The sequence below is a fragment of the Aegilops tauschii genome, chromosome 2, assembly GCF_002575655.3.
Source record: "Aegilops tauschii subsp. strangulata cultivar AL8/78 chromosome 2, Aet v6.0, whole genome shotgun sequence".
In the NCBI taxonomy this organism is placed as follows: Eukaryota; Viridiplantae; Streptophyta; class Magnoliopsida; order Poales; family Poaceae; genus Aegilops; species Aegilops tauschii.
In genome coordinates, this window is record NC_053036.3 from 293219300 (window position 1) to 293291388 (window position 72089).

General features: G+C 44.3%; 1 protein-coding gene and 2 long non-coding RNA genes across 3 annotated transcripts; 1 reads left to right on the forward strand and 2 right to left on the reverse strand.

The window, feature by feature from the left end:
- Positions 1–6208: 6208 nt before the first annotated feature.
- On the reverse strand, positions 6209–13960 carry LOC141041653 (uncharacterized). The gene is made up of 2 exons (XR_012202522.1): positions 12802–13960; positions 6209–12203 (listed from the first exon to the last, which is right to left on the reverse strand). It is a non-coding gene; the product is annotated as an uncharacterized lncRNA (long non-coding RNA).
- A 160-nt stretch (positions 13961–14120) lies between these two features.
- Positions 14121–17419, forward strand: LOC120973304 (uncharacterized). The gene is made up of 4 exons (XR_012202523.1): positions 14121–14919; positions 15165–15588; positions 16539–16606; positions 17025–17419. It is a non-coding gene; the product is annotated as an uncharacterized lncRNA (long non-coding RNA).
- A 1784-nt stretch (positions 17420–19203) lies between these two features.
- LOC109757898 (probable polyribonucleotide nucleotidyltransferase 1, chloroplastic) lies at positions 19204–36477 on the reverse strand. Its single transcript, XM_020316743.4, has 24 exons — positions 36057–36477; positions 35548–35616; positions 34777–34883; positions 34634–34676; positions 34471–34554; positions 34256–34320; positions 33999–34155; positions 32951–33007; positions 32245–32358; positions 31235–31495; positions 30973–31047; positions 28877–28990; positions 26996–27088; positions 25288–25466; positions 24761–24944; positions 24598–24645; positions 24417–24489; positions 21487–21560; positions 21289–21396; positions 21131–21225; positions 20913–20976; positions 20651–20704; positions 20528–20569; positions 19204–19907 (listed from the first exon to the last, which is right to left on the reverse strand). The coding sequence occupies exons 1-24, from the start codon at positions 36324–36326 to the stop codon at positions 19671–19673; spliced, it is 2667 nt and encodes an 888-aa protein (XP_020172332.1). The 5' UTR covers positions 36327–36477; the 3' UTR covers positions 19204–19670.
- Positions 36478–72089: the final 35612 nt, after the last annotated feature.

The following is a 72089-nucleotide window of genomic DNA, read 5'->3' on the forward strand; positions in this document are numbered from 1 at the left end:
CTCCTCTTATGCTTTTGCCCTTTGACCGTTTGACCATCACTTTGAAAACTTCATAAAAATTTCATACTAACTCAGAAAAATTCAAATAAGATATCAAAATGTTTAGAAAAGCATCACCTATATGTGCATGTCATTTGCATTCATGAAAAAGTGTTGGCCAGTCCCCATCTCAGTTTTAGCTCATATGATCTTAGCATGAATAGTAAAATCTAAAAAATCTAAAAAAATTTAAAAAAAATTGGTGGCAAACTTTGACCAATGTTTTCAGTGCTTGCCAAGTTTCATAAGGGAATGACATTCGTGGAAGTAGTGGCAACAAAATGAAATTTTGGAGCATTGAATTTTGTTTTTTTGCCATGACTTCCATGAATGTCATTCCCTTATGAAACTTGGCAAGCACTCAAAACATTGGTCAAAGTTTGCCACCAATTTTTTTTAGAATTTTTTTAGATTTTACTGTTCATGCTAAGATCATATGAGCTAAAACAGAGATGGGGACTGGCCAACACTTTTTTCATGAATGCAAATGACATGCACATATATGTGATGCTTTTCTGAACATTTTGATATCTTATTTGAATTTTTCTGAGTTAGTATGAAATTTTTATGAAGTTTTCAAAGTGATGGTCAAACGGTCAAAGGGCAAAAGCATAAGAGGAGCAAAGTGGTTTGGGCAAGAACAAGTGTTTTCGGAAACTAGGGGTAAACCTGTCGAGTGTGACCCAACTAGGGGCATAAAATCAATTATCCCAAAAAATAAAGTGCATATATATGCCTTGGACACATACCCGTAAATGATACTTGAGACATACCCGTAAATAATATACCAAAATAAAATATACATACTATGTTATAAAAAAATTACACGTACTATGTTTTAAAAATTAACTGATGTAATTTTAATGGTGAAATACCCAAAAATAATATACCCATTTTGAATACATACCTTAAATTGTATTGGAGGCATACCCATAAATAATATACCCAAAACAAATACACCTATATGCCTTGAACACATACCCATAAATGGTATTGGAGATATACCCATTAATAACATACCAAAAAGATAAATAAATATACTTTGTTCTAAAAAACACGTAGTCGGCTAGTGAGACGATGGGGGATAAGCTTCATCGTCGAGAGGGAAACAGCCCGGATCACCAGCTAAGGCCCCTAAATGACCGCTCAGTGATAAGTTGAAGACATACCCGTAGATGATGTTGAAGATATACCCAAAAATGAAACAAGTGCACGTATAAGAAAGAAAGAATGGCACGTATCATGGAGCATGCATGGCCTTAATGGACCATTAATTCCTGATTTTATTTCTCCTGCCTAATGTGAGCATTAAGTGTCCATATCCAAAAATAATTAGCAATAATGTTTTCTAATAAAAGAGTTAACAGGTCACCCATTAGTGGCAATACTAGTTACACCTGCACACATCTCAATGTAATCCAATGGTTTATAGGCAAGGTGCCTGGGCACCTAGGTGTCCCAAATGGGCGTCCTATATATATGTAATACCTACCAAATCGGAGAGTGCGTACGCGTAGTATGTAGTATATAAGAATGTTTATGTAGTATATATATTATTTTTTGGTAGTATGTATCGTATTTTGAGTATGCTCTCTTTTACGTATAGATATGTACGTATTTCACAAATATAATAAAAACCATGGGCCAACTTGCAATTTGGAGTATCTTATATATAGTATATGAACATACTTAAAATGATAAAATAGAATATATACTACGACATGGTAGTATATGAGACATGTGGAGTAACTGCCCACATGTGGAGTATCTTTTATATATTCTGTTACTACCACGCCCTATATATACAACCGGTCTATATATACAATAGGAGTAGGATTTTCTACAATAGCTTGCCACAGAACTAGTTAACAGAATAATATTCTGTTACTACCACGACCTATATATACAGCCGGTCTATTCTGCTAATATTAGCAGAATAACTATTCTGATAACACTTCCGCACTGCACGCTCAACGCGAGGGCATTGCACTTTCAGTAACAGGGGTACTGCAATACACAGACTAGTGAACTTCGTGTCAAAAAAACTGCACACAGTGTTTTTTGGTATTATTTTCGCTCTAATTTTTTAACCGTTTATCGAAACGACGCGTGTAATACACCGTTGAGAAGCTATGGATTAGGCGCAACTTTGTCATGTTGAACACTTTTCTAGATTCCTCACGGTTTAAGTGCAGTTTTGAAAACGGTGCAGCGCACGACGAGTGATAGCGAGTGTTTTTACGTGTTTTTTCTTAACCGCTCGTCGATGAAGCAAATGATATACCGTTGGAAAGATATCGACGAGACGCATATTTTTCATATCTATTATTTTCTCTAATTTGTTACGGCTTAAGAGCAGTTTTAAATTTAGTAAATCGCGGAATTGTGTTTTTTCTTTTTTTGCAATTTTTTATACTATTTTCGCTCTAGTTTTTGAACCGTTTGTCGAAACGAGGTGTGTGATATGTCGTTGGAAAGCTACGGACGAGGCACAACTTTCATATGTTGAAATGGTTTTTAGATTACTTATAGTTTTTAGTTAATTTTGAAAATGGTGTGGCTCACAATGAGTGGCAGCGGCCTTTTTCGCGAAATTTTCACAAATCGCTGATCGGAATGATTCAAATGATACGCCGTTGGAAAGATATCGATGAGACGCAACCTTTTCATGTAGATCACTCTCTCTAATTCCTTACAGTTTAAGAGTAATTTTGATTTTACCGAAACACGGACACTCTGTTTTTTCGCGGTACTAAAATCGACGAGTGAACCGCATCGGACAGGAAACCGCACTGCATCAGACGGGGCAAGCGAGCTGCATGATTTTCTTTTTGTCTTGAGTTTTGTTATGTATTTTGTTAATCAGACACCACATGAGCTGCATTCAACGGCCAAGCGCACTGCAATGGCCGATGAAGTTGACTGATTCAGAGCTTGCATGATTTTCTTTTTGTCTTGAGTTTTGTTATGTATTTTGTTAGTCACACACCACATGAGCTGCACTCAATGGCCAAGCGCACTGCAGTGGCCGATGAAGTTGACTGATTCGGAAACACACAGATACATCCACATGAGCTGCATGCGACGGCCAAGCGTACTGTAGTTGCCGATGAAGTTGACTGCTCCCGAAACACTCAGTGCCTTGTGGAATAAGTGCACTGCACACCTCGTGGGATGAGTGCAGTGCACATCAGAAGGGAAAGTGAACCGACACATATTGAAGTGGACCGCATGCCTTTTTTGTCGTTTTTGAACATTTTTTGTGAACACGTCCAAACTGAATTTCTGATGCTAGTGTACTGCGTTTTAATGTTACACGTCTAAATGGACTTCATTTAAAAAGCTAAATGTTAAATTTATGTTTCTTTTTTACAAATACTTCCAAGCTGAGCTGAATTTGCCAAGGCTGGTGAACTCCATAACCTCTTTTCTCTAACTATCCTACAAGCTGAGCTAACTATCTATTTGCAAGATTCCATGCTTCAGATATAAATACTTCCATGCTTTAGGCTAATTATCTATTTGCATATTCCGTTATACATACTTGCAGGCTAAGGAGCCCTGACAAATGTAAATAAAGAATCTCAATATCAATATGCTAATACTACGAGATCATGGATGCGTTGACGGATTCTAGAAGCTTCTAGCAGGTCAAAACCCGTTGTAGTGGCCGCCGAAAGACACGGTCGCCCTGGTGGATGCGCCACCCATGACCGATGATGCGGAGCATCCTACGATCATCCTCATGTCCACTTCGACCACTCCCCAAGACCCAAGGGTACATAAGACGAGACCTCGAACATACGCCATTGGACACAAGGTTAACTCGCTCCTCACCGAACCTTCACTTTCTACATGTGAGACATGGCTACTACCTCAAACGTGTGAGCTATGCATGTCCAGGAACCAGGAGGAAGGCCATGGATCAGCTAGGAGCATTGGACAAGACGGCGAGGACACTAAGCGCGAGGAACAAGAGAAAGGGCTGACAACAAGTCAGAGCCACCGGACGACCGGTCCTTACCGGACGTCCGACGCCTGGAGGTTCAGCCTGCCATAACAGCTACAGCCGAGGAACTCTACAGCGACTGGACGACCGACCGAGACCGGATGTCCGACACCTCCCAGGCCCTGGACGACCGAGCGCCACCGGACAACCGGTGCCACGGCGACAGAAGGAAAATAGCAGAAGTTCGAAGACTTCCGGACGACCGGCCCTTCGTGAGCCTCCGGACGTCCGACACCCACCGGACGTCCGACGCCTGTCTGCGCACAGAGATCGGGCCCGAGGCCCATGTACCGCTTCGCCCCTCACTTACCCCTTCGCGGTTCTAGACTATAAATAGACCTCCCCCTCATCCTTTCTAGAGTTAGCATAGGTTTAGCTCATATGTGAGATAGAGCTTTGCTCATCCATTACGGATCTACTCCACGAGAGAGACCGCGGCCCCTCTACGGAGAAGATCCCCTTGGATTCAAGACCCACTCTTGGGTGGCCCCATCAAGACCTCCTCTAGGAGAAGAACTGGTTACCTTTGTATCGTCCTTTGTTGATCGTGAATCTTGTATCTCCTCTTGTGTTTCGAGGATCTAGCACATGTGTGACCTAATTTCGTTGGTTTGAGTGTTTATCTTGTGTCTCCCTTTGTTATTTTCCCCTTGTGTTCTTCGTGTTCTTCGCGGGATCCGCTCCTTTCGTGAAAGATCGGCCGTATAGGGTTCCACCCTACATCATCTTGGTATCATGAGCCACGTTGATCACGATTTCGGAGCCTCCTCTCTTCGTTTTCTAGCTTGATTTTGTTGTGTTCTTCCCCAATTTCGAAAATCCCCACCAAAAATAGCCCCAATTTTTTTTGTGATTTGTTGGTTTGATGATGTTTTGTTAATTTTGATCTGTGGATTTGCTTGGTTTCGAGTGGATCTAGCATTTCCCCAAGTTTCCTCATCTTTCATCACGAAATCTTGTCAATTTTGCCCCCAAAATCTCCATTTTCCGTCCAAAATCGCGTCCCGAAACTCGCATCTCGCGTTGACCCCGACCCACCGGACGACCGACGTTTTTACGAACGTCCGGAGCCTCCCGAACGACCGGACGTCCGCAACTTAACGGACGACCGGAACCAGCCAACAGAACAGAATTTACGGATTTCCGATCCCGACCGGACATCCGTCCTTTTACGGACGTCCGTAACCTGTAGTTTCAGACTTCGACGGATTTTTGTTTTGTCCATAACTAATTCATCCGAACTCCGATTTTGACGTTCTTTAGCTCGTTTTGAAGCTATTGACATCCTCCTTCCCACAAAAATACCACCAACATCATTTGACTCCATCAAATTTTTGGAACTTTGGCATCTTTGCCTAGGGCTTCCACCACATCATCCTCTACACCACCATCGGCAACCTAACCCATATTGATCCCCATTGCATATGTGGTTGCTTGAGTAATGATTCGAGTCTCCTAAGGTGTTTCGACTACTTAGGGACGGTTGCTTCTTCATCAACCACCACCACCACTTCCGCATAAGCTTACCCACCATACACTTCCACCCCAACTTAACCCAATTTTGTTTGAGTTGTGAGTTGTGTCTCCTAAGGTGTTTCGGCTACTTAGGGACGGTGACCTTCAACTTCGACTCGCATAACCCATCATTCCACTTCCGCATTGCCTAGTGCAACACCACCACCGCATTCCGCTACCACCATTTGACATTTGTCATTTGAGATTTTGAGTTTGCGGTTTTTCCGTTTTCTAAGGTGTTTTGGCTACTTAGGGAAGAGTCTCCATCATCTTGGTATCTACATCAAGAACACTGCCACTCATCATCGCAACGGACGGTAACCTCCATATCATCTTGGTATCGTGGTATCCCTCCATTGTATATTCCCTTGCAATTGCTTTGATAACCCCTAGCCCATTTTGCGTTACTTGCCTATCGAGACTAGCCATTTGAGTATTGCCGGCAACGTTACTTGTGCACATTAGTGATCATTAGTGATCTACACAATCCCTTGCATACATACCATATCATATTGGTATCATCATATCATCTCTTGTGTCACAAGTTTGTTCCCGCATATACACTATTGCTATCTTGGTTTGTGCATCGTGCAAAAGTGGCCATATACAAAAAAAAGAATAAGCTTTTAAGCAAAAGAGAAAGAGTAACAAAAGAGCTTGTAAGAAAGAGCCATAGCATCTGACCACATTGCATAAGATTGTCATATCCGATCATCTTGGATCAAACACCGGGAACCATACATATATAGCATACTTGGGATAGAAAGTTTATCCATTTTGCATCTTATAGGTTGTGCAAAAGTGTCGTATCCGCCTATAGAGCAATCGTGCTAGCGTCTCTCTTGAGTTGTGCAACACGAGCGTTTTCCGTGGATTCCACATTTTGTGCTCATTCCTTGGTTGCACGACCCCATTTATCTATCCGTGTGTGTGTTTCCGTGTGCCTTTCATTGCTATTGGTCTACTTGTTACACTTGCGAATTTGTGAATCTCTTTCAACATTATTGACTCTTGCTAATATTTTGCATTAAATTTTTGTGCCACTATCCTCACCGAGCTCCACTATAAGCCTTATTTGTGTAGGTGTGAGAATTGATGAGATCGGTAGCAATTGTGCTATTTCCTTGTTACATCATTGAGTAATCATTGATCCATTTTCAACATCGGTCAAGGTACATTTGGTATAGTTCTCTCCTTTCTTCCACTCATATTTGCTCGAGTCTTGTGATGGATAGGCAAGGCATTTCATCTTCGGTCTTCGACAACAACGACGGCGCGAACAACTACATCACCAAAGCGTCCATCTTCGATCTACAACGACAAACGCAAGGCGCACATTCTACCTTGCGAGAGCGCATCGAGAACCTCTCCATCGACATTCGTCACTCCGAAGCACGGAAAAGGGACTACATCGACAATAAGCTTTTCGCACAAAAAGAGGAGCAAGATGCAAGGATGGAGGAGATTCGGACCTTGTTGCTCAACCATTCTTCCCCTTCATCATCCTCAAGGCGGCGACGTTCAAGTCACAAGTCTTCGGAGCGCCCAAGCGATGCAAGCGCAATTCGTCCACGTCCACATCTCCATGGCGACCACCATCACGTTCGTGATCCACATCATCATGAAGGGCAAGTCACCTCCAAGCATCATGTGCACGACGACGACGAACGACATCTACTACGAGCTCAAGTGCGACAACGACACCATCATCATGAAGATGCTCCACAAGCGCAAACATACAAGTCCCAACAAGCCCTACTTCACGCCAAATCCAAGCTTCATGAGCAAAAGAGAAGACCGCGAGATGAGCACCACCAAGACGGAGCTACGGCTACACCAACCACTTCGGCATCTTCGCCAAGTGTTCTCAAGGCATCTTCGCCTTTGGACGTACGGCATCTTCGCCTACTTCCCACGAGTTCGCCTACATGGACATCTTCAACAACGAGGCGACCAACTACGAGCGAGGGCGACACTTCCATCTTCGGAAGCCCCTCAAGAAAGATGGCCGAGCATGGGAAATTCCCTTCGGTCATGGAGACGAGCTACGAGGTGCCACATCATATGGGCCTCCAACAACAAGACGGTGACAAGAAGGTCGAGCTAGGGCCATCCCCTTCGACCACGGCGACGAGCATGAACCTCTTCAACTACATGAAGACGGCGCCCCAAAAGGACTCATTCTTCGAGTCAAGATATGAGACCGCACATGAGACCTTATCTTTAGTCTCGAAGGAGAGTGATGTTTTGCCACATCCGACGGCATTCATCTTTGGAGACGTTTGCACCTACACCTCTCTGACACCCACATATGACGTGATGCCCCAATTCCCATGTGTGGAGAGCCACCACCCCATGAGTGAGATGAGTGACTCCACCATATATGACATTGAGTGCATTTCCTATGAGAAGATGAGTGTGACCACCACTAGCCCCACACTTGAGAGCATGCCACACATCCTATGTGAGGTTGAGAGCCATTTGAGTGACTCCACCAACCATACGAGTGAGAGCATCCAAGAGGGAGTGAGTGAGCCACAACACTTAGTGAGTGAGATAGTTGAGACGACGTGTGAGGCCACTATGATTTCTAACGACTTACCCTCTACTCCTAGTGTGTTTTCTCCTTTGGTGCTAGGTCTCCTACATGACGACATGCCTATCCTCGACAAGTCCATACCTCCAATGGAGACGACGATGGCCATGGTGGAACAAGATGCACCCCCCACATGGTACCATCAAGTTGCAACCTCACCTACAACACATGAGCGACGCTCCAAAGGTAACATAGGTGATGGTACTTCTCTTGTCCCACTAGTGGACTATCTTACCAATGATTGCTTGCATGATGTTGATCCACCTATTCCCATGCTTCATGCTAGTGCGACTTCTACATGTCATGACTTACCAATTTATGATGAATATGATGATGAGCATGTTGAGTTGCCTAATTGTGACGCTATGCTCTATAGGATATCATGTGAAAATTCTTTTGGTTACATCATGTTCGACAACCCTTTGAACTTGTCATATGCTATGAGTGAGATCTCCCATATTGCATCATTTCAATCTCAACATAGTAACTATGCGTGCCCCATTAAAATAAATCTCATTTGCACTTATGGCATAGATGATGAGATGATGGTCATTGGCTTTTGTTTTTCACGCGATGATATTGCTATGCTTCCTTTGCATGATTCGCGCAATTCATCTACTATGCCATGCCATGATCACATTGTTCCAAATATGCTTTGTTTTGGATGTTGTCAATATTCTCCATGTGATGTTTCCATTAATGCTCATGAGGAGACCCCCATAGTTTCCTCATGCATATTGGGAGATTTTGATACATTCCATACTTGGCATCATTCCCGTAATTGCTTGCACCATATGCATTCCATGAATAACAATGCTCTACATATTTCTCATGATGCATTACACAATTTGAGTCTCCATTATGCTATACATAATAACAAACCTACCATGATGGATGACATGTTTCTATATCATGCATCTCATTTATTTGAGCATTGGATATTTTGTGCTAACCAACACATGCACGTATGCATCATGATGGATGATGTGTACATATACCACGCACACACAATTTTCCCTTTGCTTTTGTTTTGTGTAGGTACTCATGAACAACCGTCAACCTCACAATCCCATGAGTTGACGAAACGAGCTCTTGAGAGCAACGATGATTTGGGATCCCGTGGATTCTCATTCCCACCATTCCCTTCGCGCAAGGACTACGCGCATCTCTTTTACTTGGCTCTCACACGGCTATGGGATATATGTCACTTGTTACCTTATGCCCATTCTATCGTGTTCACTTTGCATGTTATGCTTGCTACTATGCCTTTGCCATGCAATTGTGACCCTTGCTTGCATCTACCCATGATTCACCATTTTACTACTCATATGTGTATTTGCATGTCTGGTGGAGATCCTTGTTGCTATGACCATGTTTATCATGTGCATCATGCTACTGTTGATTTTTGTGTTGGGAGAGTCATGATGTCCCATTGCTATTTACATATGGTCTCTCACCAATACATTGATGATACTTTCCTCATATCTTGCTTTCATGCTTGTGCTATGTCATGTGAATTATTCATGCACACTATTTGCACCCATGACATGTTTGCCATGATTCCTTCTAGTACGTTGCATCTTCGCACTACTAGCTTGCTTGACTTGATCTCTATGATTGCTTGCTTTGTCGCATCACTCATGTTCCATTCTTACTCGCTTTCTTGGGTTGATGACATATATGTTCATGCCTCTCACATGATATATCTTGTTCATTATCACTTGCCTCCAATTGTTGCATCTATGTTTATTGATCTTGAAGACTTGGACATATTACTTATGATGCATGCTTGTTTGATTGAGCCTATTGTATTTGATTGTTCTCGCATCATATGCCTCCATACTATGAAATGCTCCCTTGTCCTTTCTTATGATGAGCATGATGCATACACTTGTTGGGTATCTTACCACACGAATGCTAGGTTTTGCATTTCCGCTAACCTCATTTGTTTTTCCGAGTGTTTGTCATGTTTGTTCATTTTGAAGGATTCACAAGGCGGTACCGTCATGAGTCAACTTGGTCATGTGAAGGCGTATGCGATGTGCGACACAAACATTTTCGACATTCTCATAAAGGTGAATTCTTTCCATTTGAGCCATCCTCATATACACATATTGGATGGGTCATTCTTTCATTGTTGTTTCCTTCTTATTGTCTACATGATACATCTCGCGAAACAGAGGAGCGACATTGGAGATTGGCTCTATGGACCTTCACATTGAGGAGCGCTCGGACTTATTGGATGCACCTTCGAATCTCCACTCATACCACGACATCGAGCATTGGTACATCAAAACTCCTTTGTCCCATTGCACCAACACCTCCATATTTGTTGATTGTGCTCATACATGTCATGCTCGATGGATACATCATACTCACCACAAGTTTGCACCCTATGCATGGATTGACTCACATTATGCTTGTCTTGTTGCATCTATTTCCATGTCATCCATGATATATGAGCTTGTGCATTTCCTTAGCAAATTTGTTGTGATCTTCCTTGGTGGCATATTCTTACATCATGATCATATTGCCCACCATCAATTGCATGATAACATAATCATATTAAGCATCCATTGCCATATTCATGCTATTGATAAACCGTCTCACTATGACATCATTTTGCGCCGTGGTTGCATTGATCATATTCACAACACATTTGTGTGCACAATGATTGCGTTTGCTCCCATGAATGTTTTGCATATCATTCTAGATCATCTTGATAAGATTCATGCGCTTTGTCATGCACAATCTTGCTACACAGACTCATTCTTACATGATGGACACTTTGTGTGCGCTAACCATTGTATTTCCAGGTGTTGTTTGTGTCTGCTTTTTTGCATGTATACCACTCCGGCGACACCTTAGAGTACTTGGATTGCGCAATGTCTTCAACTCTGTCCAACTACAAGTCCGTCCATGACAACCGTTTCCATGATGATGAGGATCACGATCCGAGGGCGGATCTTTCCCAAGGGGGGGGGGGAGATGATGCGGAGCATCCTACAATCATCCTCATGTCCACTTCGACCACTCCCCATGAGCCAAGGGTACATAAGATGAGACCTCGAACATACGCCATTGGACACAAGGTTAACTCGCTCCTCACCGAACCTTCACTTTCTACATGTGAGACATGGCTACTACCTCAAACGTGTGAGCTATGCATGTCCAGGAACCAGGAGGAAGGCCATGGATCAGCTAGGAGCATTGGACAAGACGGCGAGGACACTAAGCGCGAGGAACAAGAGAAAGGGCTGACAACAAGTCACAGCCACCGGACGACTGATCCTTACCGGACGTCTGACGCCTAGAGGTTCAGCCTGCCAAAACAGCTACAGCCGAGGAACTCTACAGCGACCGGACGACCGACCGAGACCGGACGTCCGACACCTCCCAGGCCCCGGACGACCGAGCGCCACCGGACGACCGGTGCCACGACGATAGAAGGAAAATAGTGGAAGTCCGAAGACTTCCAAACGACCGGCCCTTCGTGAGCCTCCGGACGTCCGACGCCTGTCTGCGCACAAAGATCGGGCCCGAGGCCCATGTACCCCTTCGCCCCTCACTTACCCCTTCGTGGTTCTAGACTATAAATAGACCTCCCCCTCATCCTTTCTAGGGTTAGCATAGGTTTAGCTCATATGTAAGATAGAGATTTGCTCATCCATTACAGATCTACTCCACGAGAGAGACCACGGCCCCTCTATGGAGAAGATCCCTTTGGATTCAAGACCCCCTCTTGGGTGGCCCCATTAAGACCTCCTCTAGGAGAAGAACCGGTTACCTTTGTATCGTCCTTTGTTGATCGTGAATCTTGTATCTCCTCTCGTGTTTCGAGGATCTAGCACATGTGTGACCTAATCTCGTTGGTTTGAGTGTTTCTCTTGTGTCTCCCTTTGTGATTTTCCCCTTGTGTTCTTCGTGTTCTTCGTGGGATCCGCTCCTTTCGTGAAAGATCGGCCGTATAGGGTTCCACCCTACATCAACCGACGACACGGCCTGGTTCAGCCTGGACGCCTGCTCCACGGCACGATGAATCCTCTGCAGCAGATCAAAACAAGCAAAAACGTCAGGAAGACTAGACCATTTTAATTACCCCCAAATGAGATTCTTTAGTGCTTTAGGCTAACTATCTATTGCAAGATTCCATGCTTCGGTGCTTCAATCTCTAGGATTTATTCTAATTTAATTACATGACACAGAAAAGAGCAATCTAAGCCAAGAAACATTGAATGCTAGGAAGACAAAAATTCAGCAGACTGCACGTCCGCCAGCGTGCACTGCAAACAAACATCAAATGAATCGACATAGTGAACTCCCATACACATAAAAAGTGCACTGCATTTTTACTTTCACATTTCCAGCCATCATTTTTCTGTTATCTACACATTTTTTCTGAATCTGAATCTCATATACAAGCTCCAATGAACTGCAGGCGCGTCTAGAACAAACCAAATCGAGTGGACTGCAGGGCTAAGTGCAAAATTACACCCACACACACCCCACATACTAAGATCTAAAAAAACAAAAATATAAGCAATGAACTGCAAGAAGCTCTGAAACTGAATGGCATGTAAGAAACTGAACAAGACAACAACGATGGTGCATGAGCGGGGGGGGGGGGGGGGGGGGTGGATACCTGACGATGGCGCCGACTGTACATACCACAAGCACGTTGCAAAAATCGCCTTCCACTGCTCACAACAACCCCGCTGCACTTGCCTCCCATCAGCGATTAAGGGAGAACTGCACAAGACGATGGGTACCAAACTGTAGAAACAAAAAAATGCCGGCGTGGCGCACACGACAGTGATTACCGAACTGCGGCCGAGATGATTAGCTCCTCGGCAAGGAAATCACCCGAGAACATCCGACTGCACGCGCACCCGAAACGTACTGCATCGTCATGTGCTGTTCTGCCAAACTGTAGCTCCCGCGAGGCTGGATCGGACCAATTGAGTAGCTGGCGCGCCCATGTGATTTGTTGTAGTGGCGAGGTGGAGCAGAAGGCTTCATGGAGCTGGCGAGGCGAGGCGCGGCCGCCGTCGTCGTGGAGCTCGGCTCCAAGGAACTGCACGGGGCGAGCTACTGGACCGCGTACCCGGGCAAATGGAGCTGCACGCCTCAAGCAGCCGAACTGCAGCGCATCCCTGCAGATGTAGGCGGCACCGAACTGCATGCTGAAGAGGAAGGGGAGGCGGAAACCGCGAGGGCCCATAAGGTGATCTGCATAGGAGCTAGGGAGGAGAGGGCCACGGGGTGCTCGCCGGATCTGGGGAGGAGAGGGCCATGGCGACCTCAACGCGGGGGAGGGGTGGTGCTGGCCCCAGCGGCGAAGACGACGCAGATCCAAGGTGCTGGAGGGATTGGCGGTGCCGGGTCAGGATGGGGGGCTCCGGCAGGAGGACGACTGGATCCAGCCGAGGCGGCGCAGCAGGAGGTCACCGGGGCCGGGGGGTTGTGGATCCGGCCACCGCAGCGAAGAAGGAGGTCACAAGGCGGCGGAGGGCAGAGGTGGTCGACGCCCATGGTGCTCGCAGGCAGGGGCGCGGCGGCGCGCGGTGGTTTGGGGAGGGGCGGTTGTGGCAGATTGGCTGCCGGCACGCTGCGTGGTGGTGTGCGCGCGGCATGGTGGGAGGTGGCGTCCGTCCGGTGGCTGGCGCGGTGGGAGGTGGCGGGCGGCGTGGTGGGAGGCGGCGGCGTAGGGTGGGTGGGAATCGGGGAGGGTGGTAGGGATCGGGGAGAGGGTGGGTGGGTGGCTGGGCTAGCCGCCGGGGGGTGGGTGGTTTATGCGCGGTGAGTGGATGAGTGGGGTGGCTCTTTTTGGTTTTTGTCTGTTTGAGATGGGCGTCTGGTGTTAGCAGAATAAGAAAAAAGTTATAAAAATAAGGTCATAACGGGTGTTATTAGAATAGACCATCTATATATATATATAGAGAGGGCTGGATCACGCCCTATATAGAGCGCGCTTCGATCAGAAACAAAAAACCAAACCGAACCAGTGCGTGCCACCCCGCAACCCGTCGCCGCACGCCGCCCCGCAACCCGTAGTACACCTCCGCTCCACCGCGCCAGAAGCCTCCTTCTCCTGCTCCGGCCGCCTCCCTCCCTAGCGCCGGCGGCCTCTCTCCATCCTGGGTCGACCTTCTCCTTCCCCCGCGACGGACGCCTCCCTTCACCATGCGCTGCCCCGTCTGCTTCCACCCGCCGCCGCCGCCCCCTGCTCCCATGAGCAGCTGGCGGCCTCCCTGGTTCCACGCGCCGCCGGCGGTCCTCCTGCTTCCGACCCCCGCCGGCGAGGGCCATCCCAGCGCCGCCAATTGCCGCGACCAGCCTTCCCTACCGCCGTCTTGGTGAACTTCCCCCACCTCGCAGCGGACCGTCAGTTCGTCACATCGCATCGCTGCATCTGGTGGCCACAACACGCCGTCCAATTCGGCAGTCCAACTGCTTGCTCCACGGTCGGTCGCTCAAGGAGCTGCGTGCAGGCCACCCTGTGCTCCGCCCTGGATCCGGCTTGACTTTCTCCATCCAGCTCATCTGCATCTCGATCAACCTCAACTCCATCCAGCTATCTACCACAGGTTATGCTATCTTTTCTAAATCGGATGCCATTTGTGCTTGATGGCTGCTGCTACACTTGCACTGCTTGATCATGGGCATGGTGCTACTAATTGGTGTAGAGTTCTTGGGCCTGCTATCTAGCATTTGCACTGCAACAATCAATCAAGAAAGCAGACATGGAGCAGGATAGCAGGTGTGTGCCATAGATGATGCTGAACTTGTGTGGCTGTTGCAGACGAACTTAGTTGAACTTGGTTAGTTGCTCAAGGAATTCCCCAGGGGATCTGAAGTCCCTCAAGAGAGCGTAGCTCCTTTACTTCTATGTCGGCCGGCCGGACACATCCCTGGAATTTGTTAGCTGCTAATTTTTGTTGTTGCTGCTGCATGGCAAGGTGAGCTAAGGAAGAAGGATTAATTCATGTTGTTTTGATGTTTCAGGAATTGAAAGCATTTGGGAAAGAAAAAAAGATGCTTTTTCAGCTACTGTACATGAGTTGCATTTGAGCCCTCACTATTGTCAGAATGTCAAAGCTAGTATAATCCTTACTGAGTTGCTGCTTTTCTGAATTTTGGTTCCCACACCCAAGTCTGGTGGTTCAGTTATTCAATCTCGACAAGTACTGATAATAAAAAATTAAAAGGTCTTCCATCAAACATGTTCACATAGTATTGTTAAGTAAGTACAGAAGTCATGCTCTTAGTTGAACATCATGCAAGTTCAACTCGGCTTCGGCATCACGAACTGGTTCAGTTCGATCTTGCACGAGTGGGCGGGTCCTTGATGGCGTGTGTGTCAGTTCCACTTGCACGAGTGGACGTCAGGTCACACGAGTGGGCAGCTCCCCGACGGTGAGAACCGCAGGTCAGAACAAGCTCCTAAATGTTCAAATCATCGTAAATGCTGATGAATATTTATGAAATAGAAATTCAAACATTTACTCTCTTTCTGCATATTTAGTAATGATCAGTTTCTATGCTGCTTGTATTAATAGTTCTGAAAGAAGATTGTGTCATGCAAAAAACAAAAGATTAGAACTTGTTCTGAACAATTTTATTGGTTAATTCTGAAAGATGACTGCGTCTTGAAAAAACAAAAAATTAAACAATAATAAGCATTGTTAAACCATGGTATATATTTGCTCCAGAATTAAGAATCATTAGGAAAAATATTTGATTTGAAGCTGTGCTTCCTTCAGAAAAACTCTATATGGTTCTATCTGTTTTTAAGTTCAAATTGTCAAAATATTGAAGTCGTATATTGTCATCGGGAATGTTCAGAAATTAAATTTGGTTTGCGAAAAGTGTGTTAAAAAGAAGAGGTAAAAGAAAACCATTCGGTTTTATTATTATAACACAAGTTCATGTGCTGTCCTCAAGAAAGTTCAAGACATTCTGTTTAGTAACCTCCATGGGGTTCAAATTGTTTGGTTCTGGAAGTCCTAGAGAAAGAGTAGGAAAAAAACCAAATTATGCATTTAAAAACTCAAAAGTTCATGGTGTGTTGTTCAGAGAGAGTTCATAACAATGGGTAGTAAGTTCAGACTGTATTTTAAATAGAAGAGATCACCGGCAGACACCCCTTGCTCCGCCCCCTGATCCGACATTTTTGGTATGAATCTAATGAATCTTCTTGATGCTCTGTTCTTATTCATCTAGTGATTTTTTTCACACAAATTGCAGAAAAGGGTCGCACTTTCTTCCGCACTTAGTTCATGCGATCAATTGTTATAAGTTCGGAGAAGTTTATAATACCTCCAAAGGACTATGAGAATTTGTTTTTTGCATCAAGTGACACTACATCTGTTTTGATAGGATGTCCACAAGGAATGATCTTCCATGACAACCAACTCGTGTGAATTCCTCCACTAAACTACAGTTCGGTCAGTTAATGTTTTCAGTAACACGCTCATTTCCGTTTTCTCATTTTAGTTTAGTACAATTTATTATTTTAGTTCAGTTCAAAAAACTTATTTTAACCATGTAATATACATTGTTGGCAAAGATGACTATAGTTGTTATAGCAAAAACAGTACAAACTTTTTAAAAGTTTCTTTTTGAACTTCTCCCAACTAATATACATGAACTTGATTTTCTTTTTTACATGTACTTACAGCATCTCGTTGGATTTTGAGCGTGTGCTTGTAACACAATCAGTTCATATCTCGGGAGACCATAAGTTCAAGTTCACTAGTATTTACAAATGCTGGTAGCAGTGCTAGCATTTAAAAACTTGTGACCTAAGAATTAAGCTTGCATCTTCTTACTTCTATGGAGGCACTGACCTCTTCATTTTTTTAGACCAACCACTGACCCGAGAATTAGCCATGGTGGTGATCGAGGGAGAACACTCGGCTACAGGGGTTCCCAAATTAGTTGTGCATGGACGGCCACCTCAAGCAGTAGTAAAGTTCATCATATGTAGACTGGACATGAACTGAACATGCAACCTCCTGAATGTGCCTGATGATGCTTGACATATAAGTACATGCAAGTCGGCTCATGGATAATATGATTTTTGTGCTGAGGTTGGTGCTATGTGTTCATGTGGGTGCTTGAAAAGTTCTGTACAAGAATAGGCCGATGATTTTTGTGCTGAGGTTGGTGCTATAGATAATATAATTTATGTACATGTATTATATGTGTGGAAACAATTTCTGTCAGATGATAAAAGAAAAAAATGTTTGAATTAAAAATATTGATTAGTACGAGTTAAAAACGGTGGTCCGTTCAGAATAAAAGAAATGGCAGAAATTCAAATTGTAAAAGTTCAAGCAAAAAAAAAACCCATGGAAATTCAAATGGTAAAAGTACAAGTCGTAAAAGAGAGAAGTTCAGAACATCGTTGTAAAAAAATGTTGAGTTAAAAAAAAGAAATAAACAAAACATATTCTTGTTGAATAAAATATCATTCAGTTCGACGATATAAACTATGTAAGTACACGGGCAATGCTACCGTAAACCATTAAAACTTTAAGAGGAAAACCTTACCAAAAAAACAAAGTAAAAGTTTAATAAAACCATTGAAACTTTAAGAGGAAAACCTTACCCAAAAAACAAAGTAAAAGTTCAATATGTGAAAACGTGCTTAGTACAAATCCATACGGAGATCAGCTTGAATACTTTGTTTCCGGAACGGAAAAAAGAATACGACAGGCTTCACCGTATTCAAAATTACTCTGTGAATAACACATCAGTACAAACACACACAAAAGATCAGTACAAGTACTCTGTTTTTTTTTACGAGAAAACAGCATGATGGGTCTCACCGTATTTCAAATTACTCTTCAACGGTTGCGAATTTTGGAAAGCGTTAAACATGACTAAGTTTCGCATTTTCGATATCTTTCTAACGGTATATTATTTGCCCCATTTCGACAAAGTTTAAAAAAAATCGCGTTGGAAATCAAATTTGACTGTATTCTAAATCGAGTTTAAACCGTAAGGAATTAGAAAAACATTTCTATACAAAAAGGTTGAGCATTTTCCATAGCTTTCCAATGCCGTATCATTTGTGTCAATCCGATAAACCGTTTGCAAAAAAAATGCGAAAATACGTTTCACCCAAAATTTCACTGTTTTTCAGATTACTTTTAAATCGTATAGAATTTGAAAAAAAGTTAGATATATGGAAGAAGCGAATTTTCACCAGCTTTCCAACACCATCTTATTTGCTCAATTCCGACAAACCATTTGAAAATTAAGTCCAAAATACGATTCGCGTTTTCGGTTTTGAAAAAACGATTTTTTCAAAACTGCTCTTAAACCGTGATGATTTTGCAAAACATTTCTATACATTTGTAATGTAGATGTCAAGAGCTTTCCAACGATATATTACACGCCCTATTCCGACGAAAAGACGATCAATTCGACGTGATGAAAATCATCAGTACAACCACCTAAAACAGTCAGTTTAAGTAGGGTAACAGAATAATATTCTGTTACACGAAACAGAATAGCCCAGATATGTATATATATATATAGAGAGAGGGGGGATTTTTTACAATAGCTTACCACAGAACAAGTTAAGATTTTCAACGGTGTAAAAGTTCTCAAAAATTCTAGAAAAAATACTGAACCAACACACCTATAATATAACATGATCCAACAGGGGGATTGAAAATAGTATCTATCAGGTCACTATTCATTGTAAAAAAAAAATCATAGCTCGTAAATGGTTTTGTGATTAAACCTGGAAATTCACATGGCATCACCCTCTCAATATACTGTCTTTCTACACTCCATCCATCCTAAAATAAATGTCCCAACTTTGTAGTGTTCCAACTTTATACTAAATTTAGTACAAAATTGTACCGAAGTTTGAGAGACTTATTTCAGCAGAGAGAGAGAGTAGAATATTTTAAAAATTCAAACATGGTTTTCACAAAATTTTCATTGGAACTTGGTTTCCACGTGATATTCTCGCGGCGGTTGATAGAGGGGAAGCGAAAGAAGTAGGCTCATGTTTATAGCTACACAGTGAAAACAAAACACACGTTGCTCTCCATTTATCTGACGAAATAAAACAATGATGCACATTTGCTTGTTGTTCAGCGGCAACGCACGGGTATAACTAGGCCATGTTAAAGCAATGTAGCAAAGCCATAGTAGGCACTCCTTGCTGCACTAGACAAAATGCAGGATGTGCCTATGGGAACACAACCAAAATAGTTGCATGCTAAAGCAGCAACATAAACCAGGTGAGATTTCGCATCTACTCCATTTGGAACATGATCGAGCACAAAGATTTGAACAGATCTTCTGTAGGGGTCCAATCTCAAGGGGGCAAGTGGGCAATCTGGGCTGCAAGCCATGTCATGTAGTTCCAGTAATGCAGTCAGTGGATATTGTAGTTGCAATCCTAGTCTTCTCAGGCAATTAGTGTGATGAAGCGGCATGTTGCTTGTGTCACCCTGTTTCTTTCACTGTCTTTGTGAGTCCAAATGCTTAAGGACTGTCAGCTGTGCTGTTTTCAAGGGTCTTTGGTGTGGCATTTTCAGCTGCAGACGGCTCAACTTCTTTCTTACGTCTGGACCTTCTAGTTGTCATCTTAATGATATCATCTTTGTATACTACCTTTTCTTTCACTGAACTGCTCGTTTGCTGCTTGATGCTGCCAGGTTCTTGGTTTGCATCAGGAAGCAACGCTTTGCAACTTAGTCGAAGTTGACCCTTGTCATTTATCTGGTTCAGACAGTCAAGAAAATAGGCATTCAGAAAACAGAGATGGTCAAAACTACTGACGACATTCCCCTTCAATCATATCATGTAACCAGAAACTTAACCTAATGGCATTTATAGCCGTAAGATTAGGAATAGTAGCCTAAGCATTCTAAAGACCTGCAGCAATTACTATCTTAATAAATACTATTGGCTGCGACGCTGGAAAAAATAGGACACTAATTATGCAAATTATAGTGCCACCAATTAACATATACAGCCTACAATTAGCAACAATGACACTGATCTATGCTCCATAATACCTACACCCTACGTTCACTATTATAAGATGTTCTAACTTTTCTGATTCGAATGTATGTATACACGTTTTAGTGTGTTTGTTCACTCATTTCAGTCCATATATAGTCCATATTGAAATATCCAAAACATCTTATAATAGTGAACGGAGGGAGTAGATAATATTTGAACCAGCTGAAATCATGCACTGGTTGAAAATTCCAGCAATAGGCTCTTTGGCTACCATTCGTCACCCATCTATATGTACTAGCATACACCAAAGGCGCGATTTTCACGGTTTTACATTGCATTGATGTTGAGTTTACACTTTAAAGAGATATACAAACCTCAATAAGCTTGACATCAATGCGATCACCAACTTTATAAGCCTGAAAAGGAATAAAGAATTGGATAACTTAAACACGAGAAGGAATCAAACACAAAGTAAAACATGTGATATATTTCCTCACATCCTCAGCCTTGGCCAACCAACTTGAACTTAACTCGCTGATATGACATAAACCCTGCACATTGAGTTAAGAATACGAGTTATGGCACAAGATAATGAACAACAACTGGAAATGACTTTGTGCATGTAAACTAATTAGCTCCTTAGAAGCCCAATGAGGCCACGCGGATTTGTCAATGAGAAGTAAAATTATTCTGCATTGTGAACATGCAATAAATATGTTGACATTGGGATTAATAAAGCAAATTTTAGTATCTACTCACCTCACGCCCTGGTGCAATTTCAACAAAAGCTCCATAGGGAGCAATTGTTTTGATCTCACAGTTCCTGGCAATTGAGTTTCCAAGAAGAGTTTTCATTAGCTAAAACCCAGAAAATGTTTCAATTTAAAAGCGAGTGCTTGGTTGAATCTGCAGGAAGCATAACATAATATGAAGAAACTATATGCACATAAAACCAAGGGAATAAAACGAATTGACACCTGAAAATTTCTCCAACTTTTGGAACCATGGTAAGATTAGTTATTATATTTTTCGACTTCTCTAAGCTTTCCATGTCCCTTGCAGTAATTTTTACCTGCCAAAAGAATGTCAGGTAGTACTTTGAAAAGTTAACGTGCTATCACCAAGTTCTCCTTACCGTGCCATCATCTCGAGCATCAATGGCATATACTCCAGTCTCCTCGAGTATGCTTTTTATTGTCCTTCCGCCAGAACCAATTATCAAATTCACCTTGTTAGGTTTAACCTTGAAGAAGAACAGTTGCAGACAAGTTTAGAACACTATAATTGCAAGGAAATATAAAAGATCATCATGCTTCACAAACAATGTACCAACCTTCATAACATGAATAACAGGAGCATGGGGAGACAGTGCTTTACATGGCGGAGGCGAACATTTTAACATTTCATCTGAGGAAGACAATGAAATGTAACATCAGATATTACCTGAAATTGATTTGCAAATGGAAATACAAATGGCCTTTTGACCATAATAGAATTCAGTGGAATAGACTGGAGTAAATTGTTACTATTCTTAATAATCTAAGAATGGAGAGTTTGTTAACCATAATCATGCTGTGTGACTTGCTATTAGAAGTTTTTGGGATAACCCTCCCACATTTTAGCTGCATTCACAAATGATGTCACCTAAGATGATGCATTCAAAATAGATACGCATGATTCTTCTTCCAGAATTAATACATATTATAAGAGCATCTCCAATCGATGATGTATATTTTGGTGCTCCAAACCGGTGATGTAAAAACTTACATCACCGAAAAGTGCTTTTTACATCTCCGAAAAAGGCTCAACTCCAACAGATGGTCCAAAATGAAGATGTAAAATTCTGAAAACGACCAACTACTACTTCATCTCAATATAGTTCAAACATCAAATTCAAACATAGTTCAAACATAGATGACATAAATTTAAACTAGCAGAACTACTCGTCGTCCGAGGGCATCCAGTACGACTCTTCGGAGTCATCCGAGAGCCCCCAGAACTCCTCGTCCTCCTCCGACGATGACTCGATGGGGATCACCGTCGAGGGGCCGGCCTCGTCCTCCTTCTTCACCTCCTTCTTCTTCCTCTTCTCCTCGGCATCACGCTTCCAATAGAACTCCTGCTCGGCCTGGACGTACTCGGGATGCCCCCGCGCAAACCGAGCCATCGCCGCCTCGTCGCTCTCGCCGGGAGTGACGACAACCGCCGGTCTCTTCTTCTTCTTCTTCGCCGGCATCTCCTCCATCCGGATGCCCTGCGGCACGAGCCACTCCGCCACCGCCCGGGTCTCGATCTCCGGGAAGTTGAGGTCCGTCTTCGGCCGTCCGTCACGCCACACCGGCACGTCGTAGGCACGCGCGGTGATGCGGAGCATCCTATGGTCATCACCATGTACACTTCAACTACTCCCCAAGCCCTACGTGCACATACGATGAGAGCTCGAGCATGTACCATTGGACATAAGGTTAACTCTCTCCTTGTTGAACTCCCCTTTGACCAACTTGAGACATGGCTACTACCTCAAAGGAAGACACTTTGTGTGCTTAGGTACCAAGGAACCAACAAGGAGAAGGAATGGTGCAAGATGGACACCAAGAGCATGGACAGGGATTTTCCCAGTGCAGAGATAGAGGTACTACCGGCCAACTACCGGTCCACCGGTACAACCGCCCAACTACCGGTCAACCTTCTGTAATCAAACGGTACAAGGCCGGTATCGCCCCGGTTTATACCGGTAACTGCCAAAAGACCGGTACAACCGCCCCAACTACGGTACTACCGCTAATCCCTTCCGCGAACACCTCCAGGAAGCAGCACCTGAGCTCCCAGCGGTACAACCGCCCCCAAGACCGGTACTACCGCTCTGCCTGCGCACAGTAAAAGGGTCAATGACCCGTGTAACCCCCAACTTACCCCTTGGACTATAAGTACTCGTCCCCTAGCTCTGAATTAGGGTCAGCAAAGGATTAGCTCATTTGAGATAGAGCTTTGCTCATCCATACGGATCTACTCCACGAGAGAGACCGCGCGCCTCTATGGAGAAGATCCATCTTGGATTCAAGACCCCCTCACGGGTGGACCCCTTCAAGACCTCCTCATGGAGATGAACTTTACCTTATATCTTTCCCTTTGTTGTTCATGTACCTTGTGGATCTTGTGTGTTTGATTGTCTAGTGGATGTGTGATTGGACTTGTTCTTGAGTGTTTCCCCTTGTGATTTCTCTCCGTTCTTCCCCGTGTTCATCGAGGGAATCCACTCCAATCGTGAAAGATCGGCCTACACCGGGTTAGCCCCGTATCACGCGGCCTCGTCGGCGGTGGGATACTTGCCGAGCCACCAACGCCGCCCGGTGTCGGAGAACGGAGAACTCCACTCTGAAGTTCCCAACCCGACTTGCCCTTCGGCGTCTTCTTCGGCGCCATCGGGTGGCGGCGGCGGCTGGAGCGAGTCGGGGCAGCGGCGGGTGGAGAGAGGTCGGGGCGACGGCGTGTGGCGCAGGGCGGAGGCGGACAGAGCGGGGCGGCGGCGCGCGGTGCTGGCGAGGGCGGGTGGCGGCGGCGTGCGGTGCGGGCAGGGGTGGGCGGAGGCCGGAGCGGAGGCGGACGGGCCGGGGCGGGGCAGAGGCGGCCGGGGCCGGGGCGGCGGTGTGCGGCGACGGCCCGATCCGCTCGTACGACGGAGGGCGGCAGCCCAGGCGGGGTGGAATCGGCGGCGGGGCTAGGGTCGGAGCGGCATCGGGGAGCTGCGGCAAGGCGGCGGCCGAGTGGGGAGCTGCGGCGGGGCGGCGGTGGGCGGGAGGAAGAAGGGGGGAAATGAACTGAAGGGCGGTTGGGTGTTGGCGCGCGGCCGCGGTTTTTACATCTCTTGCCTCCCGAGATGTAAATTTGCACCGTGAGGTGTTGTATTTTACATCTCCGGGAGGCGGAGATGTAATTTTTTTGCATATGGACCATCTGTTGGAGAGCTGTGTTTTGCCTCAGAAGATCCAAAAGTTACTTTTACATATGGACCGTCTATTGGAGATGCTCTAAGTAGAATATGATTTTTGTACACATTGCAGACAGGAAACTTCTTATTCAGGGTTTAAAATGCTCACAGTAGAATTTCGGTGAGCTGATATAATTACATCTTCTTTCTTTCTGTTTATGTATCGTAAGTTTGCAGTTATCTGTTACAAGTAACATGAAACTGGATTTTTCCAGCATGGTATCCACAGATAATAAAGCAAGATTTAAGGTTAAACACAGGCTATACAGACTTACTTAGAATGTGCTTTCTACCATCTCTAGCTTGTAGAAGTGCTTGTTCCATTACAGGTAGAGTTATCCCCACTACCTGCCACAGCATAACATGCACAGAGATAACTTCAGAGCGAATAATATGCAACCTAATAGCATAGCCACAAAACAAATGTTGGTTCATCTAGTCGTTAGTGTTTACAACCTTGATGTCCATTTGGAAAGCAGATATACCATGTTCATTACCAGCAACCTGAAAGAGGGGTTGACTGGTAAACAAATTAAATAGTTCAAACAGAATCAACCATTAAGCCTGCTACTGCATTTATATGGGGAAAACCCAACTCGGGGTGGTATAGAAGTTACACCTTCAAATCCATGTCACCAGAGGCATCTTCAGATCCAGTAATATCAGAAAGAATAAGTGGTGTGCCGTCTCCACCGAATTCCTGAGTGTCAAGAACTAAGCCCATTGCTATTCCAGCTACAGGGAACTTTATTGGAACACCAGCATCTTGAAGTGCTAAACAACCTCCACAGACAGAAGCCATGCTGGTGGTAGATAACAGAAATATATTACCAATTTAAGAATAAAAAATAATACAGGGCAGGCTGTACTGCATGAGAGAAAACTATTGCTCAGCTGTTAAGACTGTCGTGAGAAACATGGAGTAAAATCAGGCTATCCTGCAGCCTGCTCACAAGGATGATAACCACGAGTGGCAGAATCTATATTATAACAACTCCAATAAGGAGGCGCCAAGTAACTACATACGATAGTAATAGTAACACAACAAGAACGTAGTAGTGCAAGGTCAAGTGTCAACTCTGTACAAGCTTCCCCATCGAAAGACTTGCAAACTACGATGGAACAAAAGCATGAAATGATCATTACCTGGATGAGCCGTTACTTTCAGTGATAGTACTCTCAACACGAATAGTGTACGGAAAATCCACCTCTGCAGGTAAAACCGGTTCCAGCGCCCTTTCTGCAAGCATACCATGACCTATCTCTCTCCTATTAGGTGCTCCGGTTCGACCAACTTCACCAACAGATGATGGAGGGAACGTGTACTGCAGTATGTAACACAATAATTAGCTATGAAGTGTAATCATGGGATGTAACACATGCATACAGCAGTCAGAAGCACACAATAACTGGACCAGTCGGTGAAACTTTGAGGCATCTGTTTGTCAGCTCATATCATGTTATGTAACAGAAGCATACGGCAACCTAGAGCGGCTCAAAACATGGTAGTTTAATATTTATAAACACACAATAACTGGACCAGTCGGTGAAACTTTTAGGCATCTGTTCATCAGTTCATATCATGTTATGTAACAGATGCATACGGCAATCTAGAGCGGCTCAAAACATGGTAGTTTAATATATTTATTGCCTGCCCAAACAAGCAAATCACTGCAAAGCACCTAGTGGGAACTGTGTTAGATAGGTGGGACGCCCCAAACTCAATTCTTACTACGGCGAGTCTTCCCGAATAATAATAAAATTAACTAGCTTTTAGAGGAAAGAATCATGAGCTGAACCAGAAAGAACATGGCAGTGGCACCGGTCTCGGGTTTTGTCTAGTTGAACAGACCCAGTGTGTTTTTGTTAAACTATGAGAGCAATATAATGAAGGGGAGCCTTGGCGCAGTGGTACAGCTGTTGCCTTGTGACCATCAGGTCACGGGTTCAAGTCCGTGACCCTGCGCAAGCAGGATCTAGATGCACCGGGCTGCCCTATGAGAGTGATATAATGTTCAAGAAATAACTGCTTAAACTACAAAGTGGTACCAGTATCTTCACAGCTTAAATCTTATTTCAAATATATTGTGAATGGGCTCTGTTAAGTGCTAGTAGCTTAAGACAACACTCTTTACTGTAAGCAACACATGTCAAAAGGGCTAATATACAACTACATTAATTGTCACTATTTACCTTCTGAGCGACAATTAATATGGGACAGAGGGAGTAGTTAATATATTAGGGAGTTTCGGAGGCCGAGATTTAAAAAAAGTCAAACTTTTCAGTTTCAAAAAATCGGATAAAAAACACCTATACAAGGATGTAATGTATATGCGTGTAAAATTTCACGATGAAATACCTTGAACTGCAAGCTGCACAAAAAAAACCAAAATCATGGACTTTGAGAATGAACAGTGTGTGTACTGAAAAGCCACAGATTTTTTCTGGTAGCTCTTATTTTAACGTATTTCATCATGAAAATTTACACACATGTACACTATGTCTCTGGGTGTATGTGTATTTTTTTCAAAAAAAAATTGAAACGTATAAGTCTGAATTTTGAATTTTTCAAACTTTGGCCTCCATTTAGCATTTTCATAGTTAATAGATCTACATTTACCAGATCAGGATATATTTCACAAGGAACAGTTGAAAACAATTGCCCTCATAAATGGAACTATCTAAAAGCCCAGCAAAGCATTACAAATCTAATTTCTATTCAGTCGAACTATATGAGAAACAATAGATGAATATTTTTTACTCTAGATATGTGAAACTGGCCAAGCAAAAATATTCAAAAAAAGAACTAGCCAAGCAAGATGATATGTCATCAACCAACATTCATATCGCGTACCTGAAGATAGAAACTCTTTGATTCCTCGGTGTCAACAAGAGTGTCAATTCTTTGTGCCATCTGATAGTCACCTAAAGTGACCACAGCCAGTGCCTGCATGATCAAATAAGAAACGTTAAGAACGTACAGTTTTTTTATTATGATTTTTTGAACAAGTACGGAGTTAGAGGTACTGTGTTTAACACTACTTCAACTCAAGCAGAAACTGTCCGTTATAAGAGAAAACAGTGGTGACACATGCAGCTACATTTCTTGTTCTTGCGAAATTGTGATTAGTATGCTGAGTAAGAGCATCTACAGCCGGACTTGGCAAATCCGACCCCTCATACGCCGACGCGCGGCAGTGACCGGTCACCCCTCAAAAAACGCATTCCACATCCGGATACCTCAAATTAGAAACGTCAAGTCCATATTATTACATGCAACGCAGCAATCTTTCAGCGGAGCTTCGTCCGGTTCCGCTCGCCGCTCCGGCTCCACCCTGGCCATGTCCGGCGGCCGGCTGCGCTCCTCGGAGTGTTGGTCCGGTCGCCGGCAAGGTAGGATAGGGCATGGGACATGAGCCGGCTCACGGGACTCAAGACCCCGCCGTCTCCCATGCCCTACTCTTCCTTGTCGGAGACCGGAACCCGAACGGTGTCGATGGACGTCAGATCAATGACGGATCCGTCCGGGGACGAGCCGCCGACGTCCACCACGATGCGGTTGCGGCGCCCGAACTGATGCGCCATACGGGGCGAAGAATGCGACTCCGCCTTGCCGACGTCCGCCGCCGCGAGGGCTGCCGTCGCCTCCCGCGCCCGATGCCTTGCATGGCGGGCACGCCATGCCATGGCCTCGTGGGACGATGGTGCGTCCCGAATATCGACGCACCACCGGAGGGGTTGCGCGTCCGCCAGCGTGTTCGGGCGCCAGACGAACCGCACGGCCTCCGGCGAGGCAGCTACGGCCGGCCTAGCGCTGGATCCATGCGCCATTTGGGCGGACGCAATGGATTACCGACGGATGGAGTCCGAGCGCAGCCGTGCACGTCCCTCCTCCCGGGCGCGGTGGAGCGCAAGCCGGACGGCCATCTCCTCCTCGGGGCCGCGTGGGATGAGCTAAGGTCAACGGATCTGGAGGTGAAGGACTCGGATCCGCTGCCCGCCATGCCGGAGACGACCGGAAGGAGACGAAGACGAGCTTGGGTGGCGGAGGGGAGTGGAGGGGAGGGGAGTGAAGTGGCTAGGGTTTGGTCCGGCGAGCGGATGGGGAGGATTTTATGTGGGGTCGGGTGGGCCAGGTCCGACGTGGCGGGCACACCCGGGCGCCCCCATATCCGCCCCATATTTGGGCTGGATATGGGGGGTGCCGGTCAGCCCGGGCGTTTGAGGGCCGTTTGAGGGGGGCGTCTGGGTCAAAAAATCGTGACTGGACAGTGACCGGGCGGCCCGCCCAGGCGTATGAGGCGGGTTTGAGAGGTCCGGCTGTAGATGCTCTAAATGTCTACACTCATGCGTCACAAAATTGCAATAAAGTGCTACACAAATTGAAATTACTCCGCAAAAACTACTAGATCTACACAAAGTGGCAACAAGTATTGACTGCATAAGAAATCAATTTGTGGTTCATACAAATATACCACATTATGTGAATAAAATACAAATGCAAGATTCCTAAAGCAGCAGGAGGGATCAAATAGGATTAGTGACACGATTATGAAAACGAAACCAACAACTGGGGCGGGAGTTCCACCATTGCATTATAAGAAGAGAGTTGCCCGGTTAATTTGAGGATTAGTGAGACAATAAGCATCATATGCAAGAAGAAAATGATACCAAAAGGTTAAGTTGTGAGGAATATCAGTTGCATTAGACTGTCAAATTAAGTGTATTACCTTACCTGTGTTTCTCCCCTTGTGAACAGTGCACTACCATGTGCCCGTGGGAGTATTCCACATTGAGAATTAATGGGGCGAAGCTCACAGGCACTCCGGCCATCGCTTCGCTTTTCACCCTGAAGTTTGAACACATTCAGGAAAGACATGAATAATAACAGTAGCATATACCACAGAAAGGTTTAAGTAGAAAGTCTATCGATCCTAAAAAACGTTGGCTAAACGGGGAAGGGTCCCTCCTTTAACTGTCTGCTGTTAGATAGAAGTGACACCTCTCCACAAATTAAGATAGTACCCAAGCGGAGTCCGCATAGCGGACTTGAACACGAGTGGGCGGATTCAGCACCTTGAACTCCAGCCATTTGCTAGCTCTCAGTTCTCAGTCTATCGGTCCTAGTAAAAGTCTTACAAGGTAATGTATTCCAAAATCTAAACCCTGCAACTATTAAATCAAACTATTAATGGATAGAGGCCATGCCCCACAGGCATTGCTGCACTTAGTGCTGTGTGATGCAGCAGCCCTATTCTGTACATAGACAGTCTCTACTACTGTCATGCAACTAACCCACTTTTCCATAACAACTGTGCCTCCTACCAGGCACAACTGTATTTTCAACATTTTCTTCTTACGGGAAGTCAACTGGAGGGGATTATAATATGGTCATATTTGTACTTCTGCCTGGACTATCATGCAACATTCATGAAATCATTTTCAAGGCGTATGAAACTATGAATTGTCTTAATGATCTAAATGCCGCACTACAAGAAAGCCAGCCCTTTTAAGTAGAACTAGATTCTATCTGATTTTCTAATTCTTACAGAATACTGTGCCCATACTGTATTTCTTAGTTCTGACTACTCCCTCCGGTCCTTTTTTCTTTGCGTCTTAGATTTTTCGGTTTTTCCCCTATTAGTCTGCTTGTTAGCATATTTTACCTCTTCTTCCAATGCTACCCCTGAACTCGCAGCTCTGCATGCACCGCTGCATTAACTACCTGCCATCAATGCTTACGCAATTTCCAACATTGAAGCATGCACCGTAGCCACGACCGGCATTACAGGTTGCTGCTGCTCCAACGCCATTAATGGAGTCCGATGGCCCAGGTAGAGCAGCACCACTACCGCTTCCGCCCAGGTCGCCGGGGTCCTGCACACTGCCGGTAGGCCGAGCACCACCACTCCCGCATGCTCTGGCCGCCTATTCTGCTTCCGCCCGAAACGCCGGCGTGCTACACATGACCGGCGGGCCGAGCACCCTCACTCCCACATGGCTCGCGCCCCCTGTTATGTTTCCGCCTGAGGCGTCAGCGTGCTGCACACGACCAGTGTGCATGGCGAGTTCCGCTGATGCCGTCGTCGCCATGGATGTGATCTGCAACGCCCTAGTCTATGAACTATGGATGACGCATGACATAAATGAAGAAGGCAGGAGAGATGTGCAAGACAACAAGAAGAGAATTGCTAACTGAGGAGATGGAGAGCATTGGATTTATAGGGAGCTTCTCAGTTTTTTTACTTCAATGGCGCCATTCTAAATTTCGGGCAGTAGAACCGCACCCAATTCAGTTTCGAAGGAGCGGGAGAGGAGCACGTTATTTTCTTCATTTTCGTTTGAATCTTTTGGCGCCGGTTTATGAAACTGATTCACCGCCATTTGCTACGGGAGATCGTGCGCCATGGCGTGCCAGCTCGAGCACATGCAAAGGGAGGGGGAAAACAAGGAACCCGAAGCGCATGCAGAGGAGGAAGGAGCAAAGTAACTGTCAGGCGTATTCACCTTCTCAGATCTCCGGATCTTCGCTAGCCACCCACCGCAGGGGCAAAAGAGTCCAAATTCAACCAAAAGTGGAGCTCCGTGGTATGCATGATTTGAGTTAGGCGAAGAGAAAAAAGTACCAGAGGGAGTGCCTAGACATAACATCACCTTGACTTTGCAGATTATCATGTTTTGTATCTGATTATTCACCGTGACTGAATTCCCAGATTACAATCCGCTATAGCATTGCGAAGTTGCAAACAGGAAGGCAATATGCAAGTGAAAACTTCCTACCCAACAAATGCTGTAATAGATATAACGAAGCATCCTAGCAATAACATTTACCTCTACAATCCGCCTTCGCAGATATTTGGATGAAACTTCCTTGAAGACTAACTTGACATCAACTTCTGAGAATAACTACACAGAAGAAACAGTGTAGATCAGTAAAAGCAACAGATAATCAATTGTGCATGAGATGGATGGTAAGCTAAAAACAGTGCCACAGAAAATAACAAATAGAATTTCAAGTTCACTCCAATAAGATGATATAGGGGAAAAAAAGGCTGTAGGACATATTCAATGAGAACAAAATAATGATCATCACCTGACGGTGGGGCTTTCTCGACACTGGCTTGATGTGAACGTCACCTTCATCCACTTCACCATCCTCTATAACTTCGTCCTCATCTTCCTCCTCGACAATATCAGCTAAATTTTCAATGGGTCCAGATAACTCATCTTTGGACACGTAACCCTGCTCTGAAAGTATCATTATTACTTTCTCCTCCAATGCTGAAAGAGCTTTTCTACGGGGAATTTTTTCTTTTATTTGCAATGCCTTCACCAACTCATCTCCAGAAATATCCTGAAAACAATTAGCAGTTGAAATCAGCAATGAGTGCATCGAAGACGTGAAGTATGATACACTTAGCTTAATTTTTTATGAAAGAAAAGCGGATTAAACGACAATGGCAAAATACCGCCGTGGGAGGAGAAAGCATGTTGTATTTCAATCATTTTTTTCTAACTGGGATTTAACACTGTTGGTGTTCACATATTACTAGAACAAACATTTCTATCCAGCACAGCTAATTTAGCACTGGCACCCTTGGGAAGCTAAAACACATGAACGCATATGTAGATACAATTCAACATCGAATAGAAGACCAGAGTAGATGCGCACGTAGCCTGAAATAAGTTTTTTTGTGAGTCTGAAATAAACTATACAATTGAAGAGGACATATGTAAGATCTGAACACCATGAAAAACCTCTCAGCCTACCTGACAATTTTACAGCCTGTAGGAAGAATCTGAGACAACAACAATACAGACAGTTTAATATCAAGGAGCAGCGATTGTGCCACTAAGTGAAAATGATAAAACATGTCGGGAGAGAGGATAAAAAAGGATCAGTATCTGAGATTTTTAGCCACAGGCCCACAGCAAGTCAGCAACTGCTCACTAGTCACCAGAAAAAACTATAAAAAAAAGTAACACGGTTGCTGTTTTCATCTACTATAAACCTATTATTAAGAACTTGAAAAGGTTGCATATACCTACCAAAGTCAAAAGACTGTACATTTGATTTAATAAAGGGCTACAGTATGTTCATACTTCAACATGCCTGTAGAGTTCAGCAGGTGGTAAATTGATAGCCTCAACCATTTTCTTCTTCCCACAAGTCTGGACAAGAACATCGATTGCCTTGCAGATTTCTCGAATCGCCACCTGATTTTTACTTAGGTTAGAATCACAAAGTAAGGAAAATAAAAATAAAATGACCAAAATGAGGCCTGAGAAGACAATAAACGCAAAAGTTTAATATATTTTTGGAGGGAACTAGTATTTATTGTAAGAGATGGGCGAAAGAGATAGCGGTGATCATATCAGCTGAGCGGTGTGTCTAGAGCAAAAATATGTAATATAAAATAATTAGCGGAGAGCAGATCTTCTAAGAAAATGTTTCCAGTTGAATAAACTCCTGGTTCTCTCGGTAGAGGAAGTCTTCGCTAATTTGAGTTCACTGTCCTTGACCTTATACAGGTAAAATAACAGCACCTTGCCCTTAAAAGGTAGCTAGAAATTAGAGGGTCCGCAGACCCCTAATCTGAAAAGCTAACATCAAGAATTTGTACAGAAAAAAGGAATCAAATATTTGAGCAATGACTTGCTCATTTCTTGTAGTTGCTGATTAACTACGCTATTAACTGCTAAGTGTGCATCTTGCAATAAGATGGACACATATTTTGTCAAACTACCCTGTGGATAGCAAAAAAAAACTATATCAAAAGAATAGCATAACGAGACGTCATGAGCTAACCTGTCCTGTTTCAACAGCTTGAAGCAGCTTTTCCTCTGTGAGGAAGTCACAGAATCCCTACTAAGAACTAGTCAGAACTCAGAAATCAAGACATGGTATTAACAGTAAATAATAACTAGGACGGTGAAATGATCAAGATAACTGAACTATCACAGAAGACAGCATGGTTCACCTAAATTGATAGATCTTTAGAATCAAGAGCAGAGAAGCATAATAAAAAACAGTACTCCCTCGGATCCAGATTAATTTGGATCGGATGGAGTATAAGGGTATGGTATGCTACCCATGTAAATCTGGAGTCTTCATTTACTGTTAAGTTAAAAAATCATGTAAATATCTACTAATGAGCATGCTTGGTTAAGTTAATCTGGAGTCTTCATTTAAACAGATTAAATCTGGACACTTATCTGCAATTTTGTACAGTTTGAATTAAACTGGAATTTGCACTATATAAAGGTCCCTAGCCCCTAGCAAAGATCATTGTGAGCGGAACCACGGAAAAGGATCGAGGAATAGGTGTTAGACCATGTGCGCATTTTTTCATTGCAGTAATAAAGCTTCCATTATGCCACATTTGGTCTGGTTAACCACATTTAGCATGCATGTGGTTTCCTGCCCAAATTCCAGAGAGGTTCACTCTCCTTGGCCTGCTTATTCATTTTCTTGCCAGATTTGAAATTTGGCCAATTCATGGGCCGCCGATTCAGTAAGAAAATGCTGGGTAAGGGGAAAAATTAGCGCAAACCAAACAAGGTTTAACATAACTGCTAGCGAGCTGTTGTCACAAAAATAGCAGCGTGGCGTCGTACTAGTAAAGCTTAGATCTCGTAATGTACATGCTTATAAACCAGTGATAAAAACTATGTCAACTTCTCATCTCGGGAGAATTAATACCCAACTAACTATCAAGAAAACTAGAAGACTTAAGAGACTGATAGGCAAACACCGGACCAATATGTGAATATTCTTTTCTTCAAGATTCTTTTCTTTAAGCAAAATGGGCTGGGGAAAGTATATGTGCAACTGTAAACAAAACTTGAGCACAAACCTCTATCATCAATATAGCACTATCGGTCCCAGCCATCATCAAATCCAATTCCGAGTCCTCCATTTGTTCAGTGGTTGGGTTAACAACAAACTGATCATTAATCATACCGATTCTTACGCCAGCAATTGTTTGTTTATTTGGAACTTCAGAGAGTGCCCTGCAAAGATAGCTTGGTGATAAATAAGAGCAGCTGAAATACTTTTTTGGGTCAAAATCCACAGAATACTTGATTAATCCAATATTTTCATTAAACCTACATGGCGATACCAGCAGCTGTCACAGCCACGCAATCTGGGGAATGGATACCATCATAACTGAAAACCTGCAATAAGAAGAATTTATTTGTTGATCATATGAATAATAAAGCACGCAAATGAAAAATAAGTAATAGATGGAATTGATGACACATTGTGCTCAAGCTCAAAAATGATGGTATAATTTATGTATGTACACAAAAAAATCATTGGATTACCCAGGATAGAATCTGAGTTTCGTAGTAGAACCCCTTGGGCATAGTAGGGCGTAGAGGCCTGTCTATCAATCTACATACTAAAACCTGCAATTAAAGAAAGAAAGAAACTATAATGAACCGACAAGTAAAACAAAGCAATATAGCAAAAGTTCTTATAGTGAACCTCGTGGTCTTTTGCCCTTCCTTCTCGTTTAAAAAAACCACCACTGCATTGGATAAAAAATAAGAGTACAGTGAATGAAAATACACAAAACACAGGTGATAGTTGATGACACAAACGGCAAGAACTACTTTGGGTTTCTGTACCTAGTTCTTCCAGCAGCTGAAAGGCGCTCCTGATAGTGAACCGACATTGGGAAAAAATCAGAAGGATCGCTTGGAGTATCAGCCATACAAACAGAACAGTAGACGATCTGCAGTGCAATTAGAGATTTAAGTTAGGGATGCAAAAGTTTTGACGCTACTGGAAAATAGCGATGATCATCAGATCTGTCTTAGTTAAAAAAGAGTACGTTTAAATGGTGGTATGCATAGGAAAATTTGGTGTCCCCTGGAACTGACATGACGAAATTATGAGAATGAGACGATGACATAAGGAACAAGGCAGGTTTATCTTGTTGCAATGCACGCTCAAGCACAGAATTACAAACAGCAACAAATTCATGGGAGCCTAAAGTGTGGAAAATGTTCAAGGGTGTTCAGATTCCTGCTCTGCCCACGGCATGAATTGAGTACATTACAGAACATGAAAACTACTAGTCTACCACTGATAATTGGATCTTTGAGACAGGTAGCTACACAAGGCATAGTACAAATATAAATCTAGCCAATTACACAAAAATTGCCGTATAGTCATAATAGGACAACTGAATCGTCAAACGCTCCCCCTAGAACTCCTGAGAAAATCAGAACCCATTCTACCACCACAACATCAAATCATTGGTGCCCAGTCAATGGATTGAGTAGTCTATATCATGCATTTCAAAATTTCGGTGTTTAGACCAGCTATATTATTTCATATGTGACTCGCGTGTGCGAAGAAGAACGTGAGGTAGATACTAAATTTCAACCACTTACTGTTTCGCCATCTGTGACCATTACAGAAGCACTGGCTTGCCTCCCAATGTGTCCTGTTTCCACTAATATCTGAGAGACCAAAAGAACCAATCCAGTTATTATTATTATTTTGCGCAAAAAGAACCAATCCAGTTAAAAAGACATTCTCACGCTGTGTCAAACAACTGAAGCAAAAACATATATACAAACTGTAAAAACTCCCAGACGAATAACAGTGAGCACATAACGACATAGTACCATTACCATAGGTATTAGCTTTGAACATTTAAGGACAACTTAGGAACTGCACTTATAGTTTAATTAGGTATACATACGCGCTTAGCACTTAGGAACCCACGTTCGCATAATGCGTGCACTACAATTCACATTGGAGAGGTGCACGTTGAAACAACCGTGTGAAAATGTCGCGCGACAGAGTTCAAAATCCCAATACTGCAATGCGCAGACACTTAACAGAGCATTGCGCGCGCAAACGGGAAGTACAGAAAGGGTATAGGTTCGCGGCTCACGTGGCGGTCGCCGACGGGAATTTTCACGGAGAACTTGGTCGGGCCGGAGCTGCTCGCCTCGTCTCCTCCGGCAGCCACAACTTTAGCCCTCGTACCCCTCCGTCGCATTCGGCACGAGGAGCCATGCGTGAGTGCCGCGACGCGCGGCGGCGCCACGCGGGAGAGGGGAAGCCACGCGTGGAGCGGCGGCGCGGCGTGCGGGAGAGCGAAGGCGAGATGCGGCGGCGCCGGGAGGAGGAGATGGTGGAGCGTGGTGGGACTCGCGAGCATCTCCAGGCCGTAGGAGGGGAGGCGAGGCGAGGCGAGCTCGAGGGTGGGGCACGGGCTGTGGAGTAGGAGGAGCGGAAGGGGAGAACAGGCGGGAGGGAGGGAGACGAGAGGGTGGCGACGCGCCGAAGAACCTTATCGCTTTCGGTTCGTTTGCGCGGGGTTATCTGGGTTTTTCTTCACGGGGGTTTAGGACTTCAGGGATGCCCCATTTCGAATTAAGGGTTTCATCCAGGGTTTTAGGATGTTGGACGCACCTCAACATCTGGATAACCCAGATATGATGAGACAAAATAAAAGCCCAGCATACCAATCAACTTCTAAAACTGATTAGTTTTTAAATTATTACTACCTTTGTATCTTAATATATGACTTTTTGTGGTTCAATTTATTTTACTAGAATATACATGCATGTGCGTTACAGGAAAAAAAAGTTCATGCATACTACGAATTTAATGAAAATTATACTTGTGAAGCACAACTGCGATTCATGTAAATTTAGCATTTACTTAGATTTGTGAGTAAATAGCATAATACTACCACAACTCGGGCTAGGGTTCGAAAAACTGTCATTTTTTGAAATTTTCTTAAAACCTATCACAAAGTTGGTTTTGATCTAAAAAAACTACCATGTTACACTGATTACTGTGTTATCTATACATGATATTAAAGGGATGAGGCTTTCATAACTCTACATACGTCATTCTTTTATATCCGTTGATTTTGTGTTAATCATAAAGATTGACGATTGAGATTTAAAAGTAGATCTACATGACATTACATAAAAAAGTTACTACAATTATAGGATGTACAGGTTTTAGCCCTTGACATGTACAAGATTCAACACATGAACATACCAAAACGATGTGCTATAACATGTTCGTATATATCACCTAAAAAAGAAGTGTACGTATTAGTATATAGGTCGGGAAACAAAAATCAATCCGACGAGAAAGTGTGTCTGTTTCAGTGTTGGAATAGGAAACAGCAAATCACCTACTGAACCCAAGCGATCGATCGATCTGGCTGTTAACTGAACCCGATCGAGCGATTCCTTCGCTACTCCTGCTAACTGAAGCCGATCGAACCTGCTGCCTCTTGATGAACAGTGAGCGTTGTTGGGGGTTGGATGAATAGGACCCTGTGGTAGTAGCTAGAGGCCATTGCCGCTGGATGAACAGGACCCCGATCGAGCCGGTTGGGGGTGGATGAACAGGACCCCGTGGAGGGCTGGATGAACAGCAGCCGGTGGAGGGCTGGTTGAACAGTAGCCGGCGAAGGGCTGGATAAATAGTAACCCGTGGAGGGGTGGTTGAACAAGACCCCGTGGAGAGGGTTGGTTGAACAGTAGCCGGTGGAGGAGCGATGGAGGATGGATGAACAGTGCCTGGTGGAGGCAAGAGGGAGACGCCGTGGATGAACAGTCGCAGGTGGAGGCTGGAGGAGGTCGACGGTGGATGAACAGTAGCCCGTGGAGGCTGGAGCGAGGCAGTAGACGGTGGATGAACAGTAGCCCGTGGAGTCCCATTTTGCGGTACACCACACCCCTCCCGATGAACAGGACCCCCGTTTCGACCTTAGGAGGTCGAAGAGAAGTATGTTTCCTCTGTTTTGCGGTACGCCACACCCCCCTTCCGATCAACAAGACTCCGTTTCGACCGTAGGAGGTCGAAGAGAAGTCTGTTTCCTCCATTTTGCGGTACGCCACACCCTCCCGCTGAACAGGATTCCGTTTCGATCGTAGGCGGTCGAACACAAGGTTGTTTCCTCCGTTTTGCGGTACGCCAGTCCTCGTTTTGGCTGTTCCATCCAAGCCGGTTGGCTCCCGATGAACACGGCGCATTTCGTTGCCTCCCGATGAACACGACGCATTTCGTTGCCTCCCGATGAACACGACGACGCAGTTTCCCGGTTCCGACCAAGCCGGTTGGCTGCCGATGAACAGGACGCCGTCGCTGCCTCTCCATGTACACGAGCCATGGTCGTACGTATCCGCGAGTAGGCGTTCGAGACCCCGCCCGTATGTACGTACGTACGTGTACATGATATAGACGGGACTGCGTGAACAACTACCGCTCCTTACTCGGCCATGGTTCATCGTGGCAGAAAGACCGATGGACCAGTATGTACGCACATGTTTGCGACCAGAATGACAACGCTACGTAGCTTCGACCGGGTGAGTCCCGACTGACAGGGAGGATAAGGAGGCACTTCCTTGCGCGCGAAGATGTAGGTGGTGGGTCCGAGTTGACAGGGGGGGTATTCTTTTTTTGCGCGTAATATGGAGGCACTTCCTTGCGTGTGAAGATGTAGCTGGTGGGTCCATCTGTCAGCCTCACCTCGTACAGTACTCTTCTGACGGTTATTGTTCGTTGTCCACGTTGACCACGCCGCACGGACAGCACCAGGCGGTGGACGACGGTGAGGTAGGGAACGACGTGGAGCCTGGGAACATGCGAAGGGTAGTATGAGGGTTGACTGGTTCGGCTGCGGTGTGAGGCTGCCGTCGCCGCAAAATAACAGGGGGTGTGGGTGAGTAGAGGGATGGCCTGGCCAACAGTGTGAGTAGTAGGGGACGGTGAGGCCTCCGCGGCAGCACAGCCGGCCACGGGAGGCAGGAGTACGCGGTGGTTTGGACGGCTGGAGCAAGAAAATCAGAGGTTGAAGAAGCAGGACGACCATTGGATGTTAACAATCCAACGGTCACTGGTGATAAAATCGTTTGTTGACTAAGTTGACAAATCCTTTGTACGCGTCAACTTAGTAGGGCCACAAGTTAGCCTCCAAATCTGGTGGGCCCCAGCTGTCATGGGGAGCACTCGTTATTTTTCGCTTAATAAGGAGGCACTTCCTTCCGTGCCAAGATATAGCTGGTGGGTCGCAGCTGTCATTGGGAGTATTCATTATTTTCGGCATAATAAGGAGGTACTTTCTTGCGTGCGGCCATGGACCATGTGGGTCCCAACTGTCAGCCTCTCCATGTACATCCCTCTTCCGATGTTGTCGTTTGTTGACAACGTTGACCACGCCGTGCCGAGAACACCAGCGCGATGGACGACAGCGAGACGGGAAGGGAATGACCCGGAGGCGGCGAAGCCATAGCAGCGGAGGGATGTGGGTGAGTAGAGGGATAGTCTGGCCAGCGGTGGGAGTAGTAGGGGGCGGTGAGGCCTACGCGGCAGCACAACCGGCCACGGGAGGCGGGAGCAGGCGGTCCCGCCGGCGCTGGATTTGGTGAGTGGAGCAAGAAGATCAGAGATTGAAGAAGCACGACGGCCGTTGGATTGACATCCAACGGTTACGTCTGCTAGAATCGTTTGTTGACGTATATAATAAGTAAAAAAATATTGCATGCGCATCAACTTAATAGGCCCACAAGTCAAATCATTCCCTATTTTTTAATAATTTACAGCTCATTGCAACTTCTTATGCAATTTATTGCAGTCCTTTTTTTGTTGGCCAGGGCCAGGGTTAAAAATTTAAACGAAATTTTGCATATTTTTGTGGGGTCCAAACTATTTTTAATACCAAAATGTCGAGCCAGATTTAAAGTACTTTGAAGATATATTTAAATTAAAGCCCAGTGAAATTGGAATCTGAAAATGTGAAAAAAAATCAGAAATTATAAAGTAATTGTCAATTTGCCGTCTGTTTTTTATATTTACAGCCCATTTCATATTACTTTCAAGATTTGCAGCCGTCTTGAAAGAGTTGCAGCCCATCAGGGCGTAGAAAAATAAGTAGGCCTGGATTGGGTATTCTTCAGAAAAAATAAACTGCGCTCATTTTCACAAAGAAAAAATAGCTGGGCTGGTCATGTGGTGAACGTAAAATATAAGCTGGGCTAGACGGGCCACAGCCCAGTTGAAACCCTGCTCCGTCTCAACAATAAAAAAAATATTGCTCGAGCAACTACATCCCAGGTGTCAGCCGATCTTGTGTTGTTCTCTTGTCTAGTGACTATAAACGCTGACAATGTCGTGGGTCCCAGATGTCAGGAAACCACTAGGAGGAAGCATTTTCTTTTTCTACACGCTAACAATGGAGTATATATAACAAAAAATGAGGAACTTCCTTGCGTATAGCCATGGACATGGTGGGCCCCTACTGTCATCCTCTCCACGTACAGTCCTCTCCCGATTCCTCTTGTTTGTTGACCATGTTGACAACGCGAGAGGGCGGCGCTGCGGCGAGCGCACCAAAGCGCGCGGAGGACGACGGCGAGGCCTCGGACGTCGGCGTTAACGATTTAGGAGACGGTGGGGCGGTGATGCGTGCGCTAGGGCGCAGCCGGCCGTGGGAGGCGGAAGCAGGCGGCCCCGCCGGCGCTGGTTTGGTTTTGGTGGCTGGAGGAAGACATGACTGAAGAAACACGACAGACTGTAAAAGCAGCAGGAGTACTTAACAACCTTAACTGAAACCAGTAGGGGCACTTAACAACCACAACTGAAAGCAGTATGAGTACTTATACAGGTTCAACCGTACAAAGCATGCCTCGAACAGTGCTACTTTGCCTACAGTTAACCAAGGGTGAGGCCACCAAGCCACAGGACAAGGCCCAGGCGCCACCCCGCGCATCCACAACCTTCTAAAAGTGGCTTCATCTCGCAATGTGGTCAATAAACAGGATATTCGCTTTAGAGCCATGGAAAAGCATTAACATAACCTTCTGTCCTATTCTCCAAGATGGAAGGGCCTTCATTATTTGAGACCACCCATGAATAAGTATCTTTTCACCTCCAAGGGGAATGGAGTAGGTTGACATAAACATCATGTTGTGACCAAGCGCAAGTCTGACCCGACCATGGTGAGGCATCTGTATAGGAACAATAGAACTGGGCAGTTTCTGTTCAAGAATATCATAACTGTAAAACTGTGTATAAGCAAGAGTTTATGAACAACATATATAACAGAAAATAGCTCATACCATAAGTTTCTCGACACGGTTGGACTTGTTCAACGTGTGCAGCAGTGACACACATATCCCACGTGGCCTTCCACCATTGAAATGCCCCACAAGGACCTCAAGACGATCATTAAAGTGTAGGAACTTGTGGATATCGTCCGAGTCAACTTCAGTGCCATCAGTAACAGTCGAGTTCTTATAGAATAACAAACGAGTAGCATGCTTAACTTTGAAATAACCTACACATGCCACCAATTATAAGAAATATTAGTTAGAAGTAGCATCTTGGTGAGAGATTCATTGCTACTTCTAAAGTTAAATTGTGATTAGTTAGACAGAATAAGTGGATTAAAAAGTAATCGAGGCAACAAGCAAGAACCAGATACAAAACTAACATGGATGAACAATTGGAATGACGTCGGGTTGGAAGATCACAGTGAAGATGAGACCAGGTTCTGCTATTTCCATCAACATTCGTGCGCCAACTTTCAGTCCGTAACACTTGAGAAAGTTTATCCAAGTTCGGCCATAAAAAAGCAGCGATCTTCTTGGTTCATGAACCCAACTTGAAACTTATATCCATGGCTTGTCTTCAATGTGACCAGTAAACTAGTGTATTCAGTTATGGCAAGGCCGACCATCTTGAGTACATGTGTTCTGGCAGAGCAAGGAATGCATTGCAGGAAAAATAATATGAGAACACAATGTATTCCCTATCCAAATCTAGAAATAATTTCCTCCTTCACGTCAGTGTTGACCATGGTACTAGTACTTTTATCCGAATATAGCAATCCAAATTTCCAAATTAGTCGAGAACATGTTCAAAAAACTCCACCCTCCCGGATAGAAAAGAGGATTCTAGGAACATACTGTGCGCGTTTTAAAATCCTGTATTAGGATGAGAAGGAACAAGTGTGGCGTCTCGCCGAGGATGCAGAAACCTGTAGGGTCCTCGCACTTTGGGCACTGCAAATGAAACACATTAGATTCAGTATGAAGAAAAATGCATCAACGGCGGCGGCTGCCATCCTAGGATTACCCGTAACCAAGGGACTTGGATTTATCGGGGATGGATGAAGAATTCGTACCTAGTTCTCCATGAGAAAACCCTATGCAATCGCCGAGAGGGGGTTTTCTCTAAACAAGCATACGAGGGAGAAGGGGATTCAGGCCCAGTGACATATTGTTGCTTCGTCCGTCCAACTTACTGCTAAAGCTGGAAAGGTGGTTTTTTTTTGTGATTTGACGCCACATTGGGCATTACTGCGGCGCTACGACCGGGGTGAGTCTACCGTGTAGTTGTGCACTCTAATTTGGTGCATGGCACGTGGACCCCGTTGCTAGATGCCCCACATATCAGCGAAAGGAAGTAGAAAGGCAAGAGTAACTAGTTACACATAAATATATTTTTGACACAGAGATACTCCCTCTGTAAAGAAATGTAAAAATCTTTTATATCACAACTTTATACACAAGAAAAATCAAGGGGAATATACATAACATAATATGGGGGTTCAGCTGAGAATATAATACTCAGACAGGCTCACGGTTCTGGACTATGGGCCACAAGTCGGTGGGCCTGCATGTTTGGGGGGCCATGTGTTCTACCTCAGCGCTTTTCATATTGCAAGCGATCGGTATGGCACTGGTTTTAGATGCTGTTGCAAGGCAAATACAGAAAATTGAATAAAGCACGACAGCTGTTAGAATGAAATCGGACGACAATTCCTAACCAGCAATCAGAGTTGCAATTCTATCAATGATATCCTACGTGATAAATAATACTGTCGTACTACTTATACACACAGGACACTCGTTTCACCATGCCAGACTATGTTGGGGAACGTAGTATTTCAAAAAAATTGCCTACGATCACGCAAGATCGATCTAGGAGAAGCATAGCAACGAGCGGGGAGAGTGTGTCCACGTACCCTCGTAGACCGAAAGAGGAAGCATTTAGTAATGCGGTTGATGTAGTCGAACGTCTTCACGATCCAACCGATCCAAGTATCGAAAGCACGGCACCTCTGCGATCTGCACACGTTCAGCTCGGCGATGTCCCTCGAAGTCTTGATCCAGTTGAAGCCGAGGGAGAGTTTCGTCAGCACGACGACGTGGTGATGGTGATGATGAAGTTACCGACGCAGGGCTTCGCCTAAGCACTACGACAATATGACCGAGGTGGAAAACTGTGGAGGGGGGCACCGCACATGGCTAAAGATCAACTTGTGTGTCTATAGGGTGCCCCCTCCCTCATATATAAAGGAGGGAGGGAGGAGGCCGGCCGGCCCCTAGAGGCGCGCCCAAGGGGGGGAGTCCTACTCCAAGTAGGAATCGGCTTCCCCCTTTCCTAGTCCAAGTAGGAGAAGAAGGAAGGAGAGGGAGAGGGAGAGGGAAAGTGGGGCCGCGCCCCCTTCCCCTAGTCCTATTCGGGCTCCCCTTGGGGGGCGCGCCCCACCTCCTGGCTGCTGCCCTCTCTCTCCCCTAAGGCCCACTAAGGCCCATTACTTCCCCGAGGGGGGGGGGGTTCCGGTAACCCCTCCGGCACTCCGGTTTTATCCGAAACTATCCGGAACACTTCTGGTGTCCGAATAACATGGTCCAATATATCTATCTTTTTGTCTCGGCCATTTCGAGACTCCTCGTCATGTCCGTGATCTCATCCGGGACTCGGAACAACATTCGGTCATCAAATCACACAAACTCATAATAGAAATCGTCATCGAACGTTAAGCGTGCGGACCCTACGGGTTCGAGAACTATGTAGACATGACCGAGACACTTCTCCAGTCAATAACCAATAGCGGAACCTAGATGCTCATATTGGCTCCTACATATTCTACGAAGATCTTTATCGGTCAAATCGCATAACAACATACGTTGTTCCCTTTGTCATCGGTATGTTACTTGCCCGAGATTCGATCGTCGGTATCATCATACCTAGTTCAATCTCGTTACCGGCAAGTCTCTTTACTCGTTCCATAATGCATCATCCCGCAACTAACTCATTAGTCACATTGCTTGCAAGGTTATAGTGATGAGCATTACCAAGAGGGCCCAGAGATACCTCTCCGATACACGGAGTGACAAAACCTAATCTCGATCTATGCCAACTCAACAAACACCATCGGAGACACCTGTAGAGCATCTTTATAATCACCCAGTTACGTTGTGACGTTTGATAGCACACAAGGTGTTCCTCCGGTATTCGGGAGTTGCATAATCTCATAGTCAGGGGAACATGTATAAGTCATGATGAAAGCAATAGCAATAAAACTAAACGATCATTTATGCTAAGCTAACGGATGGGTCTTGTCCATCACATCATTCTCTAATGCTGTGATCCCGTTCATCAAATGACAACACATGTCTATGGTCAGGAAACTTAACCATCTTTGATTAACGAGCTAGTCAAGTAGAGGCATTCTAGGGACACTCTGTTTTGTCTATGTATTCACACATGTACTAAGTTTCCGGTTAATACAATTCTAGCATGAATAAGAAACATTTATCATGATATAAGGAAATATAAATAACAACTTTATTATTGCCTCTAGGGTGATGTATACTACGCAACCTTCTCCTTGTAGACGTTGTTGGGCCTCCAAGTGCAGAGCTTTGTAGGACAGTAGCAAATTTCCCTCAAGTGGATGACCTAAGGTTTATCAATCCATGGGAGGTGTAGGATGAAGATGGTCTCTCTCAAACAACCCTGCAACCAAATAACAAAGAGTCTCTTGTGTCCCCAACACACCCAATACAATGGTAAATTGTATAGGTGCACTAGGTCGGCGAAGAGATGGTGATACAAGTGCAATATGGATGGTAGATATAGGTTTTTGTAATATGAAAATATAAAAACAACAAGGTAACTAATGATAAAAGTGAGCGTAAACGGTATTGCAATGTGTTGAAACAAGTACTAGGGTTCATACTTTCACTAGTGCAAGTTCTCTCAACAATAATAACATAATTGGATCATATAACTATCCCTCAACATGCAACAAAGAGTCACTCCAAAGTCACTAATAGCAGAGAACAAACGAAGAGATTATGGTAGGGTACGAAACCACCTCAAAGTTATCCTTTCTGATCGATCTATTCAAGAGTCCGTAGTAAAATAAAATGAATCTATTCTTTCCGTTCGATCTATCATAGAGTTCGTACTAGAATAACACCTTAAGACACATACCAACCAAAACCCTAATGTCACCTAGATACTCCAATGTCACCCCAAGTATCCGTGGGCATGATTATATGATATGCATCACACAATCTCATATTCATCTATTCAACCAACACAAGGTACTTCAAAGAGTGCCCCAAAGTTTCTGCCGGAGAGTCAAGACGAAAACGTGTGCCAACCCCTGTGCATAGGTTCATGGGCGGAATCCGCAAGTTGATCACCAAAACATACATCAAGTGGATCACGTGATATCCCATTGTCACCACAGATAAGCACGGCAAGACATACATCAAGTGTTCTCAAATCCTTAAAGACTCAATCCGATAAGATAACTTCAAAGGGAAAACTCAATCTATTACAAGAGAGTAGAGAGGGAGAAACATCATAAGATCCAACTATAATAGCAAAGCTCGCGATACATCAAGATTGTACCACCTCAAGAACACGAGAGAGAGAGATCAAACACATAGCTACTGGTACATACCCTTAGCCCCGAGGGTGAACTACTCCCTCCTCGTCATGGAGAGCGCCGGGATGATGAAGATGGCCACCGGTGATGGATCCCCCCTCCGGCAGGGTGCCGGAACAGGGTCCCGATTGGTTTTTGGTGGCTACAGAAGCTTGCGGCGGCGGAACTCCCGATCTATTCTGCTCTCCAAAGGTTTTAGGGTATATGGGAATATATAGGCGAAAGAAGTCGGTAAGGGGAGCCACGAGGGGCCCACGAGAGTGGAGGGCACACCCAGGGGGGTGGGCGCGCCCCCCTGCCTCGTGCTCTCCTCGTTGATCCCCTGACGTGCACTCCAAGTCTCCCGTATTGCTTTCTTTCCAAAAATAACTTTTCCGAAGGTTTCATTCCGTTTGGCCTCCGTTTGATATTCTTTTCTGCGAAACACCGAAACAAGGGAAAAAACAGAAATTGGCACTGGGCTCTGGGTCAATAGGTTAGTCCCAAAAGTAATATAGAAGTGCATAGTAAAGCCCATAAAACATCCAAGATGGATAATATAATAGCATGAATACTTCATAAATTAGAGATACGTTAGAGACGTATCATCATCCCCAAGCTTAATTCCTGCTCGTCCTCGAGTAGGTAAATGATAAAGGAAATAATTTATGAAGTGTGAATGCTAGCAGGTGCATAAGTTTGATCACTGATAATTTCAATCACCTTTTCTAGCATCATTATATGTCATAACAGTAGTTCAACTCATAGGGGCTTAATGTTTCGCCTCCCAACCTTTTACCTCAAGGGTAATGTCAATAGTAATAATTCATGCTCAAATATATTTGAATGGCCATATATGCTTAGATCTTTCCATCACATGATGCTTGACAACTAAAGAGTAGGTTGGAATGAGAAGGAACACTACTGACTCTTGCATAAAAGTAAAAGATAGACCCTTCGCAGAGGGAAGTAGGGATTTGCAGAGGTGCCAGAGCTCGAAGCTAAAACAGAGATGAAAATAATTTTGAGAGGTATGCTTTCATTGTCAACATAACGACTAAGAGTTCCCAATATCTTCCATACTAGATATATTATAGGCGGTTCCCAAACAGAAAGGTAAATATTTTACTCCCCCTCCACCAACAATCAGACTCCACGGCTTGTCCGAAACAACGGGTGCCGTCCAACTTTCAACAATCCTGGGGGAGTTTGTTTAAATTATTTGCGAATTTGTTTTTGATGATCATAGGACCGGGCATCCCAGTTACCAGCCATTTTCTCGTGAATGATGAGCGGAGTCCACTTATCGTGAGAATAACCCACCTAGCATGGAAGATACTGACAGCCCCTGGTCGCTACATGAGCGATTCGGGCATACAAAACAGATTATTATTTGAAGGTTTAGAGTTTGGCACATGCAAATTTACTTGGAACGGCAGGTAAATACCGCATATAGGTAGATATGGTGGACACTCATGGAAGGAACTTGGTTCAAGGATTTTGGATGCACAAGCAGTATTCCCGCTTAGTACAGATATTTTGGCTAGCAAAGGATTCTAAATAGCAAGCACCACATGTTAGAGGATCCATAACAATATAACTTCTATACAAATATACCCAAACATAACTCATTATGTTGTCTTCCTTGTCCAACTTCAACTAATTTGCTCAGGTTTGAAAATAATTAATGGGGCTCACAATCATAAAAGATGTCCAAGATAGTATATTTATATGTGAAATCTCTCTTCCTTCAATATTCTTTCATGAATTGTTCAAGTGACCAATACAAAGTTTGCTAACCTTTAATAAATTTACCACCTATACTTCTTATATGTGAAGTCATTACTCCCCATGGGATAAGCATATGAAACATATATAATTTCAGATTTATGATATTCAAATCATTCAACTATTTACTCATAGGATATAAGTGAAGCACACGAGTAAATGACAAACTACTCCAAAAAGATATAAGTGAAGATCAATGAGTAGTTAAATAATTATGTAGCTATGTGAAGACTCTCTCTATCATTTAAGAATTTCAGATCTTGGTATTTTATTCAAACAGCAAGCAAAGCTAAAGAAAATAAAACGACGCTCCAAGCAAAGCACATATCATGTGGTGAATAAAAATATAGCTCCAAGTAAAGTTACCGATGAACGAAGACGAAAGAGGCTCTTGGTTATCCTTGAATATTACCTTGAGGTGCCTTGGGCATCCCCAAGCTTAGGCTCTTGCCACTCCTTATTCCATAGTCCATCGAATCTTTACCCAAAACTTGAAAACTTCGCAACACAAAACTCAACAGAAAACTCGTGAGCTCCGTTAGCGAAAGAAAAGAAAACACCACTTCAAGCTACTGTAATGAACTCATTCTTTATTTTTAGTGGTGTTAAACCTACTGTATTCCGACTTCTCTATGGTTTATAAACTATTTTACTAGCCATAGATTCATCAAAATAAGCAAACAACACACGAAAAACAGAATCTGTCAAAAACAGAACAGTCTGTAGTAATCTGTAACTAACGCAAACTTCTGGAACTCAAAAAATTATACCAAAATAGGACGACCTATACAATTTGTTTATTGATCAGCTGCAATTGGAATCAGTATTTTATCATATTCTAGTGATTTTAAACAATTGTTTTCGTGAATAGAAAGTTTCTGGAATTTTCAGCAAGATCAAATAACTATCATCCAAGAAGATCCTATAGGTCTTACTTGGCACAAACACTAATTAAAACATAAGACCACATCTAACCAGAGGCTAGAACAAATATTTATTACTAAACAGAACCAAAATGCAAGAAACAAAAATAAAATTGGGTTGCCTCCCAACAAGCGCTAACGTTTGACGCCCCTAGCTGGGCATGATGATTTCAATGATGCTCACATAAAAGATAAGAATTGAAACATAAAGAGAGCATCATGAAGAATATGACTAACACATTTAAGTATAACCCACTTCCTATGCATAGAGATTTTGTGAGCAAACAATTTATGGGAACAATAATCAACTAGCATAGGAAGGCAAAACAAGCATAACTTTAAAACTTTTACACATAGAGAGGAAACTTGATATTATTGCAATTCGTACAAGTATATATTCCTCCCTCATAATAATTTTCAGTAGCATCATGAATGAATTCAACAATATAACCAGCACCTAAAGCACTCTTTTCATGATCTACAAGTATAGAATTTTTACTACTCTCCACATAATCAAATTTATTCTCATGAATAGTAGTGGGAGCAAACTCAACAAAATAACTATCATATGATTGAAAATTAAGATCAAGATGACAAGTTTCATTGTTATCATTATTTTTTAAAGCATACGTGTCATCACAATAATCATCATAGATAGGAGGCATGCTTTCATCATAGTAAATTTGCTCATCAAAGCTTGGGGGACAAAAAATATCATCTTCATCAAACATAGCTTCCCCAAGCTTGTGGCTTTGCATATCATTAGCATCATGGATATTCAAGGAATTCATACTAACAACATTGCAATCATGCTCATCATACAAAGATCTAGTACCAAACATTTTAATGCATTCTTCTTCTAGCAATTGAGCACAATTTTCCTTTCCATCATTCTCACGAAAGACATTAAAAAGATGAAGCATATGAGGCATCCTTAATTCCATTTTTAGTTTTCTTTTATAGACTAAACTAGTGATAAAACAAGAAACAAAAAGATTTGATTGCAAGATCTAAAGATATACCTTCAAGCACTCACCTCCCCGGCAACGGCGCCAGAAAAGAGCTTGATGTCTACTACACAACCTTCTCCTTGTAGACGTTGTTGGGCCTCCAAGTGCAGAGGTTTGCAGGACAGTAGCAAATTTCCCTCAAGTGGATGACCTAAGGTTTATCAATCAGTGGGAGGTGTAGGATGAAGATGGTCTCTCTCAAACAACCCTGCAACCAAATAACAAAGAGTCTCTTGTGTCCCCAACACACCCAATACAATGGTAAATTGTATAGGTGCACTAGGTCGGCGAAGAGATGGTGATACAAGTGCAATATGGATGGTAGATATAGGTTTTTGTAATATGAAAATATAAAAACAACAAGGTAACTAATGATAAAAGTGAGCGTAAACGGTATTGCAATGTGTTGAAACAAGTACTAGGGTTCATACTTTCACTAGTGCAAGTTCTCTCAACAATAATAACATAATTGGATCATATAACTATCCCTCAACATGCAACAAAGAGTCACTCCAAAGTCACTAATAGCAGAGAACAAACGAAGAGATTATGGTAGGGTACGAAACCACCTCAAAGTTATCCTTTCTGATCGATCTATTCAAGAGTCCGTAGTAAAATAAAATGAATCTATTCTTTCCGTTCGATCTATCATAGAGTTCGTACTAGAATAACACCTTAAGACACATACCAACCAAAACCCTAATGTCACCTAGATACTCCAATGTCACCCCAAGTATCCGTGGGCATGATTATATGATATGCATCACACAATCTCATATTCATCTATTCAACCAACACAAGGTACTTCAAAGAGTGCCCCAAAGTTTCTGCCGGAGAGTCAAGACGAAAACGTGTGCCAACCCCTGTGCATAGGTTCATGGACGGAACCCGCAAGTTGATCACCAAAACATACATCAAGTGGATCATGTGATATCCCATTTTCACCACAGATAGGCACGGCAAGACATACATCAAGTGTTCTCAAATCCTTAAAGACTCAATCCGATAAGATAACTTCAAAGGGAAAACTCAATCCATTACAAGAGAGTAGAGGGGAGAAACATCATAAGATCCAACTATAATAGCAAAGCTCGCGATACATCAAGATCGTACCACCTCAAGAACACGAGAGAGAGATCAAACACATAGCTACTGGTACATACCCTCAGCCCCGAGGGTGAACTACTCCCTCCTCGTCATGGAGAGCGCCGGGATGATGAGGATGGCCACCGGTGATGGATCCCCCCTCCGGCAGGGTGCCGGAACAGGGTCCCGATTGGTTTTTGGTGGCTACAGAGGCTTGCGGCGGCGGAACTCCCGATCTATTATGCTCTCCGAAGGTTTTAGGGTATATGGGAATATATAGGCGAAAGAAGTCGGTAAGGGGAGCCATGAGGGGCCCACGAGGGTGGAGGGCGCGCCCCCTGCCTCGTGCTCTCCTCGTTGATCCCCTGACGTGCACTCCAAGTCTCCCGAATTGCTTTCTTTCCAAAAATAACTTTTCCGAAGGTTTCATTCCATTTGGACTCCGTTTGATATTCCTTTTCTGTGAAACACTGAAACAAGGAAAAAAAACAGAAACTGGCACTGGGCTTTGGGTCAATAGGTTAGTCCCAAAAGTAATATAAAAGTGCATAGTAAAGCCCATAAAACATCCAAGATGGATAATATAATAGCATGAATACTTCATAAATTATAGATACGTTGGAGACGTATCATAGGGCATATTTCCTTGAGTCTCCTACTTGCACTAGAGTCAATAATCTAGTTCACATCGTCATGTGATTTAACACCAACAGTTCACATCTTTATGTGATTAGTTCACATCTCCATGTGACTAATACCCAAAGGGTTTACTAGAGTCAATAATCTAATTCACATCGCTATGTGATTAACCCCAAAGAGTGATCATGTTTTGCTTGTGAGAGAAGTTTAGTCAACGGGTCTGCCACATTCAGATCTGTATGTATTTTGCAAATTTCTATGTCTACAATGCTCTGCACAGAGCTACTCTAGCTAATTGCTCCCACTTTCAATATGTATCCAGATTGAGACTCAGAGTCATCCAGATCGGTGTCAAAGCTTGCATCGACGTAACTCTTTACGACGAACTCTTTATCACCTCCATAACCGATAAATATCTCCTTAGTCTTCTAAGGATAATTTTGCCCGCTATCAAGTGATCCACTCCTAGATCAATATCGTACCTCCTTGCCAAACTCATGGCAAGGTACACAAATAGGTTTGGTACATAGCATAGCATACTTTATAGAACCTATGGCTGAGGCATAGGGAATGACTTTCATTCTCTTTCTATTTTCTGTCGTGGTCGTGTTTTGAGTCTTACTCAACTTTACACCTTACAACTCAGGCAAGAACTCCTTCTTTGACTGATCCATTTTGAACTCCTTCAAAATCTTATCAAGGTATGTACTCATTGAAAGTCTTATCAAGTGTCTTGATCTATCTTTATAGATCTTGATGCCCAATATGTAAGTAGCTTCACTGAGGTCTTTTATTGAAAAATTCTTATTCAAGTATCCTTTTATGGTATTCAGAAATTCAGTATCATTTCCGATCAATAATATGTCATCCACATATAATATCAGAAATGCTACAAAGCTCCCTCTCACTTTCTTGTAAATACAGGCTTCTCCAAAAGTCTGTATAAAACCATATACTTTGATCACACTATCAAAGCGTATATTCCAACTCTGAGATGCTTGCACTAGTCCATAGATGGATCGCTGGAGCTTGCACACTTTGTTAGCACCTTTAGGATTGACAAAACCTTCTTGTTGCATCATATACAACTCTTCTTTAAGAAATCCATTAAGGAATGTAGTTTTGACATCCATTTGCGAGATTTCATAAAATGTGGCAATTGCTAACATGATTCGGACAGAGTTAAGCATCGCTTACGAGTGAGAAGATCTTATCGTAGTCAACACCTTGAACTTGTCGAAAACTTTTTGCGACAATTTGAGCTTTTGTAGATAGTAACACTACTATCAGCGTTCATCTTCCTCTTGAAGATCCATTTATTCTCAATGACTTGCCGATCATCGATCCACACTTTGTTCTTCATACATGGATCCCATATCAGATTTCATGGCCTCAAGCCATTTCGTGGAATCTGGGCTCATCATCGCTTCCTCATAGTTCGTACGTTCGTCATGGTCTAGTAACATGATTTCCAGAACAGGATTACCGTACCACTCTGGTGCGGACCATACTCTGGTTGACCCACGAGGTTCGATAGTAACTTGATCTGAAGTTTCATGATCATCATCATTAACTTCCTAACTAATTGGTGTAAGCATCACTGGAACTAATTTCAGTGATGAGCTACTTTCCAATTCGAGAGAAGGTACAATTACCTCATCAAGTTGTACTTTCCTCCCACTCACTTCTTTCGAGAGAAACTCCTTCTCTAGAAAGGATCCACTCTTAGCAACAAAGATCTTGCCTTCGGATCTGTGATAGACAACAGTTTCTTTTGGGTATCCTATGAAGACGCACTTCTCCGATTTGGGTTTGAGCTTATCAGGCTAAACCTTTTTCACATAAGCATCGCAATCCCAAACTTTAAGAAACGACAGCTTAGGTTTCTTGCCAAACCACAGTTCATACGGTGTCATCTCAACAGATTTAGATGGTGCCCTATTTAACGTGAATGCAATTGTCTCTAATGCATAACCTCAAAACGATAGTGGTAAATCGGTAAGAGACATCATAGATCACACCATGTCTAATAAAGTATGGTTACAACGTTCAGACATACCATTACGCTGTGGTGTTCCAGGTGGCATGAGTTGTGAAACTATTCCACACTGTTTTGAAATGAAGGCCAAACTCGTAACTCAAATATTTGCCTCCGCGATTAGATCGTAGAAACTTTATTTTCTTGTTACGACGATTCTCAACTTCACTCTGAATTTCTTTGAACTTTTCAAATGTTTCAGACTTGTGTTTCATTAAGTAGATATACCCATATCTGCTTAAATCATCTGTGAAGGTCAGAAAGTAATGATACCCGCCGCGAGCCTCAACACTCATCGGACCGCATACATCAGTATGTATTATTTCCAATAAGTCAGTGGCTCGCTCCATTGTTCCGGAGAACGGAGTCTTAGTCATTTTGCCCATGAGGCATGGTTCACAAGCATCAAGTGATTCATAATCAAGTGATTCCAAAAGCCCATCAGCATGGAGTTTCTTCATGCGCTTTACACCAATATGACCTAAACGGCAGTGCCACAAATAATTGCACTATCGTTATCAACTTTATATCTTTTGGCATCAATATTATGTGTATCACTATGATCGAGATTCAGTAAACCATTTACATTGGATGTAAGACCATAGAAGGTTTTATTCATGTAAACAGAACAACAATTATTCTTTGACTTAAATGAATAACCGTATTGCAACAAACATGATCCAATCATATTTATGCTCAACACAAACACCAAATAACATTTATTTAGTTCCAATACTAATCCCGAAGGTAGAGGGAGTATGCGGTGGTGATCTTATCATCCTTGTAATCATTTCCAACACATATCGTCACCTCGCCCTTAACTAGTCTTTGTTCATTTTGTAACTCCTGTTTCAAGTTACTAATCATAGCAACTGAACCAATATCAAATACCCAGGGGTTACTATGAACACTAGTAAAGTACACATCAATAACATGTATATCATATATACTTTTGTTCACTTTGCCATCCTTCTTATCCGCCAAATACTTGGGGCAGTACCTCTTCCAGTGACCAGTCCCTTTGCAGTAGAAGCACTCAGTCTCAGGCTTAGGTCTAGCTTTGGGCTTCTTCATGGGAGTGGCAACTTGCTTGCCATTCTTCTCGAAGTTACCTTTCTTTCCCTTGCCCTTTTACTTGAAACTAGTGGTCTTGTCAACCATCAACACTTGATGCTTTTCTTGATTTCTACCTTCGCCGATTTCAGCATCACGAAGAGCTCGGGGAATCGTTTTCGTCACCTCTTGCATATTATAGTTCATCACGAAGTTCCAGTAACTTGGTGATAGTGATTAGAGAACTCTGTCAATCACTATCTTATCTGGAAGATTAACTCCCACTTGATTCAAGCGATTGTAGTACTCAGACATTCTGTGCACATGCTCACTGGTTGAGCTATTCTCCTCCATCTTGTAGGCAAAGTACTTGTCAGAGGTCTCATACCTCTCGACTCGGGCATGAGTCTGAAATACCAATTTCAGCTCTTGGAACATCTCATATGCTCCTTGACATTTCAAAACATTTTTGAAGTCCCGGTTCTAAGCCGTAAAGCATGGTGCACTAAACTATCAAGTAGTCATCATACCGAGCTTTTCAAACGTTCATAATGTCTGCATCTACTCCTGCAATAGTTTTGTCACCTAGCGGTGCATCAAGGACATAATTCTTCTGTGCAGCAATGAGGATAATCCTCAGATCATGGACCTAGTCCGCATCATTGCTACTATCAACTTTCTACTTAGTTTTCTCCAGGAACATATCATAAATAAAATGGGGAAGCTATACGCGAGCAATTGATCTACAACATAGATATGCAAATACTATCAGGACTAAGTTCATGATAAATTTAAGTTCAATTAATCATATTACTTAAGAACTCCCACTTAGATAGACATCCCTCTAATCATCTAAGTGATCACATGATCCATATCAACTAAACCATGTCCGATCATCACGTGAGATGGAGTAGTTTTCAATGGTGAACATCACTATGTTGATCATATCTGCTATATGATTCATGCTCGACCTTTCGGTCTCAGTGTTCCGAGGCCATATCTGCATATGCTAGGCTCGTCAAGTTTAACCCGAGTATTCTGCGTGAGCAAAACTGGCTTGCACCCGTTGTATGTGAACGTAGAGCTTATCACACCCGATCATCACGTGGTGTCTTGGCACGACGAACTGTCGCAATGGTGCATACTCAGGGAGAACACTTGTACCTTGAAATTTAGTGAGAGATCATCTTATAATGCTACCGCCGTACTAAGCAAAATAAGATGCATAAAGGATAAACATCACATGCAATCAGTATAAGTGATATGATATGGCCATCATCATCTTGTGCCTTTGATCTCCATCTCCAAAGCACCGTCATGATCACCATCATCACCGGCTTGACACCTTGATCTCCATCGAAGCATCATTGTCGTCTCGCCAACTATTGCTACTACGACTATTGCTACCGCTTAGTGATAAAGTAAAGCAATTACATGGCGATTACATTGCATACAATAAAGCGACAATCATATGGCTCCTGCCAGTTGCCGATAACTGTTACAAAACATGATCATCTCATACAACAAATTATATATCATCACGTCTTAACCATATCACATCACGACAAGCCCTACAAAAACAAGTTAGACGTCCTCTACTTTGTTGTTGCAAGTTTTACGTGGCTGCTACGGGCTTAGCAAGAACCGTTCTTACCTACACATCAAAAACCACAACGATTTTTTGTCAAGTGTGCTGTTTTAACCTTCAACAAGGACCGGGCATAGTCACACTCGATTCAACTAAAGTTGGAGAAACAGACACCCTCTAGCCACCTGTGTGCAAAGCACGACGGTAGAACCAGTCTCATGAACGCGGTCATGTAATGTTAGTCTAGGCCGCTTCATCCAACAATACCGCCAAATCAAAGTATGACATACTGGTAAGCAGTATGACTATTATCGCCCACAACTCTTTGTGTTCTACTCGTGCATATAACATCTACGCATAGACCTGGCTCGGATGCCACTGTTGGGGAACGTAGTATTTCAAAAATTTTGCCTACGATCACGCAAGATCTATCTAGGAGAAGCATAGCAACGAGCGGGGAGAGTGTGTCCACGTACCCTCGTAGACCGAAAGCGGAAGCGTTTAGTAACGCGGTTGATGTAGTCGAACATCTTCACGATCCAACCGATCCAAGTACCGAACGCACGGCACCTCCGCGATCTGCACACGTTCAGCTCGGTGACGTCCCTCGAACTCTTGATCCAGTTGAGGCCGAGGGAGAGTTTCGTCATCACGACGGCGTGGTGACGGTGATGATGAAGTTACCGATGCAGGGCTTCGCCTAAGCACTACGACAATATGACCGAGGTGGAAAACTGTGGAGGGGGGCACCACACACGGCTAAAGATCAACTTGTGCGTCTATGGGGTGCCCCCTCCCCCGTATATTGCCGAGCTCGTCTGTCCAGCAAGGGAGGCTTTTCTCCTGGTGGCACCTTGTTTCTCTGGCTTGATATTGGTCCTCTTGATCTGCATGATGGTCCTTCGAAGCTCTTGGTTCCTTGTACTCTGACTTGGGTTGGTGCATCAATCCTGCTCCTGTGCATGTGCACAGTCTGGGCAACAGACCTAGGGTTTGTTGCACCGACAGAAGCCCCCGGGCCTGCCCCGAACGCGCTGCCGGGCATCATCGGGGTAGGGCCTAATAAGTGCATAGGCGGGGGTGCTGAATAGGCTGGCCTCTTGAGGTCTTCTTTGCTTCTTCATTAATCTTGAGCTTGGGTCAGTTTTCGATTTCCCTGTGCGTCATGTAAAGCCAACAGTGGTGGGGACGCCCTTGTAATGGCCTGTGAATGACTTAACGCACGGGGTAGAAACTGCCAATTCACTCTTCCCACCATGCCCTTATCCTTAGCCACATATGTTGCGTGCATCACGAGGGGTAGGTAACGGAGGCGCGTGGCGCGGGAGAGCATCAAGGCGAGGGCCCGACCTTCTTGAATTGGTGGAGGAGGACGGTGGCCGCCCGTTGAGGGAGCGGCTCCCCTCCCCGGCCCACCTATGAAATGGGGAGGTGGAGAGAGGGCAGAGCTATCCATCTTTGTGCTCCCCCTCCTTTGTTTTCTTCTTCTTATTGGTTGTGTCAAAGGGAAGAGCCTGGGGCCAGCCCCCGGGCTCTTGTTTGGAGCTGGTGTCGCCAAATGCTGGTGCCGGTGCTCGGGGAGTGAGCCTGGTCCTTGTTTGGAGAAGGTGTCGTGGGTGTGCCGCTTGTGGCGCGGGGGATACCAAGCTTCCCCGTTGTGGGGAATCGCTTGCCCCTTCTGCCACGGGTGGTCGCCCGCTGGGTGGTGTGGTGCCCAGTCCTGGGCTACCGCTGCTTATGGGCCGGACAATCAAGCCCCAGGCGTCTTCGGTGCTCGTCCGGGAGGCGGGGCTGGGGATCGTTGGTAATCCCAACACTTCTCCTCCCGGAGGTCTTGGGGCCGATGTCAACAAGAGGCGCGCCTTCCTGCCCGCCGAGGTGGGGAGCAGTGCGCTTCGAGCCCCCTGGCCGTCTTGGACACTCGTCGTCTCTCCGGAGAAGCCGCCGGGCTGGGGACCTGGTGCTTCTCGGGAGCAACGGTGATGAGGAGAAAACGAGGGAAGACGGAGAAGGCGGGTAGGAGGGAGTCAGCTCGGAGTACGATGGCGTGGATGCCTTTGCCTCCGACCGGCGACCTGCCGCCTCATCTTTCCGTTCTTCTCCTCCCTCCCCGGCACCATCATCACCAGCCTCCTAGGGTGATAGCTGGGGAGGGATGTTCTCTTGGCGCCTTCGCCTTCCGGACGAGCCGGGGCTTCTTGTTGGCTCTGGAGGCGGCAACTAGAGGGACGCCGCTCTGCCCTCCGTGCCCCTCCTTCGCAGCCTTGCCACTCCCGATCTTGTCAGATTGCGCCCAGTGGGCCGCGACCAGACCGGGGTGGGCTCCTTCTTGGGTGCCTTTCTTGTCTTTTCCTCCTTCCACCGTAGTGCCTGGCAGGAGGGAAAACGAAAAGAGGAGATTACGGGGCACTTATCTTTTTTCAATCTTGAACTTGTAGGCACTTGCCAAATTTTAATTCAAATAATGTAATCTCTCGAGTCCATGTTTGTGTTCTGTAATGCTTGCACTTGTATTATCAGCATATTAATGAAAAAGATGAACCTTGCGAGGAACTCGTGCATGTATATGTCCATGCAGAGGTGGGATGCCTCCTTAGTGTAAATAAATGAGTTTTTCCTGGCAGGCTACCCTGCCGGTACCCTCTTGTTTGCTGAAGAACTGAGTCTACCGAGCAAAAATAAAGGTACCAGCCCCCCGCCAACTTCATTTACTAAAGGCCACTACGACCATCCTGACCGAAGCAACGTTCGAGTCAAGGATGGGAGCACCTAAGTCTCAAAAGAGTGGCGAGGTTTTCTCATGCACCAGTCATAGCTACAGAACACTAATGGACAAGGGGTCGAACTTATCTGTTTGGCTTGCCGGAGATCGCAATGTTGGTCCATCTTCCCAACTCCTTGTAGAGGCAAAGTTCACGGCACGAACCTGCAGCTTCATGCAGATGGGAATGATGCAAGATGCGATCCTTTCTATATGCATATGCAAATGCTCATGAAATGCTTATGCAGTCCTCTTGGAATGCTTGTGCATGCATGCAACTTGGTCGGGGGGGCCCCAGCGCTTCGTTTATTTCTCTCTTGCTCAGGGTCATCGCCCTGGCGTTGTACAAGGGATTACATGCAGCTGAGGCTAGGCCTGTACAAAAGGGTGGCTGCCGGGCAGGGCCTAACAGCCGCACCTTACGGGTAGAACTTGTGGAGATGCTCAATATTCCATGTGTTTTGCAATTGAATGCCATCTCCGGTCTCTAGACGGACTGCACCAGGTCAGGTGACTCGTACTACCCGGTAAGGGCCTTCCCACTTTGGTGTCAACTTGTTTGTACCCTTGGCGGACTTAACGCGCCTAAGGACAAGGTCGCCTTCCTCAAAACATGGGGCATGAACCCTGTGGCTATGATAGCGACGTAGGGCTTGCTGATAGCGTGCAGCACGCATAGCAGCCCGGAGACGGTTCTCCTCGAGTAGCACAGCGTCGTCACGCCGGTGCTGATCTTGCGCTACTTCATCATAGGCAAGCACTCGAGGCGACCCGTAAATGAGTTCCGTGGGGATAACTCTTTTGCCCCATAGACTAGGGAGGAGGGAGTCTGCCCGGTAGCTCGATTTGGTGTCGTTCTGAGGGACCAGAGAACTACCGGCAGCTCATCGATCCACCGCCTGCCGAGCTTCTGTAGTGTATCAAAGGTTCTTGTCTTGAGTCCTCGCAGCACTTCAACGTTCGCCCTCTCAGCTTGTCCATTGCTTCTGGGATGTGCAATAGAGGCAAATGAGATCTTGCATCCGAGGGCATGAACATATTGCATGAAGGCGCTGCTCGCGAACTAGGTGCCGTTGTCGGTAATGATCCTTGCCGGGACTCCAAAACGGCACACCAATTCTTTCAAGAACTTGATAGCTGACTGAGCAGTCACCTTTCTCACGGCAGTCACTTCCGGCCACTTTGTAAACTTGTCGATAGAAATGAACAAGAATTCAAAGCCCCCGATTGCTCGGGGGAAGGGGCCGAGTATATCGAGCCCCCAGACCGAAAATGGCCATGATAAAGGGATTATCTGAAGGGCTTGGCCAAGCAGGTGGATCTTCTTGGAATGGAATTGGCAGGCTTCACACTTGGTGACTAGCTCGACCACATCTTGGAGGGCTGTGGGCCAATAGAATCCTTACCGGAATACTTTCCCAACTAATGCTCTTGATCCAATGTGGGAGCCGCACATGCCTTTGTGTATCTCAGCGAGCAGTTCCTTTCCTTCTTCCCAGCAGATGCACTTCAATTTCACACCATTGGGCCTCCTTCTGTATAGAGTGTCATCGATAAACTGATACATACTGGCCCTCTGGGCTACTCTTTCAGCTTCATCTTGGTCGCCGGGAAGCTCTCCGGTTTGGAGGAAGTAGACTATGTGCCTTGCCCAAGTTGGAGCATGGGGCTTGGCAACAAGGACTAGCGGCACCTCCTCTACTGTGGGGCCCATTCCTCGTTCGCAGGGACCATGGGCCCGGCTAGAGGGTGCGGTCCGGCAGGTGGCGAGGAGTTATTTTCGGTAGGGTCTTTGCCAGGAGCGGATGGCTCTACCGGGAGAGGCCTACTCGAGTCCCACTTTATCCTTTTCCGGGCCATTGTTGCTAGGGATATGGAGGGATGAGTAAGATGGAGAACAAAAGTCCCTGGTTCCACAGGAAGCTTCTGCGCAGCACACTTTGGCAGATGATCAGCTATGCTGTTTTCCGCACGAGGTACGTGCTCTGTTTGCAATCCGTCAAAGCGTTCCTCCAATCTTCTCACTTCCTCAACATATGCCTCCATTAATGGGCTTTGGTAATCCTTGTTGACTTGTCTCACCACGAGCTGTGAATCTCCTCGAATGATCAGCTTCTTAATTCCCAATTCTACGGCAATCCTGAGCACGGCAAGGAGCCCTTCATACTCTGTTGTATTGTTGGTTGCCTCTTCCCGGGCAAAATGCATCTGGACGATGTACTTCAAGTGCTCCTCGGAGGGGGCGACAAGAAGCACGCCGACTCCTATTAAGGGGTCCGACCATATCAAGCCCCCAGACCGCCAAAGGCCAAGCATTGGGGATTGTTTGTAGAGGAGTAGGCGGCATATGCCTTTGATTGGCGAAAAGCTGGCATCCGACACAACGTTGGACCAGGTCCTGTGCATCTGTTCGGGCCGCCGGCCAAACAAAACCTGTACGGAAAGCCTTACTTACAAGGGCCCGAGCTGCGACGTGGTAAGCGCCGAGGCCAGCATGGATTTCGGCCAGGAGCTACCGTCCCTCTTCTTCGGAGATACACCTTTGAAGGACTCCGGTAGCACTTTTCTTGTAGAGCTCTCCATCATGGACCTTGTAGGCTTTCGAGCGCCTAACAATGCAGCGAGCCTCATTCTGGTCCTCAGGGAGCTCTCGCCTATTAAGGTAGGCCAAGAAGGGCTCGGTCCATGGGGCAATTGCTGCCATTATTAGCTGGGCCGATGGTGTTATCTCGGTGGCTGAGCCCCCGATGATATCAATATTGTGTTCGGAATCTGGGGGTGTCATCGGATCCGGACTAGTGTTGCCGCTCTCATCCTGCCACACCACGGGTGGCTTGAAGAGCCTTTCCAAAAAGATGTTAGGCGGGACGGGATCGCACTTGGCGCCCATGCGAGCAAGGACGTCCGCCTCTTGATTGCTTTCTCGAGCCACATGATGAAACTTGAGTCCCTCGAACCGAGCTGATATTTTGAGTATGGCGTTACGATAGGCCGCCAGCTTCGGATCTTTGGCGTCGAAGTCTCCATTTATTTGGGATATTGCGAGATTGGAGTCCCCGCGCACCTCCAGGCGTTGTATACCCATTGAGGTGGCCATCCGAAGACCGTGCAATAAGGCCTCGTATTCGGCTGCGTTGTTGGAGTCTGTGTACAATATTTGGAGTACGTACTAGACTGTGTCTCCAGTGGGGGACGTTAAAACGACGCCTGCTCCTAAACCGGCCAGCATTTTAGAGCCATCGAAGTACATGACCCAGTTGGAATATGTGTCGTACTCTTTAGGGAGTTCGGCCTCTGTCCATTCGGCGACGAAGTCGGCCAATACTTGGGATTTAATGGCCCGGCATGGTTTGTATGTTATATCAAATGGCAGGAGCTCAATGGCCCACTTGGTAATCTGACCCGTAGCGTCGCGGTTGTTTATTATGTCATTGAGTGGAACTTCGGAAGCCACCGTGATAGAGCACTCTTGGAAGTAGTGTCGTAGCTTTCGGGATGCCATGACGACCGCGTATGCTATCTTTTGGTAATGAGGGTACCGGTATTTGCATGGTGTGAGGACAGTGGATATGTAGTATACCGGTTTCTGGAGTGGGAATTTGTGTCCGTCCGCCTCTCGTTCAACGACGAGCACCGTGCTCACCACCTGGTGTGTTGCGGAGATGTATAATAACATTGGTTCACCAATGCTCGGCGCGGATAGGATTGGGTTACTCGCTACAAGAGCCTTTATTTCTTCTAGTCCGGCCGTTGTCGCGTCCGTCCACTTGAAGTGGTCGGTGCATCGGAGAAGGCGAAACAGTGGCAATACTTTTTCTCCTAATCTGGAGATAAAGCGGCTTAAAGCTGCCATGCATCCGGCTAGTTTTTGGACCTGTTTAAGCTCTGTTGGTATAGCAAATTGTGACAAGCCCAAATTTTGGCTGGATTGGCCTCAATTCCTCTATTGGAAACAATGAAGCCCAACAGTTTTCCAACGGGAACGCCGAAAACACACTTTTCCGGATTGAGCTTCATGTCATATGTACGGAGGTTGTCGAATGTGAGACGCATGTCGTCTATTAGTGACTCGACGTGCCTAGTCTTGATGACTACGTCATCCACATATGCTTCAACTATCTTGCCGATTTGTTTCTCGAGGCATGTTTGAATCATGCGTTGGTAGGTGGCGCCGACGTTTTTGAGCCCGAAGGGCATAGTGTTGAAGCAGAAAGGCCCGTATAGGGTAATGAATGCCGTTGTGCCTTGATCGGACTCCTTCATTTTGATTTGATGGTATCCGGAGTATGCGTCAAGGAAACACAGTGAGTCGTGTCCTGTGGTAGCATCGATAATCTGATCGATGCGGGGGAGGGGGAAGGGATCCTTAGTGCAGGCCTTGTTGAGGACTTTGAAATCGATGCACAGGCGCCAGGATTTATCCTTCTTTGGTACCATCACCAGGTTTGCTAGCCAGTCCGGATGTTTTATTTCTCTGATGAATCCGGCCTCAATTAACTTGGCCAGCTCCTCCCCCATAGCTTGTCGTTTGGGTTCGAAAAAGCGCCGCAGTGTTTGCTTGACCGACTTATATCCCTTCAGTATATTGAGGCTGTGTTCGGCCAACCTGCGTGGGATTCCTGGCATATCAGAAGGGTGCCAGGCGAATATGTCCCAGTTTTCGCGTAGGAACGCTTGTAGTGCAACGTCAATCGTTGGGTCCAGCTGTGCCCCAATGGAGGCTGTCTTCTTGGGGTCCATTGGGTGGACCTGAAATTTGACTATTTCGTCCGCTGGTTTGAAAGAGGTGGATTTGGGGCATTTATCAAGGATTACATCGTACATGTCCACCGTGGAGCGTAGTGCGGTTAACTCTTCGGCCGCGAGGGCCTCGGACAGTGCCTCGAGGGCCAGGCATGCGGTTTTGTTTTCGGCGTGGAGGGGTATGTCCGGATCACTAGCGAGAGTAATAATACCATTGGGCCCGGGCATCTTGAGCTTCATATACCCGTAGTGAGGTATGGCTTGAAAGCGTGTGAACGCATCTCGCCCCAATAGGGCATGATATCCACTGTTAAAAGGGGCCACTTGGAAGGTTATTTCTTCGGACAGGTAGTTCTCCGGCGTGCCGAATACCACGTCAAGTGTGATTTTCCCCGCGCACCGCGCCTCCCGGCTGGGAATGATTCCTCGGAAGGTCGTATTACTCTGCTCGATGCGGCTCCTGTATATTTCCATTTTATTGAGTGTGTCCTCGTAGATGAGGTTTAGCCCGCTACCGCCGTCCATGAGCACTTTAGTGAGCCGAAAGCCATCCACAATTGGATTGAGGACCAAGGCGGCTGGTGCCCGGACTGACCGGATTCTTGGTTCATCACTCGCATTGAAAGTTATAGCCGTGTCGTTCTAGGGGTTTATTGCTGCGACTTGGCAGATTTCGGCGAGGTCACGGAGTGCCCTCTTGCGCCGATTGTTTGAAGCGAAAGTCTCGAAGACCGTCAGTACTCTGAGGTCGCCGTGCTTGGGGGTGTCTTTGGTGAGGATATCCTCGCCGCTCTTGGGCACTTGCCGGAGTATCCAACATGCTCCGAGGCCGTGGGTTGATTCGGTGTCCCGCGTCGTGTGTATTTTGCATGGCTTATCGAGCCACGCCTCCAGAACGGTTCCACGTCCCATAACGGGCTTAGCTTTCTTCAATATGGGGCCGGGTGATATGTCTCCAACGTATCTATAATTTATGAAGTATTCATCCTATTATATTATCCATCTTAGATGTTTTATATGCATTTATATGCTATTTTATATGATTTTTGGGATTAACCTATTAACCTAGAGTCCAGTGCCAGTGCCAGTTTATGTTTTTTTCCTTGTTTTCGAGTTTTACAGAAAAGGAATATCAAACGGAGTCCAATTGACGTGCCAATTTTTGTTGATTTTTTATGGACCAAAATAAGCCCCTGGAGCAAAAGAGTTGGGCCAGAAGAGTCCCGGGCTGTCCACGAGAGTGGGGGCGCGCCCACCCCCTGGGCATGGGCCCCTGCCTCGTGGACGACTCGGAGACCCCCCTGACGTGAAACCAACGCCAAAAATTCCTATAAATACAGAAACCCCCAGAAATTAACCTAGATCGGAAGTTCCGCCGCCGCAAGCCTCTATAGCCACAAGAAATCAATCTAGGCCCTCTCTGGCACCCTGCCGGAGGGGGCCATCATCACCGGAGGCCATGGAGGAGGATCCCGGAGGGGCCATCATCGCCATGAAGGCCAAGGACCAGAGGGAGAACCTCTCCCCATCTAGGGGGGAGGCCATGGAGGAGGAAGCACAAGGGGGAGAACCTCTCCTCCTCTCTCTCGGTGGTGCCGAAGTGCCATCGGGAGGGGAATCATCACCGCGGTGATCGTCTTCATCAACATCTCCATCATCATCACCATCCTCATCTATTTTACGCAGTCCACTCTCCCGCACCCCGCTGTAATCCCTACTTGAACATGGTGCTTTATGCCACATATTATGATCTAATGATGTGTTGCCATCCTATGATGTTTTGAGTAGATATCCTTTGTCTTTGGGTTGATTGATGATCTAGATTGGTATGAGTTGTATGTTTTATTTTGGTGTTGTCCTATTGTGCCCTCCGTGTCGCGCAAGCGTGAGGGATTCCCGCTGAAGGGTCTTGCAATACGTTTATGATTCGCTTATAGTGGGTTGCTTGAGTGACAGAAGCATAAATCCGAGTAAGGGGGTTGTTGCGTATGGGATAAAGGGGACTTGATGCTTTAATGCTATGGTTGGGTTTTACCTTAATGATCTTTAGTAGTTGCGGATGCTTGCTAGAGTTCCAATCATAAGTGCATATGATCCAAGAAGATAAAGTATGTTAGCTTATGCCTCTCTCTCATATAAAATTGCAATGACGACTACCGGTCTTGTTAACAATTGCCTAGGATAATTCCGCACACCGATCCATCATTATTCCACACTCGCTATTTATAATATTTAGTAATATATTCTAAATTTATGATAACACCACCTACTTTTATGTTTTAGCTCTCCGATATCATGCAAAGTTATCCTCTTCATACCCACAACGTAGTTTTATTTCTCGTTTCTAGTTGGAAGCAAACGTTCGGTGTACGTAGAGTCATATCAGTGGCAGATAGGACTTGAGAGAATATTGATCTTACCTTTAGCTCCTTGTGGGTTCGACACTCCATACTTATCACTTCCACCTTTGGGAATTGCTACGATGATTCCCTGCACTTGGGGATTATCAAGCTCTTTTCTGGCGCCGTTGCCGGGGAGCAATAGCGTGGGGTTGATATTCTCGTGTGTGCTTGTTTGCTTTCTCCACTAAGTAGATTTTGTTTTTTCCTTTTTGTTTCTGTTTAGTTGTGGGTGAAACATACAATTTTTTTAAAATAATAAAAATACAAAAAAAATATTTGCCTCTCGTGCCTAAAAAGTTTTTCAAAAAGAGAAGTGATTGGAAAGTTATGCATTGAAGAAGTGAGGGTCGACCTTGAGCACTTGTGTTCATGCTCACGGAAACAATGTAGAATTTTTCATGGAAGTTTCTCTGTAAATAATTATCCCCTTGTGTATATCCATTGTATTATAAAAATAATGTGCCAAGCTTTGGTTTTAGGATGATTAGATTGCTTGTTTACTATGTGCAGAACAAAAACATAAACTTTGGCTGTAGTGCGTGATTTTATATTTTTTACTGGAAGGTCAAATTGGTCTGAAACATTTTGCACATTAGTTCTGTACAAATTATGCTAATTTTCAAATTTATTTCATAATTTTGGCAGTTACAGAAGTTTACCAAACTTCCAGATTACTACAGACCGTCCTGTTTTTGACAGATTCTGTTTTCCGCGTGTTGTTTGCTTATTTTGATGAATCTATGGCTAGTATCGGGGGGTATGAACCCTAGAGAAGTTGAAATAAAGTAGGTTTAACACCAATATAAATAAAGAATGAGTTCATTACAGTACCTTAAAGTGGTAGTTTGCTTTATTACACTAACGAATCTCACAAAGTTTTTGTTAAAGTTTTGTGTGGATGAAGTGTTCGAAGATCGAGGAACTATCAATATGAGAAGAATAAAGAGAGGCAAGAGTTCAAGCTTGGTGATTCCCAAGGCACCCCAAGTAAATATTTCAAAGGATACTCAAGCATCTAAGCTAGGGGATGCCCCGGTTGGCATCCCATCTTTCTTGTTCAACAAATATCGGTATACCTCGGTTTTTGTTTTGTTCACATGATTTGTGTCCTTTGTGTTTTTGTTTTTCCTTTAAGAACCAAGCTAGTATGAGATAGCCCTTCATTGATTTATAGAATATTTCATGTGCTTCACTTATATCTTTTAAGTATGATCTTATAGAATTGCTCTTTGTGCTTCACTTAAATCATTTGAGTATGGTTTTATAGAATGCTTCGTGTGCTTCACTTATATATTTTGAGCTTGGATATTGGTTAGTCTATATTAATTAAAGAATTCTCCATGAACTTCACTTATATCTTTTGGAGTATGAATAATACTATCATCTAAAGCGGGTTTGGAAAAGTGTCAACTTTAGGAATTAGTGATCCCACTATTCTGAATGAGAAGAATTTTGCTTATGTGGAGAGTAGAAAAATTTCTATTCTTGTAGATCATGAAAAGAATGCTTTATGTGATGGTTATATTGTTGAATTCATTCATGATGCTATGGAAAATTATTATGAGGGAGGAATATATGCTTGTAGAGTTGCAATAAAATCAAGTTTCCTCTCTATGTGCTTAAAGTTTCGAAGTTATACTTGTTTTGCCTTCCTATGCTAGTTGTTTCTTGTTCCTATAAATTGTGTTTTCACAAAATCCCTAGGCATAGGAAGTTGGTTAGATTTAAATGTGCTAGTCATATTCTTCATGATGCTCTCTTTATGTTTCAATTCTTATCTTTTATGTGAGCATGATTGAAATCATCATGCCTAGCTAAAAGGCATTAAAGAAAAGCGCTTGTTGGGAGACAACCCAATATTTACCCCTACTGTTTTTGTGTGTTTACATGATTAATCTACTGTAGTAATCATGTTTTATAGCTTTTGTTTCAATAAAGTGCCAAGTAAGACCTTTGGGAAGACTTGGGTGAAAGTTAATGTGATCTTGCTGTAAAAAACAGAAACTTTGCGCTCACGAGATTAGCTGTCATTTTTTTTACAGGAAAGTGCTTTTGAGTTGATTCTTTTTGAAGAAGATTAATAGACAAATTCCTCACGTCCACCAATTTATTTCATAATTTTTGGAGTAGCAGAAGTATGGTTGCTGTTCAGATCATTACAGACTGTTCTGTTTCTGACAGATTCTGTTTTCATTGCATAGTTTGCTTGTTTTTTAGTTTCTATGGCTTATATTTCTCAATATAAATTGTAGAAATGATATGGTACAGTAGGCGTTGTGTGAGAAAAATTATGAACCTTGTCTTTGACAGTACCAAGGTGAATGGTTTACTCTTTATCATACTAACCAATCTCACGAAGTTCCGTTAAGTTTTGTGTGATTGAAGTTTTCAAGCTTTGGGTGAGATATCGATATGAGGAGAATAAGGAGTGGAAAGTCCCTAAGCTTGGGGATGCCCAAGGCACCCCAAGGTAATATTCAAGAAAGACTCAAGCGCCTAAGCTTGGGGATGCCCCGGAAGGCATCCCCTCTTTCGTCTTCAAAACTATCGGTATACCTTACTCGGAGGTATATTTTTATTCGTCACATGATATATGTTTTGCTTGGAGCGTATTTTCATTTTTACTTGCTGTTTGAATAAAATCATTGGATCTGAAATCTTGAATGAAATAGAATCCTCCCATGGCTAGTTAATTATTTGCCTACTCAGTGTTCTTCACTTATATCTTTTTGGAGTAGTTTGTCATTTACTCACGTGTTTCACGTATATCCTATGAGTAAATGGTTGAATGAATTGAATATCATAAATCTGAATTTATATATGTTTCATATGCTTATAACGTGGGGAGTAATGACTTCACACATAATAAGTATAGGTAGTAAACTTATTGAAGGTTAGCAAACTCGGAATTGGTCACTTGAACAATTCATGAAAGAATATTGAAGGAAGAGAGATTTCACATATAAATATACTATCTTGGACATCTTTTGTAATTGTGAGCACTCATTAAAATATGACATGCTAAAAGGTTGGTGTTGGACAAGGAAGACAACGTAATGGGTTATGTTTTCTTATATCCGAACTAAAATATATTGTCATGGATCATCCAACATGCTGAGCTTGCCTTTGCCCCTTATGCTAGCCAAATTCTTTGCACCAAGTAGAGATACTACTTGTGCTTCCAAATATCCCTTAAACTAGTTTTGCCATGAGAGTCCACCATACCTACCTATGGATTGAGTAAGATCCTTCAAGTAAGTTGTCATTGGTGCATGCAATAAAAATTGCTCTCTAAATATGTATGATCTATTAGTGCGAAGAAAATAAGCTTTATACGAACTTGTGATAGGGAAGAAATAAAAGCGACGGACTACATAATAAAGGTCTCTATCACAAGAGGCAATATAAAGTGACGTTCTTTTGCATTAAGTTTTGTGCATCCAACCTTAAAAGCACATGACAACCTCTGCTTCCCTCTGCGAAGGGCCTATCTTTTACTTTTATCTTCTACCTTATGCAAGAGTCATGGTGATCTTCACCTTTTCTTTTTACATTTTATCCTTTGGCAAGCACATTGTGTTGGAAAGATCCTGATATATATATCCAATTGGATGTAAGTTATCATGAACTATTATTGTTGACATTACCCTTGAGGTAAAAGGTTGGGAGGCGAATCTATAAGCCCCTATCTTTCTCTGTGTCCGATTAAAACTTTGAACCCATAAATATCATGTGAGTGTTAGAAATTGCGAAAGATTAAATGATAGTTGAGTATGTGGAGTTTGCTAAATCAAAGCTCTGACATAGACCCTTCCTGAAAATAAGATGAATTGCAATTGTTTGATGACTAAGAGCACTATTTGTTAGTTTTCAAGAAAGTTTATGATCTATACTTTAACATGTGAATAGCTTGTTACTTGATCATGAAAAGTTTTTGAGATGAGCTACTGCTATGACATATAATGATGCTACAAAAGGTGATTGAAATTATCATTGGTCAAACTTGTGCACCTGCTAGCATTCACACTTCATAAATTATTTCTTTTATCATTTACCTACTCGAGGACGAGCAGGAATTAAGCTTGGGGATGCTGATACGTCTCCAACGTATCTATAATTTATGAAGTATTCATGCTATAATATTATCCATCTTAGATGTTTTATATGCATTTATATGCTATTTTATATGATTTTTGGGACTAACCTATTAACCTAGAGCCCAGTGCCAGTTTCTGTTTTTTCCTTGTTTTGAGTTTTACAGAAAAGGAATATCAAACGGAGTCCAATTGGCGTGCCAATTTTTGTTGATTTTTTATGGACCAAAATAAGCCCCTGGAGCAAAAGAGTTGGGCCAGAAGAGTCCCGGGCTGTCCACGAGGGTGGGGGCGCGCCCACCCCCTGGGCGTGGGCCCCTGCCTCATGGACGACTCGGAGACCCCCCTGACGTGAAACCAACGCCAAAAATTCCTATAAATACAGAAACCCCCAGAAATTAACCTAGATAGGAAGTTCCGCCGCCGCAAGCCTCTATAGCCACAAGAAATCAATCTAGGCCCTCTCTGGCACCCTGCCGAGGGGGCCATCATCACCGGAGGCCATGGAGGAGGATCCCGGAGGGGCCATCATCGCCATGAAGGCCAAGGACCAGAGGGAGAACCTCTCCCCATCTAGTGGGAGGCCATGGAGGAGGAAGCACAAGGGGGAGAACCTCTCCTCCTCTCTCTCGGTGGCGCCGGAGTGCCATCGGGAGGGGAATCACCACCGCGGTGATCGTCTTCATCAACATCTCCATCATCATCACCATCCTCATCTATTTTACGCGGTTCACTCTCCCGCACCTCGCTGTAATCCCTACTTGAACATGGTGCTTTATGCCACATATTATGATCTAATGATGTGTTGCCATCCTATGATGTTTTGAGTAGATATCCTTTGTCTTTGGGTTGATTGATGATCTAGATTGGTATGAGTTGTATGTTTTATTTTGGTGTTGTCCTATTGTGCCCTCCGTGTCGCGCAAGCGTGAGGGATTCCCGCTGTAGGGTGTTGCAATACGTTTATGATTCGCTTATAGTGGGTTGCTTGAGTGACAGAAGCATAAACCCGAGTAAGGGGGTTGTTGCGTATGGGATAAAGGGAACTTGATGCTTTAATGCTATGGTTGGGTTTTACCTTAATGATCTTTAGTAGTTGTGGATGCTTGCTAGAGTTCCAATCATAAGTGCATATGATCCAAGAAGAGAAAGTATGTTAGCTTATGCCTCTCCCTCATATGAAATTGCAATGACGACTACCGGTCTTGTTAACAATTGCCTAGGATAATTCTGCACACCGATCCATCATTTTTTTTGACTGAGCACTGTAGGGAAAGCCCCCACAGCCATTTATTGATTTAATATAACATAATTACAAGGATTACAAAGGCTACCAGGAGTAGCTAAGAAGGAAAACAAAACAAAAAAATACATTTAAGGGGGTAGAAAGGAGACCCATCTAACCAGGTCTTCCTTGAACCTCACCTTGATTCTCTGAGAAAGTAAAAACATATCATTCACAAAAGCCCCTCTCCACCTATTAAAACTAGGCCTTTCCTGTCTAAAAACTTTTCCATTTCTGATGATCCAGATATTCCAGCAAGCAGTGAAGACCACTTCAGCAAAGAAAGGGTGTGCAAATTTTCTCTTAGCATTGAGCACAATCTGGCCCATGTCATTCCTAGCTTCCCAATCAATCTGGAGAAAATTCCAAACCCTCTGAGTAAAATTATAGTTGAAGAAAAGATGATCCCTATCTTCCCTGGTGTGAGTGGGACAAAGCACACAATTAACTCCATCATCTATATGCCAATGCCTTCTTTCCACCATATCCTTGGTGTTGAGTCTGTCCATTATTAGCATCCAGGCAAAGACCTTGATCTTCATGGTGCGGCAGCTCCTCCAAATCCAAGTCAAGACAGGGTTAAAAGTATGATTAATGAACCTGGATACATAAAACTGTTTGGCAGTATAGGGTTTGTTAGAGCCATGCCAAGACCAAACATCCTTCAGATCAGAATTCCTCTCATGATTCAGCATAAGAGATTTCAGAACCAGAAGCTCATTGTGTGCCTGCTCAGAAAGTGGGAGATGAAACCAAGAGATCAGGTCATGGGCAGAAAATCCATCCTTGACTGAGACCAGAGCATCTTTGACATAA

What these genes read in the sequence shown, in the direction of transcription:
- LOC109757898 (XM_020316743.4), bottom strand. Translation starts at nt 36,326, where the DNA reads ATGCTCGCGAGTCCCACCACGCTCCACCATCTCCTCCTCCCGGCGCCG. An exon ending in AAACTCAGATTCTATCCTGG is followed by an intron (nt 34,321 to 34,470) that starts GTAATCCAATGA and finishes TTCTTATTGCAG; the next exon opens with GTTTTCAGTTATGATGGTAT. An exon ending in TTGATGTCAAGCTTATTGAG is followed by an intron (nt 19,908 to 20,527) that starts GTTTGTATATCT and finishes TGTCTGAACCAG; the next exon opens with ATAAATGACAAGGGTCAACT.